At 46.4% G+C, this 71433-nt stretch overlaps 3 protein-coding genes across 6 annotated transcripts; 1 reads left to right on the top strand and 2 right to left on the bottom strand.

Annotated features, from left to right (window-relative positions):
- Positions 1 to 5076: 5076 nt before the first annotated feature.
- Positions 5077 to 6243, top strand: SSTR4 (somatostatin receptor 4). Its single transcript, XM_028123783.1, is given in 1 exon segment — positions 5077 to 6243. A coding segment is annotated over 1 exon segment (1167 nt).
- A 12432-nt stretch (positions 6244 to 18675) lies between these two features.
- Positions 18676 to 27255, bottom strand: THBD (thrombomodulin). The gene has a single exon (XM_028123732.2). The coding sequence runs from the start codon at positions 22522 to 22524 to the stop codon at positions 20521 to 20523; it is 2004 nt and encodes a 667-aa protein (XP_027979533.2). The 5' UTR covers positions 22525 to 27255; the 3' UTR covers positions 18676 to 20520.
- A 4262-nt stretch (positions 27256 to 31517) lies between these two features.
- On the bottom strand, positions 31518 to 61378 carry CD93 (CD93 molecule). Of its 4 annotated transcripts, XR_003612386.2 has the most exons (5): positions 59293 to 61378; positions 58859 to 59043; positions 41667 to 41794; positions 32952 to 33385; positions 31518 to 32760 (listed from the first exon to the last, which is right to left on the bottom strand). XR_003612386.2 is itself a non-coding variant. In XM_028123731.2 (2 exons), exons 1-2 carry the CDS (start codon positions 61227 to 61229, stop codon positions 59019 to 59021), a joined length of 1962 nt encoding a protein of 653 aa, XP_027979532.1. In that variant the 5' UTR covers positions 61230 to 61378; the 3' UTR covers positions 54539 to 59018. The 4 variants fall into 4 exon arrangements, 1 of the variants encoding a protein (XP_027979532.1); XR_003612387.2 differs by lacking the exon at positions 41667 to 41794 and having other exon boundaries at positions 31520 to 32760; XR_015768978.1 differs by lacking the exons at positions 32952 to 33385; positions 41667 to 41794 and having other exon boundaries at positions 31562 to 32760.
- Between the last annotated feature and the right edge of the window lie 10055 nt (positions 61379 to 71433).

Below are 71433 nucleotides of genomic sequence, written 5' to 3'. Positions count from 1 at the left end.
GCCCTTGTCGGTCCGGGCTAAGCATCGGCTTGGGTTTGCTCTCAGGTGGTTTTGTTCCCTGCAAGTTCTCGGTACAGCTTTGGAGGACCAGAGTGAAAATGGTGGCCTCCCAATCTCTGCCCGGAGGAGCCAAGAACTCAGGGCCCTGCTCCTCAGTGCGCCCCCAGAGAAAAGCAGTCACTCCCGTCTCCCTGGTCTCCGGCCACACTCCGTGCTCACCTGGCCTGTGACCGAGTGTTTCTATCTCTGGCACCCGACCCCATGTGTAGTCTCCAAACCCAGCAGATCCCTGCGGTGCTCTCCTGTGCCACTCCTTCCAGGGGAGGAAGAGGAGTCTCCCCAGCTCTACTGCTTGTTGGGTCCCTGCTGGAGGAGCAGTGGCCCAACTGTGTTGCCGATCACAGTTTATGGCAACCCCGAGCTGTGATCCTGCTCCTCAGCTCCGTCTCTGCAGCTGGCTTCCCTGCTCCGATACCTGGGAGCTCTGCCGCACTCAGGCACCCCCGGTCTTTCTGTGACCCCGAGGGTCCTGACACCACACTGTCCTGCGAGGGTTCCACCCCTCGCTTAGCCACTGGAGCCACGTCGCTCAGCGGAGCCAAGTTCCAATTTTGTGCTCCGCGGCTCTAGCACTTGCCAGAAGCAGCTGACAGAGGCCCCCTCCCCCGTCGTCTATCCTCCCGAATATCGCCTCGGATTCACTTCTCCGCACGTCCTACCTTCCAGAAAGTGGTCGCTTTTCTGTTCAGAGTGTTGTTACTATCCTTATCTTCGATCTCCTTTTGAATTTGTAGGTGTTCAGAATGGTTTGATCCCTATTCATCTGAATTCCTGAGACCACAGGAAACCCAGGTCTCCTACTCCTCTGCCATCTTGCTCCGCCGCCCCCCTGCACTGCTTATAACAAGGTGCAGGGGAGCAATTTGAGCCTGATGTCAGACTTTTGATCAACAGACTCAAAAACAGGCCCCCTATATATACATCCTACAACAAATGGACAGGGGAGCTGAAGGACAGCTTATAAATGGACCTTTTACCCCTCTCCCCCCACTTTTACTCAGCCTGAATGTTTCACTTTGTTTTCTCTCCCAGTGTAGATATGTGGCTGGTCCCCCTTCAGTGGCATATTTAGTGCCTTGGGAGAGTACAACCATGGGGCCCCAACGACCCCAGCCTCTTCCCACCTGGGGTCTAGCAGGTTGCCCCTCACCCTTCTTGAGCTCTCTGTTTCTCTGAGCAGAGGGGTCTCTGTTTGGTTTCCTGGATGTTTCTCTTGGCCTCTCCATTCAGCCACCCTGGAGGCACAGTGATTTCCACCCACTGTGGCCCCCAGGCTTCCTGCCTCTCATAATTCCATTTAAGTGGGTGTTGCATCAGTATGCTTTAGAATTATCTGGAGAGCCTTTAGAATATTCAGGAGTGATGCCTGCTCCTTCCAGCTCACTGAGTCTGACAGAGGGGGTCCTCTGCTTAATGTTAGCATGTTTGGGGCAAAACCACTGTGCCCAGGAGCTTTGAGCTGGCAAGCACCAGAGCCTTTGGATGGAGTATTAATAATAATAAACATATATAGTGCTTATCAGTGCCAGACCCTGTTGTAACTGCTTCACGTATGTCAACTTGTCCAATCTGCACAACAGCTCATCTGTGGTCGGACTAGGATTAAAGCCACTGTACGGGGGAGGAAGTGAAGGCCCAGAGAGGTTGAGTAACTTGGCCAACATCATGTATCTGGTAAGCAATGAGCTGGGATGCCAATCAGGCAGTCACATTATATTATGTTGCCTCCAAAAATGCCTGTTGTTCAAAACTTACCTCCTGCCCCCCACACTGTCAGCTCAAACAAAACTCCAAGTAACTTGGCCTCGTGACTTTTTTGACTTTGAGGAAGAACCTCCATATCAGACCTGAATTTCCCAACCTCCTGTTCTTCTAGTCCATGAGGTTTTATCATTGTGACGGTGCTGCGGTGAAGGCAGTGATTCTCGGTATCAACTTAACTTTGTTTTCATTGTTATAGCAATTTTTCAAAAGCTAAGATACTCTCACCAATCCCAACCCCGGCCAGGGGTTTGAGGCCTGATGTAACTTGAGGGCAGAGTAGGGAAATGGGATGGGCAGAAGAATGTCCATCTCAGGACAAGCTGAATGTGACCTAGGGACACGTGTCCCCCCGGGGCCATCTCAGGAGGGGGTTCAGCACTGTGCATGCTCATTCTCTAAAGAGTTCAGTTGTTTGAGTGGTCCACATCTCAAATGCTTCTCTGATCCCTCCCTAAATATACAAGTCTGGGGACAGTATTTTTAAAAATGGAATGATTTCCTGCTCTTGGCCTTGGACACAGATACATTTCAGTTTAATCTTCAACATCTGGCTTTGTCAGTGAAATGCATACCTCACCTTTATCACTGCAAAACCCTTTCTCAATGATGCTCTGGAGAGAGTTATGACAGCCCTTATAAGTTAGTCTGGTGCTTCACAAACTTTATTTTCTGCCACTTAATGTGGTAATTCAAAAATTAAAGTGGAGAGTTCTCCATAATTAAGGGATCCATGTCGTGGTTTGCCTGGAAGAGTCAGGGGTTATGCTGATGCTCAGCATAATTGCTAATAGAGCTTCTTTTCACACCCAAGAGAATCTGATTTGAGCATCACCCATCATCAAGATGTGAGTTAGAGCAGAATAAAGGTCAGGCTGTGTCAGCAAAGCTTGTTTTGTTTGGGTCATTTGCACAAAGTTGGGATAGAAGTAATGCTCTTCCCATGTGACTAAGGATTATTTTCAATACAGGTTAGATGTAAAAATACTGTTAATAGAAACTGATTCATCTGACAACAAAAACTATAATAATAATTCATGGGGAAGGGTATGGGGGACCTCCACCATGTCCTTCACCTTTTGCTCTCTGAAAGCAGCCAATCAGTGGACAGTGTGGAGCCAAGTGGGAGGAGGCAGACCTCCTCTTTTGTCTCATAACCCAGGGAGGGGTAGAAAAATAAATACCCTGGATAACCCATGCTCACTGAGCACTGACGATGGCCAGGTACTCCCCCAGTCACTGTAGGTATGCAATTGTGATGGCTCCTCACGGTGCCTTACCAAATAGTTACTACCATAATATTCACTTTCCAGATGTGGAGACTGAGGCATGAAGAGATAGAGGAATTTGCCCAAGGCTGCATATCTGGGAGGAGGAGAAGATGGATTTGAACCAGAGAGTCTAGTTTCAAGGCCTACCTGCCCTGTGGGTAACAGGAATGCACTGGAGTGCCCGCTCTGCTTCCCGCTGCACCAGTCCTGGCACAGACATGTAGCTCTTGCTTGTGCGGTTGCCAGTGCTCCAAAGGCTCCTTGTGTAGACCTCACAGACCTACACTCCCAGGCCATCCTGTGTCAGTGGTCAAGGAGCCATGCAGACCCCAACTCTGACCCAGACAGCTGACTTACACACATTCCCTGAATGACAAAGTCACCATCTCTCTCCCTGTAAGAGTCTCTCCCTTAGAGACAATGAGGAAAATGGGGAGCAGAGGAAAGGACAGACCAATTTAAGGAGTGTCCATGAAGAGGAGGAGGGCTACTAAGACAACTCTTTTATTATTTATTTTATTTTTATTTTTTCAAGACACATCTTTTAAAGGAACCATTTGGGTGGCAGGAACTGGGAACAGAGATTAAGCTCAGCCACTCTGTTGCTCGGGTGCTTATCACCTGTGCTCTGCCCCCTCCAAAAAAATCCTGGGTGAATAGCAGTCAGAAGCCTCCAGGCCCTCTGAAATGTCACCTCCAGCTGGCCTCAAGCAGCCTGCCACCTTCCCCTTGGCAGCAGCTCCAGCCACACAACATAGGCGCTGCGACCTCAGCCCCAGCGGCCTGCAGCCACTTCCAGATGCACCAAAGGCTGTTCAGGACCGTCCTGAAGGGAGTCTCAAGGGGGCCACTGCCCTGCAGAGCAGTTCCAAAGGGCCAGCATTACTATGCGGATAATCTTCCGAGGCAAATCCCCACTTCACTAATTCTGCTGTGCCCCGTGTGGACTAGTAGGAACAAACAGGGTTGTGGGGCTGCCTGCTGGGTCCTCACACCGGGACTGTCTAGCCCAGGATCATCTAATCCAGGGGTGTCAACTGGCACTTTTTGGAGTTTGGAGGGAGGAGGAAATCCAGTCTGGAACACCGACCTTTCCGGACCACCCTTCCCCGGGCACATTTCAGAGACCGCAGCGGAGACCCCTCCGAAGACAGCAGGCTCCGCGTAAGTTTCACGCCTCAGGTTCTGGAGCGAGCTGCCTGAGTCTGCAAGGCCCAGCGCAACGAGCACAGGACACAGAGGCTGGCCTTCTTCTGTGGCATCTCTGCCTCCGCGCGTGTGCACCTCAGTTCCTGGCGCCCACCCTACCCCCACCCCACTGAAATCTCGCTAAAAAGTCCCGGGATTTGTGGTTGCGGGGAGTGCGGGGGGAGGGGGGCGAAGGGGACCCTGTAGACCTGCAACTCACCGGGACGCCTATAGGAGGTTCAGGTTCCACCTCAATGACATGAGTTTTAAATATGGGACAGCCCCTGCAGGTCTTCAAGAAGATCACAGGGGCAGGGGGGACGGGGTGGAGTGGGGGTGAATGTCAAGCGTCCGGCAACTGGCTCCGCACTCCCCTGCCTCCCCGAGCGCCGCGTCATCCAAACGGAGGACTCCGGGACCCCCAGCCTCGCGGCTGGAGAGGACAGAACAGAGGAGTGGGCGGCAACCGGCCGGAGAAGAGGATCTGAGGTGAGGCGCAGCCGAGGCAGGAGGCCCGGTGGGGGGCCCAGGAGCACCTGGGGCGGGGCTGGACCCCGGGGCTGGGGGCCTGGACGGTAGCTTTGCGGGGGCCGCGGAGGTGGGCAAACGGGGAGGGGCACGCGGGCGCCTGGACTGTGGCGCGGAGGGCGCGCGGCGCGGGATTGGTGGGCGCTCCCCGCGGGGCCAGCGGCCCGCTCTTCAGGCGGATCAAGGAGAGGCGCGCGCGTCTGCGCGGGAGCCCCCGGCCGCGTTCTCTACGCCGCGCTCCCGCCGACCTGGGCGGGCACCCCTGGGCATGAGTGCTTCCCTGACGCTGTCCCCCGGGGGCGAGGAAGAGCTCCAGACGGCCTGATCCCCAGCGGTCAACGCCAGCTGAGCCCCGGCCGGGGAGGAGGAGGCGGCGGCGGGGAGTCGGGACGCGGGGGCAGCGGGCATGGGCGCCATCCAGTGCATCTACGCGCTGGTGTGCCTGGTGGGCCGGGTGGGCAACGCCCTGGTCATCTTCGTGATCCTCCGCTACGCCAAGATGAAGACGGCCACTAACATCTACCTGCTCAACCTGGCCATCACGGATGAGCTCTTCAGGCTGGGCGTGCCCTTCGTGGCCTCGTCGGCCGCCCTGCGCCACTGGCCCTTCGGGTCCGTGCTGTGCCGCGCGGTGCTCAGTGTGGACGGCCTCAACATGTTCACCAGCATCTTCTGTCTGACCGTGCTCAGCGTGGACCGCTACGTCGCGGTGGTGCACCCTCTGCGCACCGCCACCTACCGGAGGCCCAGCGTGGCCAAGCTGATCAACTTGGGCGTGTGGCTGGCGTCCTTGCTGGTCACCCTGCCCATTGCCATCTTCGCAGACACGAGGCCGGCTCGGGGCGGCCAGGCCGTGGCCTGCAACCTGCATTGGCCGCACCTGGCCTGGTCGGCGGTCTTTGTGGTCTATACTTTCCTGCTGGGCTTCCTGCTGCCCGCTCTGGCCATCGTCCTGTGCTACCTGCTTATCGTGGGCAAGATGCGGGCGGTGGCACTCCAGGTCGGCTGACAGCAGCGGAGGCGCTCGGAAAAGAAGATCACGTGGCTGGTGCTGATGGTGGTAGCTGCCTTTGTGCTCTGCTGGATGCCTTTCTACCTGGTGCAGCTGCTGAACCTGTTTGTGACCAGCCTTGATGCCACGATCAACCATGTGTCCCTCATCCTCAGCTACGCCAACAGCTGCGCCAACCCCATCCTCTATGGCTTCCTCTCCGACAACTTCCGCCGGTCCTTCCAGCGGGTTCTCTGCCTGCCGTGCTGCCTCCTGGATGCGCCTGGCGGTCCTGAGGAAGAGCCCCTGGACTATTATGCCACTGCCCTCAAGAGCAGAGGTGGGGCAGGATGGATATGCCCTCTGTTCCCCTGCCAGCAGGGGCCCTTGCAACCAGAACCCAGCCGCAAGCAGGTCCCCCTCATCAGGACCACCACCTTCTGAAGAGCCCTTTCACCTCCTCCCCAGCCTGGCCATGGCAAAGAAGTCTGTGCCACCCTTACCAGCCAGCAGACTGCCTGCCCCGATGCTCCCCTAAAAGCCACCGCCTGTTCCCACCGCAGTCACCTTTTTCCAGCAGTCTGTGTGCTAACCCCAAGAGCATCAAAGCTCCTTTGCTTTCTCCCAACCCCAGGACTCTGGGTTTCAGGAGGACGCCTTCATGGGGTTTGGACTCCTCTGAGCACTGGTCTATGATGTTAATCATCCCTGGACCTCTGACTGTTTTCGGAGGGGTGGGAGGCAGGGGCATGCCAGGGAGGAATGGCCATCTGCCTGTGACTTGTTACAGAACCTCTGCCCAGGAGAGGACTGTCCAGAGGGTGGAGGCAGCCAGTGCCCTTGCTCTCTGCCGACTCTTTGGCTGTGATGGGGACATCACATGTTCAATACGAGAAGGGAGGAAGGAAGATGCCTCCAAGCACACTCCCTTTGCTTCCGTTCCTGGGCTCTCCTCTAACTGAAATTTATGCATGACAGTCTGAGGCACCAGCTTTTTCACCCCCCAGGCCCAGTGCCTGCTTGCAGTCACAAGTGTCACTCCAGTTGTCTTGGGCTAGCAGCAGGCTTCCTGTGAGTAGAAAATGTTTGGAGAATTGTAATGTGGGATTTGTTATGAGGCACAAAACCAGGTCAGTAATAAAAAAAGCAGAAAGGATAAATCTCATCTAGCTCCTATGATGCGATTTTTTGCCTCGACTCTTTGGCATGGGAGCACAAGACCTCATTAAATCGGCAGTTTATATCACAGTGGTGAGTGGGAGGGGAGTCAGGGGGAGGGGAAAGGAGACCAGAGAACGCAGATGGAAATCAGCCCAGATTTTGGATAGAGGAGGCAGCTCGATCACCCACTATTAAAAAATAAAAAATCACAATTTAGTAAAACATCAGCCAGATGTAGATAACAAACATATGTAGGCTGAACACAGTAAATGACTCAACTTTTTGCCTGATGTTAACCCAAGGATAAATTAGCTTTTCCCAAAGGAAAAAGTCAGCTTACGAGGAGCTTTAATCCTGTTTTTTTATGAAGAAATGCTTGCAATGCTTATGTGGGGCTCTGGAGTGAAAACATGCTATTAAACATGCGTGAACAGCTATGTGGGGAGACTACACCTGGCTTAGCACAGCAGAAGGCCCTTCTGGGTTTGGCTGATCCCATCCAGATGGAGAGAGGAACAGGCGGGGAGGGTGAGGTGGACAACTGAAGAGAGAGCCCCTTTGCTCTTCCAGCGGGTTCTCAGCCCTCCAGAGCTCAAAGCTTCCTGGCAGGAGGGCTTCGAGAGAAAATACACTGGACTTGCCAGCCTAGCAGACCTCGCCTGACTTGAGCCTTTTCAGGCAGCCACCAGGTGTCCCAAGATGGGCACAGGGGGCTTCTAGGAGGCTAAAGAAGATTGAGGCAGGGCCAGGAGGGCAGGGTGAGGCCTAGGGGGACGCTCTGCTTCCACCATGGGCAGGGGCTCCTCTCTGAGATCAAGGAAGAAGCAGAACAAGGCTCTTCCCTGCAGTGTTAGGGCCAAGATCAGAGTTTTACTTGATATGAGCAGATGCTTGGTGTATGGGAAACAGGCAGGAAAGCTGACTTCTGGTCCAAGATATAACTATTGTATGATGCAGGCAAGCAGCTGAACCCCAGGGTCCTCAGAGTTCTGTTGATAAAATCAAGAGGTCTTCTAGTACCAGCACACTGTGACAGCTCTCTTCCATGTGGCTTTAGATTCCAGCTTCTTCCTTACTGAATGAAAACAAAAATAAAAACAAAAACAACCTTGCTTGAACTGTCTTTGGGCACATAACCATTGGATCCTTGCTCCTCTAGATGGCCAGCCAGCAGCATGATGTGTAGGCAATAATCAGTGTCGATCCAACTGTGTCTCAGAGGGCTGGATGGGCGAGGTAGAGATGTCGGTCTTTAGGCTCTGCGCATTGGGGTGGTCTACATCTGTCTGGCAGAGAAAATGTGTAGCCAATCTGTACTACATCCTGGAGACATGGCTGTGGGTTGGAAGCTCCAAACTAAGACACAGAACCCCTTGAACTCACAAACATGCATGCACACATGTGCACACACACACATGCACATAAACACATGCACACGGACCATCCCAAACCTATTGTACCCACTAGAGTTGCTTTGGGCATCTGGAGTAAGTCAGTGCTAGTGTCTGCTGGCTTCGTGTAACTGTAATTTCTTGGCAGTTTTTAAAACTGAAGTATTTCTTTGTTGCCCAGTGCTCGGCAATGTGCAGCAGGGTGCTCACTCGGTAAATGTGGTTGCCCTCCAGGCTGAGAGCAATGCCCTGAGGGGTTCGTGGCCCTGGCAACGATCTGAAATGGGCAGGGGCTGCTGGGCCTTTGCCTGCTCCCACCCCCACTTGTGTGGGGCTGGGGTCCTTCTCTTCAGTCTCCAACGGTGATTCACACTCAGCAAACTCTCTGCTGAGGAAGATGGGGCACTGCCCAGGAGTCTTGGCAACACTCCTGCTGGGCCGAGTATTTAAATGCAAAGTTTTAAACTAGTTGGTGATAGCTGAAGCAGAGGCAGCCTTAGGCGATAAAAGGAAAAGTCCCTGAGAGGCAGGGGCCCTCCAGCCACCGGACCAGGGAGCAGTGCTGTAATTTCTGGTAGCCTCAGTTTCTCACGTGAAATATGCACAAAAGCAGGGTGTGGGTTTGGAGTTCTTGTCAGCTGTAAACCGCCTTCTCAAAGGCACTGGAGAGGCACGCTAACTGAGGCAGTGGGAGGGTGAAAGACAACATTCTTCTATGCTGAGTACTCTCTCTATCCCTTGTTTAAAATGAGCGTTAACACGGCCCCTGACCTGGGAGTCATAAATCATGCCTGGAGGGGGCGGGGCTGACCAGTGTCTTCCTCTGCTGCAGATCCCTCTCGCTTCTGGGGGCGAGGGGCGGTTAACAACGGGGCACCGGCAGCAGCAAGCCCCTCAACAGCGCTGCTGGCCTTAGTTCGCATCAACACTGCGGCCTTTGTAACAGCTGGTTGCCTGACACCCTCCCAGTTCCTGAGCAGCAAGATTGCAGTGAAATGAAGTCGGGGATGGAGGCAGCCCGGGTCCTGAGAGCACTCACACATTTCACCTGCCTGGGCGGGTCGGCCAAGCAGCCACGCTTTGACCTGAGTCCTGCTCTGCCAACCCTATAACAGCTTTTGGCTTCAAAATGAATGAAAACATTTTTCATCTGGGTAGAAACAGCCTTTAGGCACCCCCTCAATCAGTGAACTTGCCTTGTCTTTTAAAGTTGTCTTTAACTTGCTGTTCAGTGACAAGCCAGGTGTTTATAATTTCTTGATGTTGGGAATGACAGGTGATCACTCATCGGAATTCTTGCCCTATCTGTCAGCACTATGTCACTGAGCAAAGATGCATATTATTTTCATTTTCAGCTTTAAATTCTTGGCTTCACTTTCATTAAAAAACATCATACGTAGCACTCCTGAGATGCCAAAGGCTGATATCAAAGGAGAAAATAACCCAAATGTTTGGCCATGCTACTCGGAAACCGGACATGGCAGCCTGAGCAGTAACTGGGCAAACCCCTGTAAATTTGGGTTTTGAAGTTTTTCTCGGGCAGGCTGTTGGTCATGAAACATCCCCGTCTCTCACCACCCCTTACCCTAAGTAGGTGACAGAAAAGCCTCAGATTCTTTAAGCACAAATGTCAGAATCCTAAGGCTCTGTCCTTGGTTGCACACCACCAGTCAGCACCACACCCCGAAGCTCTGCTCTGTGGAGGTACATACAGGTGGGGGTGCATGCACACAGCACAGTGAGTGCTGCTTCTGGCAGCTTCGAGGCATCGTGGGAGCCTCCACAGACAACACCCCTGTGTTCATGAAGCTCAGAGATTAGGTGGCAAAAGATGAGCATTAATCAGGGAACCACAGAAATGAGAGTACAATTTTAAGCTAAAGTTAGAACAACCCAGAAATGGATTCTGGTTTCTGAGATGATGTACTAAAAGAATCTGACATGGTCATTAGGGCAGGGTTCCCCAGGAAGGTTGCTGGAGATGCCCTCCTTTGAAGGATGAGTGAGAGTCAGCCAGGAGAAGAAGGGGGTAGGGTGGAAGATATAAAGGGCTCAAGGCAGAGAGGATACCATGTGCAAAGGGCCTGTGGTGGTAGGCACTACAGATGCCCAAGGGGACTGGAACAGAGGACAGATAATGCCCAGTCAGCAAGAGGCATTAGGAAACAGACCAGCAGTGCCTCATAAGTCCCCTTAAGGATTTGGGACCCTGCCATTGCACGGCAGTGACAAGCTCCAATGAGAGGGTCATTGTCTGCCTGGCAAAGAAACCCATCAAGGGCTCTTGAGTCCTTATAAAGCTGGGGCACTCGTGCCTCTATTTTGCACCAGGAGTTTGGCAGGAGGAACATGTTCTTTCCATTTCAACATTCATCAGCTTTTTTCAACAGGAAGACAAGAGTTCCCAATCATATGAATGGACTAGCTTAGTGTCTAACCAGGACGGGCACTTTTGAAAATGGGGGAGAACTTAAAAAAAAAAAAAAATCCAAGATTAACTGTGTCGCCTAGAATGGAAGTACTGAGTTGGTTAAAATAAAAATATGGCTTCCTATTATGGAAAGCCACCATGGGTACCCACTGATGCCACATGGGGGTGCAGCGCCTGGGTCTAGATGGGCTGCCCGAGGTCAGCGTTGGCACAGTGCAGATGTGTGGAGGCCTGGGTAGAACAGACTTGCGGACACACAGACCAGGGACAGAGCACCCATGTAACAGCCCGGTGTGACTGCAGGAAAGCTCCGTGGCCCTTGGAGAAAGGCCGGAACAAGACTACCTACACATGATTGTGCAGGGGACTGGCCCAGAGGAAGGCTCAGTATTCGGACAGTGACCAACTGGCAGAGAAGAAGACAACAAGGTCAGTACAGAGAATTGCCCTGTTTTTGTTGGTGTTGTTGTTGGTGGAGGGTTTTTCTTTCTTTCTTTTTTTTTTTAAATCAGGATTTCTTTCTTTTTTTTAAGATTTTATTTATTTATTTGACAGAGAGAGAGTGAGAGAGGGAACACAGGCAAGGGGAGTGGGAAAAGGGGAAGCGGGCTCCCCACCAAGCAGGAAGCCCGATGTGGGGCTCGATCCCAGGACCCTGGGACCATGACCTGAACCAAAGGCAGACACTTAACGAATGAGCCACCCAGGTGCCCCCCAAATCAGGATTTCTTTAGCCACTCTGAGGAGGCTGCGATTTCTTTTTAATCTATTTTTATTGAAGTATAATTTACATATGGCAAAATTCACTCCTTCTAGGTGCTCAGTACTATGAATTTCGACAATCATACAGTTAGACAGCCACAGTTGTTTAACTGCCACCCCAGTCAAGATGGGGAGGGTTTTGTCACCACGCACTTCCCTCGTGGTGACCGCGATCTGTGCCCTGAGGGGGAGGGCTGCCAATAGCATGAGAGGACACGAGGGGACCAGAATTGGGGACAGTGTGCTCCCTAAATTGAGGGAAGCCACCCACTCATACCGTTTCTAGAGCTCCTTTACCCAGACAGGGTTCCCTCAGCCCATTTACTAAGGAAATGCTGCCCTTTCTATGTCCTGGAACCGAAAAGAACCACCTTGGGCTCCAGAAATCTCTCACCCACAAAGCAGGGGCTTGAGTATGTCCCTGGGCAAGGTGCCAACTTATCAAGAACCTCATAGGCTTTTACTCTGAGCTCTGGAGAGAGAGCACAGCTTCCCCTCCAAGCCAGGGGTTCAGACTCCCTCCTAAGCTTTGCAGAGTGGATACACCTCAAGACCCGGCAGACACATGATTTCCATTTATCCCAGGCCTGCAGGCACCTTGCTGCTGGGTGGTCCTGTGTTCCCTATCCCGAGCTCTGGACTTTCAGACAAATGAAACAGAGAAGCCGGGACTTGCTCTGTGTCTTTCTCAGACTTTCCCTTCTCCTTGGGTTACTGTTGGATTTCCAAAGTCCCACCTTTGGAAGAAGGGCAAAAATGTTTGAAGTAAGACGGAAATCACATTCTGGCAAGGAATCACATTCTGGTGTGATTTGAAGCCACTGAAAGTGGCACTTTTGGTTTCAATCACCATTTCAAGACAAATTTAACAATGTGTGCCCCCAGGACAGGGGTGATGGTGTGCAAGGCTCAAGATCTCCAGAGTCTGTGGGAGACTTGAATTCTCAAGGAATTAAAAGGAGTTGAGGCAAGAGGCAGAAGGAAGAGGGGAGGATTCGGGATACTGTGGCAAAGCCCCTCTTCCTGGCTGGATGGCTGAAGGAAGGTCTGCTTGGGAGTCCAACAACCCATGAGTAAGCAGTTGGGGCCAGTTTCAGTGTGAAGCCAGAAGGAAGATTCCAGAAAGACAACAGAAAGAAGTTGCCACATGTTCAATATGTGGAAGAGAAGAAGGTTCATCTCAGGACAATATCAATCATGATATGTCCCATTAAAAAAAAAGATTTATTTCAGGCAGAAAACACCTGGCCTGTAGCCCTGGGGGGCATTATATCATCATGGACCCTAGTTTGGAATCTTGGTGTTTTTCCCTGGGTCCTGAAACCCTTCTGGACTTGCTCCCCTGTCTCCAGTGGGTGTGGCTTTGAACTAATGCATCCCCAGAGTTCTTTTGTCTTTTGTAATCACACTTTCAAAACAAGCTGAGAAGGATTTTGATTCTGTTAGAATCTGATGTTAAAAAAATATTTCATTTCTCTTGTGAGAGGAAATCAGTTGTTTGCCTACATCTGAACTTGCTGACCAAAAAAAAAAAAAAAAAAAAAGGGAGAAGGACTCTCTCAAAACAAAAAAGATAGTGCTGAACCCTGGACACATGTTCTGACAACTAAAGGAAGAGCCGGGCGTTGCCTATATTATTTTATGAAGAAAGGCCCGAAAAGGTCAGGGGATGTGTTTTCAGATGAAGTCAGGTACCCCCCACAGAGTCTTGACCATGATGAAAATGTGTTTTTATATGTTCTTTGTAACCTCGGTTTTCCCTAAAGACATGAAATAATAATTCACCCCCATTTAATATAAGACCAACAGAAGCCCCCTAGGTTACAACTTGGGAATCTTCTATCACCTCGGCCTGTCCACAACCAGAATGGCAGACTGAGGCGCCTCAGGAAGGAGTGTGGCAGAGCAGGGCTTTGGCCCAAGGAGTGTGAGTAGGCAGCACCATCATTCCTCTTCACACACACCTTCCTTACTTCCTTATTGCACACTCAAGTTCCACCCCCAAAATTGTAGCATGGGATTCGTCATCTTTCTTTTTTATTTCTTTGCACACTCCTGGTGGGCTGCCAGGAATTTTGGCAGTGAGTCCAGAACACGGGGCCAATGGGCAAGGTGCAGGGAGACACAGGAGCCAGGTTTCACTGAAACCTGTTTGCCAAAGGTTAAGAGAGTCAGGCAGTCTGGTCAAAGCTTAGAAAAGTTCATCTTTGTGATTCAAACATGAAAACATAAGCTCCTTGGCATGGGGAGACCCTGCAGGGGGTGGGGAAGGTTAGCAGGCCTCAGAGAAGAAAGAAGCTTCATCTGGTATGTGCTCACAATTCCAGTGGCAGTGAAGGGGAGTGGCCCTTTCCTCTATGTTAACAAGTCAGGAAATGACAGATGTTGGCAGGGATGCGGAGAAAGGGGAACCCTCCTACACTGTTGGTGGGAATGCAAGCTGGTGCAGTCACTCTGGAAAACAATATGGAGGTTCCTCAATAAGTTGAAAATATAGCTACCGTATGACCCAACAATTGCACTACTGGGTATTTACCACAAAGATACAAATGTAGGGTTCCAAAGGGGTATGTGCATCCCGATGTTTATAGAGCAAAATCCACGATAGCCAAACTATGGAAAGAGCCATTCATCAACAGATGAATGGATAAAGAAGATGTGGTGTGTATACACACACACACACACACACACACACACACACACACACACACACACACACACACACACAATGGAATATTATGCAGCCATCAAAAGGAATGAGATCTTGCCATTTGCAATGACGTGGATGGAACTGGAGGGTGTTAGGCTGAGCGAAATAAGTCAATCAGAGAAAGACATGTATCATATGACCTCACTGATATGAAGAATTCTTAATCTCAAGAAACAAACTGAGGGTTGCTGGAGTGGTGGGGGTTGGGAAGGATGGGGTGGCTGGGTGATAGACATTGGGGAGGGTATGTGCTATGGTGAGCGCTGTGAATTGTGTAAGACTGTTAAATCACAGATCTGTACCTCTGAAACAAATAATATATTATATGTTAAAAAATAAAAGAGAGAAGATAGCAGGAAGGGAAAAATGAAGGGTAGGAAGTTGGAAGGGGAGACGAAGGGGGATTATGGACTCTGAGAAACTAACTGAGGGTTCTAGAGGGGAGGGGGAATCTACCTTCTGGCTTCACACTGAGGCTGGCCCCAGATGCTTACGTTATGGGTTGTTGGACTCCCAAGCAGATCTTCCTTCAGTCACCCAGCCAAGAAGAGGGGCTTTGCCACAGTATCCTGAATCCTCCCCTCTTCCTTCTGCCTCTTGCCTCAACTTCTTTTAATTCCTTGAGAATTAAATCCTCTAGGAGGGTTAACCTGGTGATGGGTATTAAGGAAGGCACATTCTGCGTGGAGCACTGGGTGTTATGCACAATGAATCATGGAACACTACATCAAAAACTAATGATGTAATGCATGGTGATTAACATAACATAATAAAGTAAAATTAAGAAAATTTTCCTCTATGTTGATGATGGTGCTAGCTCCAGGAACGTGTGTATTCTTTAGGACTTCCAGATTTGGTCACCAAAAAGGGTGAATTTTAATGTATGTCAGTTATATTGTGATCTTTTTCTTAAAAAAAAAAAAAAAAGAGTTAAAGTAAAATGCACTACCCACTATCTGGGCTTAGCCTGCTCTTCCTGGCACTTGTGGTCCTAATGGCCAGAACATTCCAGGCTCACAGAGTTTAATTATTTTGGCCCCTAATCAGTGATCAGACACCACTTAGATCCTTAGGAGTTTAGGTTCTTCTTTCTCCCCACAGAGAAAGAGGAAGATGAGCAAACATGCATATATTTTTCTGATGAAGAGTTCCCCCAAGTCCCTGCACTTTAGGGGATGATGCCACCTTTCCTCAGACGCAGGGGGGCAGCTGACCCTGTTTCTGAGTGGGGGGGGATCTCCCATGTGTGGCAGGGCTAGGAAACTCAGTCACAGCCGAGTCTGTGACTCTCCTGGGGAGCATTTAGGTGTCCACCCCAACCAGCCCCCTCGCACTGCCCCAGTGAGGTAGATGGTTGACAAAGTTTAGAGATTTGCCCAGAGTCGCCCATCAAGAGTCTGGACAGCTGGGGCTGCTAATCATTTTCAACTGATGATTCCTTTCTCTTTTGCAGGTTCCTCTTTGGTGTTGCTACACTTGGGGGCCCCATGGGGCGGTTGAGGGTGAGGGTGCGGGTAGTGCCGCCTTTCTCACAGCCCCAGGGGCTGCCTGGGCTGGAGCCAATTTTCTCTTTCTCTTTTGGGCCCTGAGAAAGAAAGCAGGGCACTTTGGGGTATATTCTCTCCTTCTCTGTGGCCTCCCCGGGAGCACAATGCAGGAGATCTCTGCACTCCTATGCCTTAATGGGCTTTGTGAGCAGGGGAAAGAGAACTTGGAGGCAGGATTTTATGGCTCCTGAGGGACTGCTTCTCACCCTCGGCAAACATCTCTGTCCTTAAGGATCCCCCAGACCCCCCCAGAACACTCCCTCAAGGGTGGACAGCGTCTCTTCCAAATGACTGCACTTTGCCTGGAAAGAATAATTTCCACTTTCTGCACACCTCAGATTTGCTCTCAAGACAATTGAGATCTCAACATAGTCATTTGTTTTCATCCACTGATGCATCCACTTATTTATTGGCACAAGTGCTCTCATTTATTGGACACCTGATCTGTGCCCAAACCTGTGCTAACTCACCTCATCTAATGCTCATGGAAACCCTGTGGTGTCACACTTGCTAGCACCCCACTTTACAACCTTACAGGGGCTGCATGGTGCCCATGGTCATGTGACCACCCTGTGTCAGGCTGGGATTCAAATCCAGGTGTATGTGACACCCACACCCCTTGTTAGCCCTGCTGGATGCCCAGGTGTCTGCCCATGGGGACATGTGAATAAGCCTAGAAGTGGCTCTTATATTCCCAAACAATTTTAGTACAGAAACTGAATACCAGTGTGTCTTGTTAAAACTCTTTGAGTGGCACGCTTGCTTCTTGTATAGAATTCACTCTTGATAACCTGACCTGGAAACTCCTCTCCCTTCCACTCTTACCTCTCCATTCTATCTCTCCAGCTTCATCTTGGCCACCCTCCCTCTTGTTCACCATGCTTCATGCCCTCTGCCAAGACTCTTCCCTGCACAGGGCCTTTGCACGCACTGTTCCTGCACCCACACTGCTTTCTTCTCCACTCTGAATTTGACTAACCCCTGTTCCTCCTTCATGTCTAGTGTCGAGTCAGCTCATCAAAGACACCTTCTTTACTCCTGCAACCTAAATCTCACTGCCCTGTTGTGCTGAGCTTCTCCTCCCCAGCTCCTACTGTTGTTTCTAAGTTAAATACAGTTTGGGGGCAATTATTTGTTTCATATCTGTCTCTCCCACCAGAGTGTTAGCTTCTCAAGGTAGGGGGTTGTTACCATGCCTATCACCAAACCAGGAACAGAGTACAATCTCAATAAATACTTGCCAAACCAGTTCAACAAAAGGGGCTAGATGTGAGGAAGGGACAGATGCCATTTAACTCATAAAATCAAATTCTGGCTTATCCACAAGTATGACCTTGACCTTCTTCCCCAGGCTTTGCAAGCTGTGGGATGTCATCAGCAAACACGTACCACTTGCTGAGATTTGAAATTCTCCCTCAGACCTGGATATCCAATAATGTGAACAGAAAGCAAGACTGTACAAATTGATCCACAGCCCCTGTTTCATAAGGTTTACTCTGATTCTAAATGCTGGGCGATGATTCCTATGGCTGACTGATTTGTTTATGTGATTCTGACATCTTTCTCAGAGTGGGGCTGTGGTTTCCCCGTTGTTCAGAGAATCTCAAGTTCAGAGGAGGCCTATAAGCAGGGATGCTAATCTCCCACAGGACAAGGAATGAGGAGGATGGGGAGGGACTGGGCCCCCACCCCACCAGTGCCCTGGAGTCCAAGATGACCCAGTAAGGGTTTTTGACTCTGAGTCTTAAAAGTGTGTTTTGGTCTTCTTATATTCCTTAAGAAAATCCCCCTCCTTTGGATGGAGAAACCCTAAAGCAATGAGCCCTCCTTAGTCATTTTGCTAGCTACTTGGAAGCAGTCCCTTTTGAAAATGAAGTCCAGTAGTAAGGACAAATCTGTAAGGTACCGCCCTCTCCTCTAGACCCCCAGCACAATTCATGTGTACCTGCTTTACCTATGCACATCAAGTTTTTCTTCACATGTATCTACTACTGACTTTGGTTTTCTGCTAGTCTGCTAAACTCCTAAAGGCAACATAGCTCAACTTGTGATCCTGGGAGAACGCTATGCATAGTAGCCACCCCCAAACACACCCCAAAGCTGTCAGCTTCATTCAGGATGGATGTGGAAATCTCCAACTTCATCTTTGCAACAGTAACTATGCAGATTGAAGCTAAGAAATTCAGCATTATCCAGATGTATAAAAATGTTTGAATATTTGATCAAACTCAATTGTCTTCCAACTTCTGCTTTATGAAAAATTTCAGAGCACTGTATATAAAATTCAGGCAGTGCCACCCTCTGAGGAAAAGGGAACCAGGAAATATGTGTCTTACAAAGACAGTACTTCTAATCTCCAACAGAAATAAGAATGATTTAATACTGCATGAGACCTTGGTATGTGGAAATGATTGTTTGAATTTGAGCCACAGACTAAGACCCCTCGTGACTGTTGTGTTTGGATATCTCAGAGGGCAGATAATGCCAAACCATTCACAGGAAGGACACACAGCTGGGATTCTAGAAATGCCCCCAAGAAGAACTGTTTCTTTAACTCATCCCAACAAATAATCCTATAATGTCTTTCAAAACATATAGACACAAGTCCTATGTATGAAGTTGTTATGGTTACAGAAGGAAACATAAATATTTGTGCACACAGACATTACATGAAGTCCTTCTACAGTGAAGACAATTTCCTCTGGAAAGATCTTTGAAAGTCAGAGATGATGCCACGAGCAGATGGAGCTAGTGACGGGGCATGGAGCATCCTTTCAAGGTGTCTCCCCAAATTTCATTGTTTGTGAGCCCTGTTTAATGACATAAAATGAGGGGGCTGGGGGAGGGTAGGTGAACAGACACAAAACCCAAGAGCACTCTGTTATTTGTTTATTTTCTACATGTGATGTCATAAGCAAGAGTTTTGCCTGTGTTCTAGTTTATCTCCAATAAATAAATAACTATGTACAAATGTGCTGAGTTTACAAAATAGAGGAAAACATTTGTTTTACAAAAGATACTTTTGTATGATACATTTTCCCATACAGTGAAATACGATTCATTCCTAGCTTAGTTGAACCAACAACCCTGTGTAGCAATGTCTAAAGGTGTGTACCTAGTCTTTTCTATCAGAAAGCAAAGCTATAAATAGAAAATTCCTCAGTTTCTTGAGAATATAGGCCTGGACTTGGCCTGCTGCTTATAACTGATCCATATTTAATGTATTCCAGAAAGTTGGAAGCTGTTTGAAACAGTTCTTCTCAAGCTATACTGGGCAGACCCCTGCAGATCTTGTTAAAATATAGATTCTTGTGCAGCTGGAGTTTCTGCATTTCTAACTGGCTGCCAGGGGCAGCTCCCACTTCTTGTGCAGGGATCATGTTCTAAGTGGCCAGGGGTGGAGGGCCCCTCTGAAGTGGGAGAAATTCCCATTGGCCTAATCAAGGTGAGGCCCTAATTGGGCATCCTCCAGGCTTCATCCCCAAGTTCCCAAATCCCCCAAGACCCAGCAGAACTGGTTTTATTTTGGAGCACACATTACAAGAAGAGTAAGATTCAAAATGGTAACTGGCATGAATTGTGCAGCTCAGAACTTTCTTAAACTGTCCCCTGGGAGGAACTTCATTCCTGTCTCAATCTAGAGCAATCATGAGAACATTTTCAACATTATCAAAAATAACCAGTTATAACAACAACAATAATTATAATAATGGGAAAAAGAAACTGGCATAAGAAGCTTAACAACAATAAAGATCTTTCAGTTCAAACGAAAATGACAACAATAAAACCCAGGCTCATTGTTTAAAAAATAGAAATAAAAAAACTCCTTGGGTTGAATTTCTATGACAGTCCAGCAACATTAGTTCAATGAATGCCTCTCACATCTTAACTTTTGTTAAAATGCTATTACTCTGGAAGCTGAAATTTCAGGATAAATTAGCAAGCCTGGTTCAAGAGCAAATAAATTCCCAACCAACCTTGATTGTAGTGTTTTTGATTCTATTTCACATAGGAGCTTTGCCCAGGCAGACATGGAAGAACAGAAGGAGGGTGGCCAGGTAGGGACATTCCAGGTGGGTTGGCTGAGCTCTAAGGAGGGGAAAATTGGGAGGAACAACGAAGGTAACTGGGGCCTGGCTTCAGCAATGTGAGAGTGCTGGGAAAACCACCAAGATGGTTTAACTGCAACCTGAAGAGTAGAAATATATAAATATACAGATAGGGAAGGGGAGGGAGGGAGGGAGGGATACAAAGTACTGGAGATATACAGGTGGGGGGGAGAAGCAAAAGCAAAGAAAAAAAAGCCATCCTAAATACTTAAAAAATAAATATCTTGGTCATTATGCACACCTTGATTACACTCACTAGTCCACGGGATCAAAAGTCTGACCCAAAGGCTGCCAGCCAAGGAGGCCCACCCCTCTCATGCCCCTTGGTGAGGTCATGGGACACTCTGTAGTCTGTGTCTTCGCTATAAATTGCCATCTCTGCCTAGTTGTCCGATGATGTCATGGAAGTGGCTGGGGCGCATACTCCTTCCAACCCCCACTCCCCAGCCAAGTGTGGAATCAGCAAAAGAAGGGCGGCCTGATCTTCTCCAGTTCTGATGCCAGCTAAAGTGCTTTGGAATAGGTGGCCAGGGAGTAAGGTTGGGGGAGGGGGAGAGGCACAGGAGGGAGGGAAGGCCCAGCCAACAGCAGGGGCCAGGGAGGAGGCCTCTCAGAGTTTCTGAGGCATCTGCTCGGTTCGCACGTGCTGCAGCACCACCTCCTTGGCTGGGGCGCCACACTTGTACTCCAACTCCGCCCTGGTGGCGCCTTGCTTCTTGCGCAGATGACACAGGAGTGCCAAAAGCGCGACGACCAGAGACAGGCTGGCGATGGAGATGCCGATGAGCACTCCAGAATGCAAGGGCCCTACAGGTGGGGGGCCCGAGGTGGCCCCCGGAGTCGGGGTGACTGGGGGCTCCCCAGAGCCGCTGTCGCCGTCGCCGTCAATGATCAACTTGGGGTCACAGTCGGTGGCATCCTGGCCGGCGAAGGGCGAGTCAGGCCCGTAGATGCACTCGTAGGTGCCTGGGAGGTTGCGGCAGGCCTCGGGGCAGTCTCCATTTTCACACTCGTCGATGTCCGTGCATATGAAGCCGTCGTCCAGAATGTAGCCCTCGGGGCACTGGCAGGAAGTTGGGCTGTTGGGATCGCAGTCAGCTGGGCATGCAGTCTGGTTGCAGAACATCTGGCACCTGTGTGGGTCGTGAGGGCTGGGTGCGAAGCCCTCGGCGCAGATGCAGCGAAAGTCAGTTTGACCCACGGGCTGGCACTGGTACTCGCACTTACTCCCGAAGCACGGGTCCACTGACTCCACGCACTCGTTGTCTACCAGCTCGAAGCCAGAGTTGCAGAGGCATTCGAAGGCGCCCCGCGTATTAACACATCGCTGCGGGCACGGACTGGGCACTTGGATACAGTCGTCCACGTCCTCGCACCGGTGCTGGTCGGCAGCCAACCGGTAGCCCGTCTCGCACATGCACGAGTAGGAGCCGGGCACGTAGCTGTTGGGAATGCAAAAATGCTCGCAGAGTTTGTGGCACAAGTGATCCGCTAATGCGACGCAGAAGCGCCCGTCTTCCTGCAGGTAGGCGTCCGCGGGGCAGAGGCAGTGCGACGTCTCGGCGCTCGCGTTGCAAGTGTGCTGGCAGCCGCCGTTCTCCACGCTGCAGTCCCAGGCGCCAGGCTCATCCCGGTCCCAGCGCCCCTCGGCCTCTCCTGGCAGCTCCGCGCACACCAGCTCCACTCCCAAGGGCGCTACAGCGGCGGAGCTACCCACCGGCAGCGCCTGGAAGTCCGCGCCGCGGGCCCCGAACGGGGTGCTATAGGTGATGGTTACACCGGCGGCCGCCACGGCGCCAGACTCCACCAGCAGGGGTCTGCAGGAGGCTGCGAAGTGGAACTCGCAGAGGAAACCATCGGCCTCTGCAGTGCACTGCTGCTCCTCCCAGGCCGGCTCGCCGGGTGCTAGGGCCCCGGCTTCCGAGACTGCGACGCACAGGGGACCGCAGAGAGGCGCCGGGTCGACGTGGAGCCGCGCCCACCTGCTGTAGCTGGTGCGGTCGTCGCCGGTAACCCACTGGAAGCCGCGCAAGGGCCCGAGTTGCCCCTGGTCGCTGCAGCCGGCCTGGAGCTGCAGGCCGATCCAGAGGCGCGGGCTGTCGCCGCTGTCGCCGCTCAGGAGCAGGGAGATGACATCAGCCGCCACTGAGGAGCGCACGGTCATCAGGTGGCCCCCCAACCCCTCGCAGGCCTGGCTGGCGGCGAGGAAGGTCGCGGGGCCCCGGAAGAGCTCGAAGCAGTCGTGCTCGACGCACTGGCTGCCGCGTGGCTGAGGCTCTGGGGGCGCAGGGAGCCCCAGACCCGCGGGGGCCAGCACGCCGAGGAGCAGGACCCGGAGCATGCTGTCCCGGCACGCCGCGTGCAGGCGCGGGGAAGAGCGCAAGCGCCGCGACGGGGCCCAAGCCCGGCGGGGGCTGAGAGGCGCAGGGCGCCGCTGGCGACAGCCGTTTGCGTTGGTCCCAGCCCAGACGTGTCCAGCCGCGGCGCGCAGCCCTGGCGAAGCAGCATCTGACATGCCGGCGGGCCCGGGCCCTGGTTTATAAGTGCGCGGCCCTCCCTCCTGGACGTTCGGGAAAAGGAAGGAAGTGCCTGGTGGGAAGGGCTGATGCTGCATTCTCGGATTACTGGGTTCTCCGGACGCCTTGTGCCCGCCCTCGCGCCTGGGATCACCTCGCCGGGATGAGTAAACCCAGCCGGGGCGCTGGGAGGTCCCCGGGCGGGACCGCCAAGCGCAGGCGCCGCGGGAGGACAGCACCTCTATCAGCAAGACACAGTGTCCGCCCCCGCCACTAGGGCCCTCAGGCTCGCAGTCGTAAAAGGGGCTTAATCCGCAGCCCCTCCTAATCTTTCGGCCCTCTTTCTTTTTCTTATAAATGTATTGTTACCACCGATTTCAAGGGAAGTCTTGATTGCAGAACTCTGGGAAGTAGAGACGAGAGAGGAGGGCTTTAAATGGGGGGTGGGGAGGTGGTGCCCAAGACCTGCCGGGCTCTAGGGGAGGCCCCGCCAAGAAGAGGATTTGGGGAGGGGCTGCCAAGGGCGTGGACTTCCCCAAAGAAGCAGTAGCGAGTAGAGAACTGGACCCCGCCCTGGGCCCCGGCGCCTAGAGCGGGAGACCTGGGTGCGCTCGGCCCCAGAGGACAGAGGGTGTGGCTGGCGCGAGGATGGGGGGAGGGGGAAGAACTGGCCTAATACTGGCGCCCTCCGCGCACAAGCAAGGACCCACGGGTCCCTGAGCAGGAGCTGTCTGGCCAGACGTCATCTCGTCGCGTGGGAAAGTCTCGAGGACACTGTCAGGGCTCCAAGGTCTTGTCACCCTTCAGAAGCAGCGGCAGGCGAATTCCTGCCGAGCCCTGTTGGGGCGGGCGTGGTGGGGAGCGCCCTAGCCTGTTTGGTCTGTTTTTGTCCAGCTTCACAGAGGGACAGTCCATCTCACACCCCAAAAGGGGAGCACGGGAGCCCTCGCGGGCTCCAAGCGAATCTGGCTCGGGACAGTTAAGGATTTTTGAATTTGGCTGAGAGATCAGAGTGATAGAAAGGTGCACATAAATGCCACTCGCGTTGCAGAAGGGCGGTCCTGCGGATGGACGGGGTGGGGAGGAGGAGGGAATCTGTCACTTTCCCGACCTTTTCCGCTTATTCACTTACCAAGAATGTTGGGGGGGGGGTCCAAAACATAAGGGAGAGACAAACTTTTTTTTTTTTTTTAAACCTTGCGCCACCTCTCAGCTACGGTCACTCACAACCAAACACCAGAGGGCGGCGCTGTTGAACTCTAAACAAAACCCCAAAAGCTGGAGATCTCTAAATTTGGGCTGAAAAGTGTAATGGGTGTGAGGAATGCTGTGGCCTCGCCCTGGGGCAAGAAACTTCGTTCCAGGGAAGCCCTACGCGGATTCCACCGCTTAGCTGGGTGTCTTGCCTCTTTGGTTCAGGAGAGTCCAGACCTTGTAAGAGAGCAGGGCAGTGTGACTTCTTCACAAGCGAAAGACAAGCACCTGCCCACCCACCTCTCCCCCGGATTGTACTGACCGATAGTGACCTAGTGACCGAAGGGGTGGGGTGTGGGCACTCCGAGAGTGAAAGGGAGGAGGCACAGAGGTCCTTTCCTGCACTCCGCCTCGTCCCATCCCATGGTGGAGCGTGAGAGCTCAGACAAGCAGTGACTCCTGAAAGCTAGGTGGGGGAGGGCAGCGTGGAGACTGAGGTTTGAAGCACCCTGGAATGGGTGCCTCTGCACCTCTCGGAAGAGGAAGCACCTGGAAAGACCAGCAGATTTGGAGGCGGGTTGTCCGCTGGTGGAAGCAGGCAGATGCTGGTCTGACGTCCCACCAGCTGCCTGCGCTGAGCCCAGGTCTTGACTCACATGCACAGCGGGCCCAAGGAGGCTGGAGCTGGAGCAGTGCGCCCTCAGGTGCAGCCGGCCCTGGGGTTGGGGCCTTCACATCTGGGCGGATCCCTTTGGCCTTTCCCAGGCCATAGATTGCCCCTGAAAGATCTCAGAAAGTGAGAGCAATTGCCTGTATGCATGAGGCAAGAAAGGGGACAGGACCTGTTACGCACTTTGCTTAAACTTTACCAAAATTTTCAAGCCTGCCAGCCCTCAAAGGAGTTGAGGGATATTCAAGAATCAAGTCTTGCTGCACACCAGGCTGGTTCACTTCTTTTGTGGGTTCTAGATGATTCACCATGGCAGGGTGTCCTATTTGGGTCTCCTTGAGCCATTGCTTTGAGGCTTTTTTGCATGTTTTAAACTACCTCCCTTCCTCTCTGGACCTCCTGTTTAGGGGGATTGACCCCTGTCTCTGTCTCCATGGGGATGGCACTAGCAGCTCCCTCGCCATGGCTGGCCCCTGGCCTTGCCACCCTCACTGAGGGCTCACCAGCTCAGGCCCATTTTGCTGTTTCATTGGAACAGTTCCCTTGAAGAATGCCCATCATGTCCTAAATAATGAAGCCAAAAACTTATTTTCGGTCTTTATTTTTCTTGACGTTTCTATGTTGTTTGCATTCTTGATCTCTGACTATTTCAAGTCTCTTCCTCCCATAACTTCTGAGACACCTGCCCTCCTGCTCCTCCTCTCCTCTACCTGCCAGCAGGTAGCCCCTCTGCCCTTCTTGCCCCATGAGGGTGGCCAGGCCTCACAGTCTGCCCATGGCCTTCCCTTCTTTATTACAGCCCACCCTTTGTCAAATTCACTTGTTCCTACAGATGCTGAAGGTCCCAGCAAGAGGAGCCCCTGCTGACTGTCAGAGAAATGCCTCATTGTGTTTCACCTCCATCCCAAGGCTCCTGTCTTTTTGTCTACAAGGGAAGTTCTCTCTTTGCCTCTTCTCCATCTACCGAAGTCTGACCCTTCCTTTAAGGTGCATGTGACACACTGCCCCCTCACAAGTGTTTCTGAGTAACCAAACCAGAACAGATCTCTCTGTGAAGTTCTAGGACTTTCTATCAGCAGTTTAGCATTTACCACACCTCCTTTGATTTACAAGTCATCGTGTACTTTTCAATCATGCTCTTTCCTAGACTTACAATCTAGTTTCCTGGGGTTGGAGCATAATCCTTAGACATCCTTGTATCCCCATCCAGCCTACAGCATGTTTTGTTTGCAGGCAGTGCTAAGGAGTTTGAACACCTCTTGGAGGTGTTCCTTCATGCCATGGTTCCGGAATGACTTTCTCATGGTAATGTGCAAACAAAAGGATGGGGGACCTCAGAGCCTTGGGGTTAGGAGATGGGGCTTTGCAGCCAGCTTGGCTGGATTTGAGCCCCCAGCTCCATCGTTTATAAGTCATGTCACATTTGGCAAGTAATTCAGCCTCTCTGTGCCTCAGTCTCCTCAACTGTGTAATAAGGAACCCTAATAGTCACTGCTACAAAGTGTTACTATGAGGACTGTGTGAGGTATGCATGTAAAGCATTTAGAATGGCTGAGCCATGGTAAACTTTCAACAGATTTTAGCTAGAAAAAGATATACTCGTGTTTTTAGAATTTTAATTCAGCCACTGATTGTGTTCAACACCAAGCATGGTTCCTGACCATAGGAGAGACTCACTAAATGTCTGTTGGGTAAAATTCAGTTCAGCTGAGCATTTTTACCAATAATAACAATAAGCAATCATGTAAAAAAAAATCAAGGACAAAAATAAGTTCATGGGCTAGGAGGAATAGGGAAGGAATTGAAGATAACCCAGGAAGCAAGCCCTGGCCCTCTGTACACCTGGAGGGCTCTCATAAAGCCTCAGGTTAACTCCCTGTCTGCTCTGGAGGCATCCATTGTTAATTCCTCTTTTTCCAGATGTGGAAACTGAAGTTCAGGGAAAGTAAGTGACTTCCCAAGGACACACAGCTAGTCAGTGGTGAAACTAAGATTCTCCAGCTCACTTTAGGATGAGAGAATTAGAATGTGCAATACACCAGAGCCCTGATTTCGCCATTTACCTGTTGCTAGATTTTAGCTAAGTTACTTAAATCTCTGGTTTTCTTCTCCAAAATTGGAGATATGATATCTAATTTATAAGGTTGTTGTGGAAATTAGAAAATTTACACACAGGGACTGTTAACCTTTCTTGTAACACAGCAGCTACTCAACAAATACAGTGTTACTATTGGTGAATGTTGTGAAGACAGAAATGAAGAGGAGTCCAGATGCAGAAGGAGGCTCTAGGGAAATGTGCTGCCCCAGACATACCTTCTTAAAGACCTTTTTCAAGTGTGGGAGGCAGCTTTCTTTTTAAAAGACTTAAAAAGAACTTTCTAGTTCCAACATGAACACTTGCTGAAAAACCATCTATCAGAATGCACAATTCCAGGTGCTAAGGACATGGAGAATGTGGCAAAAAATGAGTGACTACTAATTTTTGCTGGCGAAGAAAGTTCCAGGCCCCTTGGATGGAAACTGCTTTTGGAAGCACATGGGAATGAGGGGGATGAAAGCTGCATACACTGTCCAATATGATAGGGACTAATCTCCTGTATTTATTTAAACTTAAACTCATTAAAATTAAAGTTAAAAATTCATTTCCTCAGTCTCATTAGTCACGTGTCAAGTGCACAGTAGTGAATGTCTACCAGATTGGACAGTATGAAGAGAGAACATTTGATCATTAGCAAAATTTCTATTAGATGGTGCTGGTCTACACAGATAGTCGGACAATGTCACCTCAAGGAAGCCATTGGTGGGGGCACATGAGTGTCCCCTTCTTAAATTCAAAGGATATTGTTTCACAACAATTATTTTCAAGGTAATGGTTATCAAAACCGCAGTCAGAATCTATAAGGGAAACACTAAAAGGAGTGTTAAAATTATATGGCCATTATTAGTACTTGACTAATAAATACATCAATATTATTTTAACCTTGATTTTCATTATAATCATTTAGGTATTAGGAAGAAAGAAATTATAAAGTTAAAAACATTATAAGCCATAACAATACTAAAATGCTGACATAAAAATTTAGTGTCTGTGGCTATGCAGCAATATATGAATCTAAGCATGGAAAATAAATGCCTGATAAGCAAATGTTACTCAACCAACAGCAGTATGTCAGTGTGGCAGAGCAAATATCTAAATTTTGGCTCTCACCCAGGCTTTCTTACAGAAGCAAGGTAAAATTCAACCCTCTTTTATTGGCTCATTGTTTTGTAAAAGAAACTATTTTGCATCTACAAAAAACCCATAGCTGATATCATACTTACTGGTGAAAGACTGAAAACCTTCCCCCTAAGATCAGAAGTAAGACAAAGATATCTCCTCTTGCCACTGCTATTCAGGTGTTCTGGAGATTCTCTGCCAGAACAGTTTAATTATGGAAATAAAATGAAAGGCATCCAGATTAGAAAAAAAAGGAATAAAATCATCTCTGTTCATTAATGACATTATCATGTCTATAAGGACTAATAAATGAGTTTAGCAGTTGCAGGATATAACAACAATATACAAAAATCAATTGCATTCCCAAATAGTAACAATGCACAAACCGAAAATGAAGTCAAGAAAACAATTCTATTTACAATAGTATCAAAAAGAATAAAATATTTAGGAGTAAATTTAACAAAAGAAGTGCTAAATGTATACAGTTGACCCTTGGACAATGAAAGGGTTAGGGTGCTACCCCCTGAACCAGGCAATCAAAAATCTGCATAAAAACATTAACCGCTAATAGTTTATGTCAACTATAGCCTTACCAATAACATAAATAGTCATTAACACATATTTTGTATGTTACTTGTATTATATACCATATTATTACAATAAAGTAAGCTAGAGAAAAAAGTTATTAAGAAAATCATAAGGAAGATACATTTACAGTCCTGTACAGTATTTATACACACACACACACACACACCACAATCGTCATATAGGTAGACCTGTGTAGTTCAAACCTGTGTTGTTTCAAGGGTCAGTTGTACTCTGGAAACTACAAGGCAATGTTGAAAAAAAATGTTGAGACCTAAATAAATGAAAAACCATCCTATATTTATGGACTGGAAGACTTAACATGTTAAGACAGACATCAATGCTCCCAAAATTGATCACAATTCAGTGCAATCCCTATCAAAACCTCTGCAAATTTCTTTGCAGAGATTTCCCTGCTGATCTTAAAATTCACATGGAAATTCAAGGGATTCTGAATAACTAAAACAATCTTGGAGAAGAGAAACAAAACAGGAGGACTCATATTTCTTGATTTCGAAATTTACTACAAAGCTACAGTCATCAGAAGAGTATGGTACTGGCAGATGGACGGACATAGAATGGAGAGTCCAGAAAGAACCCTCACATTTATGGTCAGTTAATTTCCGCAGGGTGCCAATGCAATTAAATGGGGGAAAGAATATTCTCTTCAACAAATGGTGATGGGATAACTGGATATCCACATGAGATAGGGTCAGACTCCTACTTCACCTCTTACCAAAAATTAACTCAAAATCGATAAAAGATCTAAATGTAAGAGTTAAAACTAGAAAAGTCTTAGTAGAAAACATAGGTGTAAATCTTCATGGCCTTAGATTAGTCAATGATTTCTCAGTTATGATGCCAAAGACACAAGCAACAAAAGAAAACAGATAAATTGCATATTATCAACATTAAAAATGTTTGTACTTCAAAGTGAGAAGACACACACAGAATGGAAGAATGGGAAAAAATATTTGCAAATTATTTATATGATAAAGGACTCATCTCTAGAATATATAAAGAACTACTACAAGTCAATAATTTTAAAAAACTAACCAATTAAAATACAGGCAAAGGATCTGAATAAATGTTAATGGCCAATAAGCACATGAAAACATGCTCAAAGCCATTGGGCATCAGGGAAATGCAAATCAGAACCACAGTGGGATGCTATTTCACTGGCACTAGAGCAGCTAGAATCAAAAAGACAGGATATAATGAGTGTTGACAAGGATGTAGAACAATTGGAACTCTCATACACTGCTGGTGGAGATACATGGTGGTGCAGCCTCTTTGGAAAGCAGCTTGGTAGTTCCACAAAATGTTAAACATACAGTTACCATATGATCCAGTAATTTCCTAGGTATATACCCAGGAAAAATTTGAACACGTCCACACAAAAACCTGTACACAAATGTTCATAAGAGCATTATTCATAATAGCTAAATAGTAGAAAGAACCCAGATGTCCATCAGCTGGTGAATGGATAAATAAAACGTGGTATATCCATACCATGGAATGTTATTTAAATGTTATTCAGCAACAAAAAGACATGATGTATTGATTTGTGCCACCACATGGGTGAATCTTAAAAACATTATGCTAAATGAAAGGAGCAAGTCACAAAAGGCCACATATTATGTGATTCCATTTCCAGGAAATGTGCAGAACAGACAAATCTAAAGAGACCAAAAGTAGATTACTAGTTGCCTAGAGATTGGGAGTGGGTCGCTGGGTAGCGAATTGGGGTATGCTAATTGGTATGGGTTTCTTTTGGGGTGATTAAAGTGTTCTAAAATTGATTTGGTGATGGTTGCACAACTCTGTAAATATACTAAAAACCTTTGTTCACTTTAAGTAAGTGAATTGTGTGTCATGTGGATTATACCCTCAATCAAGTTACTAAGAAAATGAGAAATTATGTCCCCCAATTCATTAAGCATGGGAGTCGCCAAATACACCTCTGAGCCTTTTCCCACCACCAAAGGTTTTATACCTTTGTACCAATAACTCCCTCGACTTTTAAACAGAGCTGTGCATCTGTCATCTTGACGCATCTTCCCGTAAGCCAAAGGCAGCTCGCGGACGACTAGTGACCTGCTTCGGGGTGGTTGTCCAGTGTGGCCCACATTGGAACTAGAGAGGATTCTGTGCCTTGTGGATCCATAGGTCATCACATAGTTCTTCTCACTCAAGTGTCCTGATGTGCCCCTCTTCCCAAGAAGTATTTTCTGAGAGGAGAGGAACACAAGGAAAATAGCAAGACACACCAGAGGCCCAGCCTGCTGGACAGTATCCCCTTCAGCAACATTGGTCAGGCAGGCTGTGGAGATCTCTGCTTGGGCCATGGACGGTGAGTAAGAGATGAGTGCGCATTTGTACCATGGACTGTCCTGCAGTTGAGCAGAGAAGCCTGTGGACCCCTTCTCAGGATAACGTTTTGAGTAAACACATGTGATAAAATACACAGAATTACAAGGGGCACCAATCATATTGAAATACAGTTATAAGAATATCAAAAAGAAACAAATATGTGATATCAAATATAAAAGCCTCTTTATGGGTATTTAAAATCACAACACCTGGTGGTGCATCACTTAAATACCAGAATCCCAAAGAGGTGATCGATGCAAACAAGCTGTTGAGAGATCTGTAATATCTACAGTGTGGTGTGAACTATCTGTGATTTCAGTGCTGATATTTCTTTTCCAATAATGCTAGGATATGCTAAGTTCCAGGTAGAGATTAGTGAAAATAAGGATGTATTTTTTTGCCATTAAGTTCATGGAACCCCTGAATTACAAACTACTGACTTAAAAGAATACAGAACTACCTAGGTTAGTCAGATAGAAGCCTCTGGAACTATGTTTTGTCAAGGTGTATTTATGCTATTTTAGACTCTCCCTTTATTTTTTTATGTAATATTTATTCATAGCATATTTTGTTTTTATTGAAAACACAATACATATTTGAAAGGAATGCTCTGTCCTTGAAGACACTCCTCACGAGAGAGCCAAGAAATCCAAAAATGTTATTTGAAAAACGTCAAATATGCTTTGACGTCTGGCAAACATTTCCTGTGGGATAAGTTCTTGGCTCAACTGCATGCAGGATGAGAGGCTTAAAAGTGAAGCATGTGTAGAGAACATACCTTACTTAGCTAGGAAAATCAGAAAAGAGGACATATTTTTGCTAATGCTATGTAACAAAATTGTATTTTAATATATACTTTAAATGTATCAGATGTAAGAAATCCAGCAACAAAAACATTCTGTCATAAAACTAACTGCACACAATCTTTTTTGGGAATTAGATACCTGAATATTTCATTAGCATAAGTAGGATAGTTAACGAATTATAACTGATACATCCATTGGATGGAAAGCTGCGGAAATAGATGATCTATCTGATCTAGAAAAAAACCCTACATATCATATAACGTATAGCTTATATATGTATATATTAATAAAATTATCTGTGTTGAAGCATAGCAAATGATTTTCAATTTCCTCCATATTTTTGACAACCAACATGTATTTCATAACTGTTTCCAATTCTTTATAAAGAAGGTAAAATTCTTTTTTGACAATTGAAAGCTTTGAAAGTAATTTGGTTAATAATATGCCACCTATTTTTTTGAAGTTTCATGCAAAATAGAATGTATTTAGAGTCACTCTTAGCTCACTGCTTTTGAAGCATTTAATGTGGGTGTCTTCATCAGCATCACGGGAGAGCCGCCCTTGTGGACTAAGGAAGAACTTGGGTTTCTGCACCCCAGAGCTCGGTGCACACGTTTCCCCAAACACACATTTCACAAGTGAACAGATTTTTCTTTTAAAGATCCTATTCATTTGACAGAGAGAGGCAGCGAGAGAGGGAACACAAACAGGGGGAGTGGGAGAGGGAGAAGCAGGCCTCCCGCCGAGCAGGGAGCCCGATGCGGGGCTTGATTCCGGGACCCTGGGATCATGTCCCGAGCCAAAGGCAGACGCCTAACGACTGAGCCACCCAGGCGCCCCAACAAGTGAACAGATTTTTATCACAGTGATTCAATCAGACCATGTAGTAAAGCCCTGTTCCAACTCAACGGCAATATAATTACCAATTTACTATTTAGATGTTACCTCTTGTGGCTTCTTGGTTTGCATTGTGGAAGGGGAGACAATCAGAGCACCAGTTAGGACCTAGGTATGGGAGGAATTCTGTGGATGCAGGAGGAGGGCAAACTTTCTCTGTAAAAGGCCAGGTAGTAAATGCTTCAGGCTTTGCTGGCCCTTTGGTCTCTGTTGTAACTGTTCAAAACTTGTTGTAGCATGAGTGAGCATGGGGGTGTCCAACACAATAGGCTATCTACCTGCTAGGTAACAAATCTTCCCCAAATTTAGTGATGTGAACAATCGATATTTGAACCACCCCTCCCCCATTGTCTAGTCAGGTTGTTATTGAATAATATAGACCTGAGTTCTTTCAGTAACTCACAGATGCTGGTGCAGGTAGATGGCTTGCTTCCATCAACATCTGGTCAATCAGGGTTGCAGACTACCTGCTGCAGATCTTTGGTGGCTGCCGTCCTGCAGGATGGTTTGACAACCTCGGGTGATTTGACTGGGAACATCTTGAGTTTGAGAAGCCAGGCCCTCTGGGGAGTGAAGGACTCACAGAGAACAGCTGTAAGGAGGGAGGTTTACTCTGGGGTCAGGGTTGTCAACATTTGAGACTGTCACTCAGAAATTCCACTTCTACCCACAGGCCTCGGGATGCTTGAGGTTTCATCAAGCTTTTAGGAGAGAGGAAGGGGAGTGGCTTCCCACTGAGGGACCTTCAGATCCTGCTCAACCCCATGCTCAGATCCCACTCACCTGCATCAAGAACCAGCCCACCCATGGAGAGACAGGGAAGCATTCAGTCCACACCCAAATCATTGGGAATACTTTCCAGACTGAGCATCATTCTGAAGCCAGATTCCAGAGAAGCACTGTCAGATTCCTCTTTGGGGTCTCTTTTCCTTTGGAAGGAACTTTTGGGACATTTAGCAAGATCCAGCTTTCCAGAGTCCCTTAAAGTGTTCTCCAGAAAGGGGAATCATGGGATGCCTACTTGTCTCACTCCACAGTCAATAGAGAAAAATGCTTTTCCTTGGAACTAGTTGTACTTTTATGATTACTTCTTGTGACCGGCTGGCCACTGAAGAACCTCGGAGCCAACAGATGCAAGGTAGAATTCTGGCAGCATTATTCATGGTGCAATTTTAAAACTCCTGCTGGTTCTATGGAAAGCAGATAAATGCACACAGCTGAAAAATAGAGTAAATCCAGAACTTGAAATATGCCACAGAGACACTCTGTAACTATTTTCTCACAGCATGTACACTTTCTGCTTTTTTCCTGTGGCCTTGAGCTTGGCCAACATTTTCATATGTTATCTTGAAATCTAAAAGTTGTTATTTTGTTGAGAATTAAGCAATCTCTGAATCTGGGGAAAATAACGATTAAAAAAAAGTATTTGGCTTCCTAATTCTCAAGAAAGGGTTTGCTGCCATTCCCATTTCTGGCCCAGTAGCTTTCCAAGCATTTGAAAATTTCACTCAAATAAGTTAGTCCCCCAGGCTCAGTAGAATTGACAAAGATATGGACAGCCTACCCCAGAATATTTGGGCATTGTTGCCTCTAGCAGAGTGGGGGGCAGCTAGGGCTGGAAACAGGGTGGCCCTGCTGTGGTGCAGGCTGAGGAAGAGGAGGGAATCTGCCAACCAAGGTGACTGCAGCCTTGTCCCTCAACATGTGATCCCCAGACCAGCATTCTCACCTACAAGCTTGTTAGAATCCAGCATCTCTGACTCCATCCCATGCCTTCTGAATCAGAATCTGCCTTTGACAAGATCCTCGGGTTTTGGTGCACACAAAGTCCCCTAGCATGGTTGTGCCCCAGGAGGACCCGGCAGGGCAACTGAATGGTCTCATTGAGATGAGAGGCTCCTTCCCTCACCCTCCATTAGAGTTTCAGTGATCCTCCCTAGATGTGTGGAAAGGCACTCCCAAGACCATCAGCATCAGTTATATCTTCTCTCTGTAAACACCATTCATCACCTTGTGACTTGTCAGAAAAGCAGATTCTGGTGGCTAAAATTAACAAGTCAGGAGATGACAGTTGTTGGCAAGGATATGGAGAAAGGGGAACCCTCCTACACTGTTGGTGGGAATGCAAGCTGGTGCAACCACTCTGGAAAACAGTATGGAGGTTCCTCCAAAAGTTGAAAATAGATCTACTATATGATCCAGCCATTGCACTACTGGGTATTTACCACAAAGATACAAATGTGGGGATCCGAAGGGGTACGTGCACCTCAATATTTATAGCAGCAATGTCCACAATAGCCAAACTGTAGAAGGAGCCAAGATGTCCATCGACAGATGAATGGATAAAGATGTGGTATATTTATACAAGGGAATATTATGCAGCCATCAAAAGGAATGAGATCTTGCCATTTGCAGTGACGTGGATGGAACTGGAGGGTGTTATGCTGAGTGAAATAAGTCAATCAGAGAAAGACATGTATCATATGACCTCACTGATATGAGGAATTCTTAATCTCAGGAAACAAACGGAGGGTTGCTGGAGTGATGGGGGGTGGGAGGGATGGGGTGGCTGGGTGATAGACATTGGGGAGGGTATGTGCTATGGTGAGCGCAGTGAATTGTGCAAGACTGTTGAATCACAGATCTGTACCTCTGAAACAAATAATGCAATATATGTTAAGAAAAAAAAAGAAGAAGATAGCAGGAGGGGAAGAATGAAGGGGGGGAAATCAGAGGGGGAGACGAACCATGAGAGATGATGGACTCTGAAAAACAAACTGAGGTTTCTAGAGGGGAGGGGGTTGGGGGGATGGGTTAGCCTGGTGATGGGTATTAAAGAGGGCACGTTCTGCATGGAGCACTGGGTGTTATGCACAAACAATGAATCATGGAACACTACATCCAAAACTAATGATGTAATATACGGTGATTAACATAACAATAAAAATTTAAAGGAAAAAAACTATAAAAAAAAAAAAGAAAAGCAGATTCTGGGTGCAGCCCAGGCCTTCTGAAAGAGAAACTCCAGGAGTTAAGCCATCTGTGTTTGAGCATGGATTCCTGGGGATTGTGATACACACACATGAGAACCACTGGCTCGTGGCATGTGAGACATGAATGAAGTGGCCTCCAAGGCTTTGATCATACCCTCACTATCCCCATCTCCTTTCCTGGGCTTTCCACTCTGGGTCCTGGCTCTGCCAATACATCCATGGAAACTTCAAACACAGTTCTTGGCTCCAGGGGCACCTTTATCCCAAGTCTTATTCTAATGAGGTAGTAGGGATATACTTTTAAGCCATGCAAGTTGGAATTTAAAATTTTCCCAGAGAGACAGAAGGTACAGCAGGTATCATGGTTATGAGGCAGACAGTCATATACTGGGATAAAAGCAGAAAGATTGAAAGAATCCAAGATGCTAAAAACATTAAGAATCCGTAGCCTCATCCATGGACTATCAACCTGGACTTGGGGCGATAAATGAGTCTTCTTCCGGTTCCACCACTATAATTGGATTTCTGTTACATGCAGCCAGTCATAGGCCTAGCTGGTACAAATTAATAAATTCAAGTATAGTTTCCTGGATTGTCATTTTTCTGATCTCATTTCTATAAACTTAACAGTCTGACCCCTATTTTTAGTCAAATATCATCATTTAATAGTATCTTCTATATGTTCATTAGATCATATCCCTTAAGCCAGGGGTCAACAAAAGGGACTGATAATCAATATTTTAGGTTTTGCAGGCCATTTGGTCTCTGCCACTGTAGGGTGAATAAAAGTGCTGTGCCCCAATAAAACTTTATTTGTGAACTTTGAATTTTTTTACAATGTTCTCATGTCATGAAATATTTTTCTTCTTTTGATTTTTTCCTAACTGCAAAAACATGTAAAAACTATTTTTAGCTCATGGGCCTTACAAAAACAGGCAGCAGACCAGATTGGGTCTGCAGGTCATAGTTTGCTGACCTCTGCCTTAATCATATTAAAAAGAAAAATCCCAGATGATGCAGACCTTGCTCATAGGAGTTTTCCCTAATTCAAAGAAGATATGCAGACAAAAAGGTAAAAAGCCAACAACTAAAGGAGCACTTTAGTAAGGGGCAATGGTGGGGATTGGGCCCCAGCACTAATTTTTACCCCATTATAGATGTATTTATCACTGTTGCACAACTCTGGTGGGTGAAAGAGAGGCTGCTGAGTACTAGGGAAGAGGGAGAAAGAAGAAGCAGGAGTGTGTAACAAGTTGGAGAAGAGAAGGACGAATTAAAATGACCAGAGGCTTTGAACTGCAAAGAGAGAGAAATACTGTTCCATTCTTCAAGTTCAAGGCCACAAAGCTTCCCCACAGCTCCCAGATAGAACCATAAATATTGAGTTGACCTTGCTGAGGCTGATCTCCTTGGAATCCTCCATCATGTAGTTTGGAGGATGCTTTACATCCCTCCATATTCTGAACCCCCCACATCCAAGACAGAAACAAGTCCTTTTCACCTTTGGTTACTTAACTAGCTCAGTGTGGTCTGCTGCACAGGAGCTTCCGTACCATGAATTAGTTCATACAAGGTTAGCAAATGGGAACCAAGGTCACTGTCCTGCAGACATGTACTAGTTCAGACACTAATTTTCATGCACTATTATTAATCACTCTTCAGTGAACACTCTGTCACTACTACATTCTAGAACAAAGCTACATTAAAAAAAACCTTGGAAATATTTATAATTTGTAATGAGTAGCTTAGTATGTGAGAGAGTATGTTAGTTTCTTATTCCTGTTGTAGCCAACTACCACAGATTAGTGGTTTAAAACAAGACACATTTATTATGTTAATGGTTCTGGAGGTGAGAAGTTCAAAATCAAGGTGTTAGTAGGGCTGTATTCCTTCTGGAGAATCTAGGGGAGAACATTCCAGGTTTTGGAAGTTGCCTACATTTCCTGACCCACAGTCCACTCCATCTTCAAAGTCAACAGAATAGCACCTGCCAATCTCTCTCACTCTCTGACCTCTGCTTTGGTGGTCATATCTCTTTCTCTGACTCTTCTGTCTTCCTCTTCCATTTTTTAAGGAACTTGTGATTGTACTGGGCCCCCCAGACTGAGGCTGTAGATCCAAAGATAATAAAGGGTTGATAATAAAATGAAGGCAAAAAATCATTTTGCCCAAATGACACAATTGCCCTAACATTTCTGATCTAGGACATGGGTCAAATATGGCAAATACAGTATTTGGATTGTGTTTTATGAAACCTTCAGGGGCTTATAAATGACATATTTAAAAACACCGTCCCTTTCCTACCTAACCCGTTTCTTCTTAAAAATACCATTTCAAAAAGAAATTCCATTTCTGAATTTCATTCAGTTTCTTAAATTTCACACTTAAAACTACAAGACAGTCTGCTGATTCCTGGGGCGGATGAATGACATGGACGATGTCATAAACCCTCAAAGAGGATTTCTTGGCCAGCTGTAATTGTGGCACCTCACTCACCAGAGCCGACCATAGGAAATCCACATCCACGCATCTTTTCTCTGTCATCTGAATCAGACTTGCCTGGATTTAGCAGCAAAAACGGTAAGAACTCCAACCCTGTGTCAGTGTTGAGACTTTGTCAGGGCCGCCAAACCGGAGTTTAAAAGGTTCAGTTTACTTATAATGCCACATATTCCTCTTTCTCTTAATTTAATGAGGAGCCAGAGAATTTAAAGTAGGAGAAGAAAGACAAATGGAAATTAAAAGGTTGTGCGTGTTGTTTCTTTCCCAGATTTGGTTTGTCCTGTGCCTCCTTCAAAAGCCAGAGCTAGTTCAAGAACTAAAGCTTAGATGGCTACTCTCTCAAACACATCAACATGGGTGGTCTGACCCCACCCGGTTATCTGTGGCCCCCACACTGACCAGGACATTCTTCATTGTTCACTTTCAATTCCCCTTACCTAGCAATTAATTTAACTTGTAAGACAGTCACCTTCCCTAGCCAAACGGTTGAAAGATGGAAGCATCATCTTCCAAGAAGGCACGCATCTTAGACCCCATTAAACCTGAAACAGAAAATGTAAGAGGCTATGCCAGTTTCTCCTCCACTTTCAGAGTGGGCCCAGAACAGTGCTGTTGAACTTGAGCAATGTTTATGGCAAAAAGAAGTGATCAGAAGTAGGAAAGCACTGTAAAGAATAACAGTCCTTCATTTATGTAGTGATTTTATTTGCTTTAGGAATCTAGTGAACGGAAAGAAAATTTCTGTTAACAGGAATGTCACCAGCAGGGTGCATGGTAATAAAAATGTCACCATCAACTATGTTATTATAAGAAAATATGTTTTCTATATTTTGCCACTTGCATTTTATATCCCTTTAAAAGGAAGTGCAGAATAGCCTTATACAGAGGGTGGGTTTGCCTCTGAGACGTGCCAAGGCTCTGTTGAGACAGTCTTGTGAAACGCAGCTTCAAACTAGAAACAGCTCAGGTGTTCATCAGTTAAACGGATACATGAATTGTGGTGTGCCCATTCAACGGAATTCTATTCAGCAATTAGGAGGAGTAAACACACAATAGCAGGGATGAGTTTCAGAAGAATTGCACCGAATGAAAACAGATTTACACAAAAGAGTAGGTTCTGATTCCATTTTCATGAAGCTTTTTAAAACTAATCCATAGTGGGGGAAAAAATCAGAGTAGCAGTTATCTCTAATGAGAGCCTGGGGTTGGGGGAGTGGTCATAACTGACTGAGAAGGGGGGTGAGGAAACTTTCTGGGGTGATGGTCATGTTCCTTACTTTGATAAGGGTGTGAGTTGCAAAGGTGTCTGGATCTGTCAAAACTCGTGGAACAGTACCCCTAAAATTTATCCATTTAATTATATGTTAATTTTACTTCAAAAGAAAAACACAACCATAAACAATTACTGGACTCCAGTTAATGGCATGTGATGACGTATTTAGGAGGAAGTATACTGATGTCTGCAACTTACTTTGAAATGCACCCAAAATGAGATGTATTGATGGGTGGCTAGATGGGTAAGCGTGTGATAAAACAATTAGAGTGCAATATTAGTGGTGGAATCTGGGTGGGTGAACATTTTGCCCTGACTTGAGGGAAACTCACTTGCTCCTTTAAAGATGGATGCCGATCTTGATTTGCAATCAGCATCTGCTTTAGGCACTACTGTGGGGATGTGCATTCACATGACACTTGCAATAGCAACCACAGGGGGTTTTCTGTGACTGCATCTTTGTTAAAGTCAGGGAATAGTTAAAGGACAGCCAAGGGAAGAGCTTTGTGAGGGCCAAGGTCCACCGCCCAGTGGCTGACACCCAACACCATTATGTCTGAGAGGTTGCACCAGCTCTGAGGTTCCTTCTAATCTGCTCCCGTGTGCTCTTCCAAGGCTATTTCTCTCTTCTTCTTCGTGAGCCCTCCTTCCAGCTAAACTGTGTGCTCCCTTTCTTTAGAATTCCTGAGTGCTGCCCAGAAACTTTCCCCTTCCACCTTCTGCTTCTACATCCCAGCCCTTCCCGCCCTGGGCGGCTGTGCCAGGTGCTCCTCATTGCAACTCTCCTCCATCTCGCAATTTGCATGTCTGTATCTTTCCCACCCTTCTCAGCACCGTGCCCACACCACCCACCACTTCCCCTCTTCATTTCTCCCACCCCATCCCTTCCCTTCATCTCATCCATCACATGTACTTATTTTATTCCTCACTGAATGTATGTAAACATACTAATATGCATATATGCATATACATGTATACACATAGGTGGTGATCACATATTTATTTTGTTTACTTCTCTTCCCTCTATCTGCTCCATAGAGTGGACAACATGTCCATGTTTTTTACTTATGCTTAGATGTAGGGCACAATGACCAGTGCATTTTTAGGCTCAGGATAAACAGCACTTGTCTGAATGAATAATGACTTCTCTTCTTCTCAGCCTGTTTTGGCTCTTACCTATTCAAATAGTTGAGCTTAAAAGCCTAGCTCAAGTTCCAACTTTAAAAAAAATAATAATAATTCTATTATTTTTGTTTTTCTTCTAGGCACATCTGTTTCTCAAAGGATTTGTAAGCTCTCTGAAGGCTACAACCAAGTTTTATATCCCTATTACAATATTTTATGCACAGGAGGAAATCATAAACATCTATGGAGTGATTATTTTCTGTCAAGGAGAAGATTCGTTTTCGTTTTTCTTTTTCTTTTGTTATTGAAGTGTAGCTAACACACAAGATTACATTAGTTTTAGGTGTATAGAATAATGATTTGACAATTCTATATGTTATGCTATGTTTACCACCAGTGTAGCTATCATCTGTCACCATACCTTATTACAATACCATTGACTATGTTCCCTATGCTGTACCTTTCATCCCCAATGGCTTATTCAATCCATTCGTTCAAGCCTGTACTTCCCTCTCCCCTTCCCCCATTTTGCCCATCCCCCCAAGTCCCTCCCCTCCAGCAGCCATCATATAGCTCTCTGTATTTATGAGTCTGTTTCTGCTTTTTTTTGTTTACTTCTTTGTTTTGTTTTTTTAGATTTCCCATATAAGTGAAATCATATGGTATTTGTCTTTCTATGTCTGACTTATTTCATTTAGCAAAGTAGCCTCTAGGTCTATCCATGATTTTGGGAAAGACAAGATCTTATTGTTTTTTATGGCTGAATGAAATTCCATTGTATGTATATATATCATCTTCTTTATCTATTCATCCATCAGTGGACACTTGAGTTGCTTCCCTATCTTGACTATTATAAATGATGCTGCAATAAACAGAAGGGTACATATATCTTTTTGAATTAGTGTTTTCATTCTCTTTGGGTAAATACCAAGTAGTGGAATTACTGGATCATATGGTAATTCTATTCTTAATTTTTAGAAGAATCTCCATACTGTTTCCCACTGTGTTTGCACCAGTTTGCATTCCCACCAACAGTGCATGAGGGTTTAGCTTGGGACTGTTTTTAATAGTAAATGCTTCATACCACTGCAAACTCTTCTCTAATTTTTTCAGAAATTAAATACGCGATGGTCTTAGTAGACTTCAGAATATAGTGCCTTCAGGAGCCACAAACATACAGGAAGGATTTTAAAAGGTACTGAATCTAGACCTCTGAGGACTTCTGCTTTATTGAATTCTTAGAATATTCCTGGGTCCTTGGCCTGCCCTCCCCCAGCAGTCCTTCATTTCACTGCAGACAGATGAGCACATGGAACAAGCAAACTCTAGAGGTAAGCTGCCTGGTGTCTTCATTGTGGACAGGTGCAGGCATAGAGCCAGGCCTGGGCCCCAGCAAGGGACCCTCCTCAGCCCCGTCTTAGCGCTGACTCTTGGCCCTCGCTGTGCCCTCTCTGGGCCACAGGTTCCTCCTCTCTGCCCTTGAGGATGAAAACCACCTCCAGTGAGGTGTCTCAGAACCTAAGAGAAGATGTTTAATGGTTTTCTCAACTACATTGTATAGGATTTATAAATTGCTTACACTTCCATCCTTTGGTATCCACTTACCAATTGTCCAAGTCCTAGGACCCTCCCAGTGATGAGAAGGGTTGCTGAGGCCTTGGATGCTAACAGATCCTGGGAGACTCTCGTGGGGATCCAGGTGGCAGAGAAAGATGGTGCTGGCAATGCCCAAACTGAGGAATGGGATGTGAAGGAAGAGGCAGTATAAGAAGTCCCATTCAATCAGAGACAGATGGTCACATTGGCAGAGGAGGACCAGTTAGCTTACTGAGCTCTCAACAGCCGCCTTTCCATTTCATTTAGCAACTGGCATGTATTTAAAGATCCACTGATTGGTATGTACCAGTCTGTAAGACTTGTTTTGCAGCCAATGTCCTGAGATGCACATGAGTGTACACACACACACACACACCATGCACCAACCCACCCTTACCTCCCCCTCTTTCCACACAGCCTTGCATCTACTCTTCTGTCCTAAACTAGCTCTTAATAGATTTTACTCATAGTAAAATAAAACTTTTAAAAGGTCAAACTTTCTTTGCTTTCCTTTTTTTTTTTTTTGATCTGGAGTGAAAAAATATCATCTCTTTGAATGATACAATGTACGCTCTACCTAGTAAAATAAACAGAACCAGAAACATTTCTCCTTGTGCTATTCTTTCATCAACATTTAGGGACTGACACTGACATGGTTTTAATAAGAGCAAGGTTCTGAGGAGTCAGACAGGCTTCAGTTTAAATCTTCTGATGCTCATGACTTTGGACAAATTGCTTAAATGTCATTAAGCTTTAATTTCTCCACCTGTAAATCGAGCATAATTCATAGTGCCTAGTGCATAATGAAATAAGGCATTTAGCACAAAGCTAGGCACATAGGATGAACCCAAGCAATCATTACTACTCCCTGTTTTCATGATCACTATGACCTCTCAGTTTCCCTTCCCTCTCAAAGTGGGGATAAAAACCACATCCTAGAGTTAGATGACACAATCTGGATGACGCAGTCAGGGTCACTTTGAATCCCTGGATCTGGCCCATGGACGCCCAGGATGGACAGTGGAACCAGGAAGATGGGTGGGAAGTGTCAAGAACTTGTTACAGAGAAAATGGATGTTGCCGTTTATGCTATTGTCAGCAATTATACTGCTATTAACATTGCTGCCCAGACCTTGTTGGCCAGGGAATTATTATGAAGATCTATAGCCCGAAAAACTTAAAGCTTATGGGGACAAAGAATCATCTTCAAGAATCTATACATCAAGGTCATACAAAATGTGTGGGCTAATCTTCAGTTTTAATTTAAAATTACTGTGTCAAACTTCATTTATTTAGATGAGCTATAGGAACATGTGTTTGTCTTGTTGGGAGAGAAAAGAAGGTGAGTCTGAAGATAACCAACTACAGAATGTTTTAAATGGTAATGTTGCAGACACTCTGTGACCACTCCCCCTTCCCAATCCATAAGCCCTACTTTCTAATCCTCCTTCCAGTGCTTAGGCTAGAGATGGTCATGTTGTCCAATTCTAGCCAACTGAGTATAAAAACAGTGCACGGTGAGCGACCTGGATGGTCCCTTCAAAAATGACAAGCTTAGGATATGGTTCTGGTAAAAACAAATAAATAAATAGTAGTAGTAATTTTGAACAAAATATGAAAAACAGCTATTTGAAGGCACTGGGGAGTGACTGAAATCAGGCAGAAACTGCAGGGACTTAACCCTTTAAAGGAAGAAATTATTTGGATGAGATTTATGTTTATTCATATTTTCCCTGAACACACACCCAATTCACAGAGTGTGGGGTAACTAAAACACTGGCAGACAGTCCTTGTATTACTGACTAGAAGTGTCAAAGGATGGAGTTCAGGGTTTGCACAGCTGGAAATTAAGAGGGTAATCTTAGAAAACAGGAAGCCCCAGGGAAGAGCCCCCAAGTCATCTAAATGTAAGCAACACTTAAAGCTTTGACTAACCCCCTGAAATACGTGCATGAGGGAGAATCCAAGAAACCTGGGGGAAATTAATAGATGATGAACCAGAGGGCTGAGCATGCATGTCTGCCATTGACCACCACAGGGGAGACAGAGTTTAAAGTTTAAGTACCATCAAGTTAGGAAGGCTTGGTAAATACATGGGCTTTTCACTGAAATCCCCCCAAAAGCCACACCTTATGTGGCTTTTATGTCCCAGAAAAAAAGGAATTTACTCTACAATTAAGGAGGAAAACAATAAAAGATACATGCCTTAATAAAGCATAAGACCAAGTCTTCATGAATTCTATATAATCAACTAGGAATTTAACAGCCTGGTAGAACAAAAGTCAAACTCACAAAACAGAGGAAGATTATACAAACTAGAGCCTCCAAGGTGTGTCAAAGTCCACCATACAATTTAAAATACTAGACATTGAAAGAAATAGGAAAAAAAATGACCCATAATTAAAAAAATTAAAAACAGGTGTTGAAAGGAATCAAGTAGTGTAATTAACAGATAAAGATTTAAAGAAACTATTATAAGCACATTCAAAGAGCTAATGAAAAAGATAGTCTTATTGAATAAACAATCTCAGCAAAGAAATGGAAGCTGTAAAAAAAAATGGAAATTCTAATACCGAAAAGTACAATATCTGAAATGAAAACTTTACATTATGAACTTGAAAGCATATGGGAAATGGTAGGGAAATAGGTCAGTGAACTTATGAACTTGAAAAAACTCAGTAGAAATTAATCAGTCTGAAAAACAGAAAGATACATAGTTTCAGAATGAATAAACAAAGCTTCAGTATATATATATAATTGGATATATATAAAATATATAATTGGAGTCTTAGATGCAGAGAAGAAAGAGAATGTAACAATGAAGTATTTGATGAGATATTTCACAAATTTCCAAAATTTTGTTAAGATTTTTCAGGTCCAAGAATTTTAGTGAGCCCCCAGCACATAAGTAGGGCAAAACCATAACTACGTTTCTTATAGTCAAACTGATGAAAAGCAACAAAAAGGAGAATATCTTAAAAGTACTAGAGAAAAAACAAACTGATCTCTTATCAGAAATAATGCAAACCAGAAGACAATGGGACGATATTTTTAAAGTACTAAAACGAACAAACAAAAAAGCCACTGTCAACACAAAATATTATGTCTGGATAAAATATTCTTCCAGGATGAAGAAGAAATAAACACATTTTCAGATAAAAGAAAACTAAGATAATTCAGTGCCCGCTGCTGTGCGCTGCACTGGTGCTAAAAGAAGCTCTCAGGTGATGGGAAATGACACCAGATGGAAATCTGGACCTCCAAAAAGAAACCAAAAACACCTAAAATGGTAAATATGTGAATAAGTATAAAAGATGACATTTACTCAGTTCCCTCAAAAACAACTGGCTCTTTCAAGCAAAGACTATGACATCGTATTATAGGACTCACAAATTCTGTAAATATAAAATATGTGACAAAAATAATACAAAAGAGGTTTAATGGAATTATACTGTTTCAAGTTCTTTGTTATTTTATACAAAGTGGTCCAGTATTAAGCCTAAACAAGCTCATTAGATATAATTTCTAAAGCAACAACTAAATAATACAAAGGGATTATCAGTAAACACCCAATGAGAAGTCTGGCTCCAGGCCAAAACGTGTGTGACTTTCAGGTTTGACCACAGGTAATTGCAAAGACTTAGCTAACAGGCGTCATGGGGGAAGCTGTCCCCCCCACAGTGGACTTGGGGCATGGCCAGTGCACAGCAGTCTCCGGAGGGAGGTACAGTCAGGACTCAGGGTCCCCTGGCTGGACGTGCTCCTTGCATATTTGCACTCCTAGCCCTGGGTGTCTTCATTCCCAGGTCTCTTTACCTGTGGCCCAGGACAGAGATGTTTCCAGGCACCTCTGCTGAGGTCTCCTTACCGGTGGGGCTGGGGGCCAAGGGGAGCCTTGAAGACTTTTCCTCACTCTGACTCCATCCACTCCTAGCTTTCTACCTCTCCACATCTCCACCTCTCCACCTCTCCACCTCTCCCCACCTCAGAACTCATAAAATTGCTGGAGCCTTTTGTTCAGGGCTTCATCCATAGTGAGACCTCTTCCATGCCTGTGCTGATCTAGCTGACCCTCTAGCAGTACACCTTCCATGGGAAAAAAAAATGAAAATGGGGTTCAGCACTTTCTCTAGTTTTAGACTCTGGCTTACAGAGACTGTCTCATGAAGTGATTAAAGGTTTCATTGTTTCTTTCATTTTGGCTTATTGTTGCTTCAATCAGCTACTCCAACATCTGACAGTTTCTCTCTCTCTCTCTCTCTGTGTCTCTCTGCCTGGTTATCTCTCTCTCTTTCCAGCTCAACTGAGCTCCTGACACTCAAGAGAAAAATAAAAATGCAATAGTAAAATATACTTAAAAACTTCTGTTAAGAGATTGGAAAGACAAGCCACATCCTGGGAGAAGATATTTGCAAAACAAATATCTGATAGAGGAATGCTATCCAAAATATACAGAGAACTTTTAAAACTCAACACTAAGACTACAAGCAACATTTTAAAAAATGGGCAAAAGACCTGAACACGCACGTCATCAGAGAAGATATACAGATAGCAAATAAGCAAATGAAAAGATGTTCCACATCATGTCATCAAGGAAATGTAAATTAAAATAACAATGAGACACCACCACATAGCTATTAGAATGGCCAAAATCCAGAGCACTGACGACAGCAAGTGCAGGAGACAACATGGAGCAACAAGCGCTCTTAGTCATTGCTGTTGGGAATGCAAAATGACACAGTCACTTTGGAATCCAGTTTGGCAGTTTTTAACAAAGCATATTCTTATCGTATGGCCCAGTAAGCACACTCCTAGGTATTTACCCAAATGAGTTGAAAACTTATGTCCACACAAACACCTGCATGCAAAAGTTTGTATTTTATTGACAATTGCCAAAACTTGGAAACAACCAAGATGTCCTAAGATAGGTGAATATGTAAACAAAATGGTGGTACATCTGGACAATGGAATAGGATTCAGTGTTAAAAAGAAATGAGCTATGAAGCCATGAAAAGACATAGAGGAACTTTAAATGCATATTGCTAAGTCGGTCTTGAAAATCTACATACTGTGTGATTTCATCTATAGGACATTTGAGAAAAAACAAAACTACGGAGACAGTGAAAGTTCAGTGGTTGTCAGGGGTTCAGGGCAGCGGGGAGGGAGAGGGGACAGGCGGAGCACAGGGAATTTTAGGGCAGTGAAACTACCCTGTAAGATACTGTATTGATGGATACATGTCGTTACACATTTTTCAAAGCCCATAGAATCCACAACGAAAAGAGTGAACTTTAATGTAAACTATGGACTTTGGTTAACAATCACGTATCAGTATTGGCTTATCAGGTGTACAAAGGTACCACACCAATGCAAAATGTTGATAACAGGGAAATTGTGGGGTTAAGTATTGAGAGATTATATGGGAACTCTTTGTACTTTCAGCTCAATTCTTCCATAACTCTAAAACTGCTCAGAAAAAAGTCTAATAATTAAAAAAAAGAATACTTGATCAACCCAAAATGAAACAAGAAAAGAGAAGAAGAAAGACAAACACACAGATAAGAGAGGCAGAAAATGAATAAAACGACAGGCCTCCACCCGATGGATTTGTACCCCGTCAACGTGGGTTTCCAGCCCCGGATGGACTTGTACTCCATCAACATGGGTTTCTAGAACGGACAACCCAACCCATTGTGGTAGAAGCAGAAGGGTGCTTATCTCTGGGGTAAGAATAGAGTGGAAGGGAGCTCAGGAAACGTGCCAGGTGGTGGCACGTTCTGTGTCTTGATTGGAGAGGTGGTTATGCGGTGTATATGCTTTTCATGGTTCATCAGATTGTATCATTGGGATTCGTACCTTTCTCTGCACATAAATCCTTACTTCAGTGTTTTAAAAAATAAAATAAAAAAGGACTTCCCCGGTGGGCCATGCCATATGCATGAGGATGAAAGCCACAGGCTGGTGATGAAGGACCAGAAAGATAGAAGGAGCCTGAGAGCAAAGCCAGAGCCCCTACCTCTGAACTCTGGCAACAGACAGAAATAAGCATTATGTTAACCAGGCTTTATTACATGCAGGCAAATCCACGGCTAAATATTACAAGTTCACCCCACATACAAGTAAAACCAGAACCAAATGCCCAGACCAGATATTGATTCATTTGCATTCATGTAAGAATTATTTATGATTCATATCTATTTTCCACAAATACATGTAAGCATTAAGATAAGTCCCCCAGGAGATGAATTTTTAGCATGCTACAGCTGAACAGCTCTCATGAACCTCATTTCCCCAGTAAACCTTTATTTATTTATTTATTTTCAGTTTGTTTCCTTGTTTGTTCAGCTAACCCATGAGTTGATTCCAGACCTTGTGACTTCAAATTTCGAAATAACAAGGCCCAAATGAATCATCTTTTCCTATGCTCTGAAAGGATAAATGCCTCATGTTGAAGACCTTCAACATGCAGCTGAAGTAAACAAATAACATTTAATTTCAGCCACAAACCATTAAACATCAAATCCAGTCTCTGCAAGCATTGAAGAAGCCATTCTGGTCATCTGGTCTCCTCTGTGCAAAGGAAAAAAGCCTTTTAATGAAAGGCCATGACTTTACTGCCAACACTGGTTTCACTTCCAACTTGGCATCTGCAGTAACCGAGAGCTTTTCTAAGGTTGTTTTTATTTATGAATTTTAATAACATGAAAGGTTGTTTCCAGAGTGAAAAGCTGCTTCCCTAAAAGTGCATGGTTTAAAACCAAAGGGTAGGGTTTGACTTGACAATCTTGAAGAAGGAAAAGTAGTTAGATGATTTGCAGGAGGGCAGAGAGTGGTAAAAGAGATAACCCAATAATGTGAATTTTAAGAGTCCAAACTGTGTGGGGGAGAGGCAGGGAACAGACAGGGAGCCCCTTTCTTCATGGTGTTATTGGATATTTTGATGGAGGTCAGCAAAATGAAGGGGATTAGTAATTCCTGTGCTGCCCTGGAGGGAGGTAGAGAGAGGAGTGGTTGCCCAAGGGGAACCTCCCCAAGCTGAGCAAGAAGATATAGACAATGGAGAAAATTTGTACACTACCAGGCTAACTTCAGGGTCATTCACTTTTTATTACCTCTGAAATAATGAAGTCCAACTCAGTCATGGTTCCCTGTTCCATAAAAAATACTGATCACAACGTGTAAACCTTTATTTCATCTATAACATCACTAAGCAGGAGTTTAAAATCAACTTAATGGTGGTTTCCAGAGGGGAGGGGGGGGGAATGGGGGAAATAGGTGAAGGGGATTAAGAGTACACTTAGCATGATGAGCACTGAGTAATGTCTAGAATTGGTGAATCACTCTATTGTACACCTGAAATGAATATAACACTGTGTGTTAAATATAGTGGAATTAAAATAAAAAATAAATATAAGATACAAAATGCAATCAATTTAATGAGGTATCATTTACATACAATAAAATGTACCCATTTTACATGTATGGTTTGATGAGTTTTGACAAATACCAACACTCATGTAACCATCACCCAGTCAAAATAGAGTGTTTTTCTCCATGAGGGTCCCTCAAGGTCTTTTGTGGTCAATCCTCACCCCCACTTTCATATAACCACTGATCTACTTTCTCAGACAATAGAACAGTGTTACCCAGTCTAGAATTTCACAGGCATGGAATCATGTAAGGTGTGTACTCTTATGTGTCTGGTTTACTTTGCAAAACATAATACTTTTGAAATTCACCCATGTCATTGTGTATATCAAAAGACATCTTCTTCTTTTCTTGATGAGGAATATCCCACTGTAAGGGTAAACCTCAATCTTTACCCATTCACCTGCTGAAGAATATCTGGATGGTTTTCAGGCCGACACACAAACATGCCAGCTTGTTCAAAACAGAATAAGGATGACCACTCTGGGGATCAATGAGGACGTGATTGTGGGATATGCAGGTGGGGAGCACATGCCACAGTCTCTCTGGGGATGGCAGGCAGCTTTTGAGCAGCTCCAGACCCAGGACGTGTGTGTGTGTGTGTGTGTGTGTGTGTGTGTGTTGGGGGTGTACATAAGCTTTAGTATGTTCATTTGGACATAAGATATTATTAAAACTACCCACCATTGCTTAACGCTCCACCTTTCCTATCTTGAACAAGTTGAGAGGACAACCAGTCTAACTTGTTGCTGGTTGGCACTCTTTGAATTGTACCTCCCCTTCACTTTAATAGGAGTCAGGGAAACCCATGATTAAGACTGACACTGCAGTGTCAGGGGTGCAGGATTCCACCCCTACTTCATTAGCTGGCAGCTGTGTGACCATGGGCAAGTTTGTCAACTTCCTTATCTATTAAGTGGGAATAGTAATAGTGCCTGTTTCTCAATAAATACTACTTCCATATCTGGTAAGTAGTAAAAGTTAAATGATTAGTTTCCCATACATAACTTTTACAACATGCCATATGAAATAGCATATTCAGTTGGTCTTTAATTTAAAAAATATTTGCAACCTGGGGCACTTGGGTGGCTTAGTCGGTTAAGCATCTGACTTTTGATTTCAGCTCAGGTCATGATCTCAGGGTTGCGGGATTGAGCCCCTTGTCAGGCTCCTTGCTCAGTGGGGAATCTGCTCGAGATTCTCTTTCTCTCCCTCTGCCCGTCCTCCCACATGCTCTCTCTCTATCTCTAAAAATAAATAAAATCTTTAAAAAAGATATTGAATATTTGCTATTCAACTATGTGTAAAGCACTGTGTGAAGCATGATACAGATGCAGTCCCTGCCCTCTAGCACCTTATCATCTCTTAGGAATACATACGCATGTAGCCTCTGAGCCAGCACTCGAGAAACTAAGTGATGAGGATTATAGCAAACCAGAAAGAGAATTCCTTCCTCGGGGCCCAGCTTCCTCCTGAGAAAATCGGGCCATGAGCTGTGGAGGAAGGAAGGGGTGCCTCAACTGGGTGTAAGGACAGATGAGGATGCTGTCTGTGCTCAACCCATAGCCCTTAGGCTTTTCACCATGAGTGGGGTCAAATCCTATCTGCCTGTGTCTGTATCCCTGTACCTGATGGCTTCCCCAGCCCTTCTGCCCACATGTTGGGTTGTCTGGAAGTGCCAGGAATTACTCATCACCAACCTTGGGAGCAGCCCTTTATCTGTTATGGATGGGATTTGTATAAATATCCTGGTTCCCTTGTTCCACAGGTGGAATGATCGGCTGTGCTTTGCAACATTTCCTAGAGTTTCCATTGGTTACAAGACTCTATAACTATTTCTCGTACTTCCCAATAAAGTACTTGCTTTGGAATCCTTGTCTCTAGCTCTGCCTCTGGGATCTAGAGTGGAAGGAGCTTGGAGGCCAGGCAGACATCATGTCTGCTGGTATTACCTGGTAATATAACAGGCTTACCTTGCCTGTTATATTACTCCAATCCCTCTCATCAGTCAGATTAGGTGTATTAAATGCATTTTTAACTTACAGTATTTTCAACTTACAATGGCTCTAGTGGGACACAATCCCACTATAAGTCAAGGAAGATCTGTATATTACAAAAATCATTATCCAGGTAAATCATTCAATAGGGAAAAGAAGTATTTCCAGTCATGCAAGGATGCAGCAAAAATCTACTCTTCGATGACGCCCTCAGAAAAAGACGAAAACCAAACAACAAAACACTTGGTATTTAGCTCCACTCTCATGAAATCCAGGAGCACTGGGAATTAGGGGAAGGGGAATGGAGAAGAGGATCATGTAAAATTCATAGTATCTAAGTAGGCATTGATTAAAAAAATGTGTAGAAATCGAACACTAAAATTCAGATGCAATCAAGGTGAGTGATGGTGTTGGGGGTTGGTGTTGTTTGAGAAGAAGAGAGAAGAAATCACAGATTGCCACAGTTCTTGTCATTTTTTTTCAGGGAGAAGGACATAGTTATGAATTAACATTAAATATTGTTGGGGAAGTACAGGTTTAAGTATGTGAGGCAAAAATTAAGATGAAGTGTTTGAAGAATACAAGCAGTTCTTACAGAGTTCCATACTATTAAGGGGGAAAGTAGACAAAAAAATGTCAAGCAAGCCTATAATTGATAAAGAGGGAGAAAGAGAGAGAGAGAGACCGAGAAAGAATAGAAGCACCAAGAAAACATGATAAATAGAATATACAAAATAAGCCACTGAAAATTTACTAGTAATCTCAGTAACTGTGAATAGGTTAGATCTCCCATTAAAAGACAGTCTTTTGATTGATTAAAAGGGGGGGAAGATAGTGAAATCCAGCTTTGTTTTTTGCAAGAGAAAAACAAGGAGACAGGAAGCTGAAAATATTTTAAATATTTAAAAATGAAAAAGTATTCATCAAATGCAACCGTTTAATCAGATATATCAGTTGCAATAGTTTGACAAAATATGATATGAACATGTTCAGAAAGTTCTATTTCATGTTGGTAAAGGATCTGCCAAATACACATCAATCCCTTAACCATACAGTTTTAAGTAGAAAGCAAAAGCGATAGAAATACGAGGGGGTCAGCAAAGCCACATCACCGTGAGAGACAACGACTTGGACAAGGTCCATGGATGAGCCAGAGCCTGCATGCAACGCACTCGCCGTGACCAGAGAAGGAGGGCTCAGATACCCAGGGGCCAGCTACTTGGGGGTGCAGATGATTGTTTTAACAAGGAAGTGAAACACTTGATTTGTGATATAAACTTTTGGGGAAAGGAAGACCCAGAGGAAAGGAGGTAAAAGGCACTATTATTTGCTTCTACCTCACACATTTCATTATTTTCGTGTGATGTTTGAAAGTAGAAGGATCTCTACAGCACAGAAGGCACTGACCCAGTTTAGGACATTATCCTATGAATTATGTGGACAGGCATAAAACATGAAGTGGAGGAGATAAGCAGTGCTTTGCAGGAAGAGGTGGCAAGAGCATGATACAGAGGGTGTTGGTCCTCAGCCAAGCTCCACAGAAATAGAGCTCTGTCTTCTGCAAGCGCGGTCCAGGAAGTTACAGATGGCAGTGAGGACAAATGGCCCCTGAGCATCTCAAACTAAAGCTGAGATGCGTGAATGGCGACCCAATGACCTTGGCCACATCCGAGCCATCCTCCACCCCCCTCTTCTCTCTCTCTCTCTCTCTCTCTCTCTCCCTTCTTCTATCCCCTTCCCCTCCTTTTTCTCTCTGTTTCTTCCATTTCTTCTTTCCTTTCTTCCATTCTTTCCTCTCTCTCTCTGCCCTCTTCCCATCCTGCTTTCCTTCCCTGCGTCTTCCTTCCTTCCTTCCTTCCTTCCTTCCTTCCTTCCTTCCTTCCTTCCTTCCTTCCTTCCTTCCTTCCTTCTTCCTTCCTACTGTACAGTTGAATTCTATGGACCAGTTTTCAACCACAGGAGAAGATCAACATCCAAGTCAATGATGACAGACTTCACATAAAAATCCAGCAAAAAGATTTCGGGGGCAGGGCAGGGAAGTGCTCGTGGTGCCGAGGTTTGGGTGCCAGGAGGCTCAGGTGAGGACCTGCGTGTGTGGCCCCGTGAAGAGCATCCTGTCAAGTCAGGCTCCCTGGGGGTGGTTGCCAGCCTCAGGGGTTATCCTGCTCTTTCATTTCTTCGCTGCACTTTGCTCACCTTTTCACCACTTACCTGTCCATCATTTCCTCCGCAAAGGATGACCTGGGGGGCCTAGGGAAGCTGTGAAGGGCTAATTGAGGCTTTGAGTTTGCAGGTTTATTATCTGTGCCCTGTCTCCACTTACTGAATATATTTAGAAGTCAGCTGAGAACTTGATATGTTTGTTTGATTCGTGTTAAACTCCATGGCATGTGAGTCTTGTATTTTAATCTACATGTTGTCTGTTACAAATGGACTTTTTATTGAGCAGTAAATATAACTCTTTATGAATTGAATTTCTTTGTAAATGATTCATATTTGAAAGGTGTATCTAATATTTGTTATTTTAGTTAGCAGATAGCAAAAGTCACCAAGAGGTGTTTAAATTTGGCCATTTTGTTCATGGGCTTTTCCTAAATTAGGAAACACTGGCCTCAGGTTTTTCAATATGAAAGAGAAGCCTGTTAAAATTGTGGTGTGTGTGTGTGTGTGTGTGTGTGTGTTGGGAGGCAGCCATGGCTGTTCATATTAAGATAGAATTTCCAAATGTATTTCATTAGTGACTGGACTGCTAAAAGGATCAGCTTTATTTAACTGTAAGCAATGAATGGTTATAGCAAGTGTCTTGTCCCTTAACATGACAGCAGGGCACTTTCTCCTCCCCAGGCCCTGTTCTCACCAGGCACGCAGTCTGAGAGGCAGGCCAACTCAAATCAGACCACCTGCTGCCCTGGCCTCCAGGCACAGTGAGATTCGTGCAACCAAGCAGTGAGGGATCTGGTCTGCCTGTGCAATTAGCTAAACAAACGGAAAAGGCTTTGCTGACAAAGTGGCGACAAGTGGTCCTATGATAATTACAGAATGGTGTTTCCACATCACACCAATTGGACATGTTTAATCACACACCAGGTGTCCCCCATGCAATTAAAACGATGCAGGGAATTAAACGGGCAGAGAGGCATGGGGGAGTAGACTCAGACCAGAAAACAAATCTGGAAGCATCAAGTCCAGCCTGGCTGGGTTCAGCAGCTGGGACACAGGACACAGTGCAGCCCAGTTCCTCAGAATGTCCTTGTCCCGGTGGACAGGGCCTCGTCCCAACCTAGGTGTCCTAGACTTAGTGTCATGACCAGTAGGTAAAGATGTAGAAATGGGGCAGGAAAGGTACTTTTTTAAGCTATTTGAGGGGAGAAAGGGATATGTTTAATGACCATGAATTCAAGGTCTGCCATGTATTTAGAGTTGTTATGAAATGTATTAAAACAAGTTGACAACAAATGCATTCCAGAGTTTATTAGGTTAGGCATGTGACATAAAACACAAAGGACAACAAGCAGGCTACTCGTTGAGGCGGACCTGAGATGCCCCTTGGTTTCTCAGAGTCATAAGGCCGACGCAGCGGCCAAGCCTGTCCTCCCCGCCCTGGGAAACAGTCGTGCCCAGGACAGAAAGAAGCCCTACAGAGAAATCCCACAATGGCAGAATTAGTGGACCACATTTCAAATCCACAGATTTAAAAATACTTACATTCTCATCTAGCACGCATGCAGTGATGATTGACATTTATAGTCGCATCAAGTATCACAAAACAAGGCCTTGTGAATGACCTAATTCAAGCTTCAGCCAAATATGCATAAAGAACCCAGCCTGGAAGAACGGTGGGCAAAATCTACAGAAAGGAAACCCTTGCAGATAAGAGGAACAGTGTAAGACAGAATTTCCAGAGTTTCTTCCTAAAATAGATGGGCATGATCTCCAAAAACAGGTCAAAACACAAATCATTTTTTTTTACAGCATTTCGGTGAGTATTAGTTTTGGGAATCTGGAATGGAATATGGTATTTGATTATAGAATACATGGAGAATTTTGATTATCAGCTTCTTTTTTTTTTTTTTTTTGGTTGACAAACACCACAAACCACACAGACATAGCAGGAGGTTTTGCAACCAGATAGGGACAGATGTTTTCAGGGATCATATCTCAGATTCCCATGCTAAATCTATTGTTTAAGGTGTTGGAAATATGGAGGGGACATTACACCATTTTGCAGCTGCTAGAAAGCCATGCTTTCCTGTTTTCCTGATTCAGACAATGGAGAAGTTAAGGAGAAAAATAATAGGAAAAGGCTGTCCTATATTTGCTTTTAAAAACTGCATTATTTTGAATGTAGTACATTTTTTGGGTCAAATCTTGCCTCTGTTCTCTTAGTTTTCACAGGAATATTTGTGGGAAAGAGGGCTGGAATAAAATTAGCTAATGATCACGTCCATATTCTCCAAAGGTCATTCGGTGATAAAACTCCAGGTCCTATCAGGATGTGTTCAAACAGGGGCTCCTGAATGGAATGTAAGAATAGCAACATGCACATGTGTTTCAGGGAGAGAGATTCATTTCCAACTTCGTTCTTCCTATACCATGTACATAAACACGTTCGCATATGTGTTTAACTTTTTATTCCACCTTTTTACCTAATCACAGGGAGGATGTTAGCCTGCATCCCTCCTATCCTTAAGAAGAAACCCACTTGAGTCACTCACTTTTATGCTGCCCAGAAAACACCATTTGGCTGTGTAGCGTCAGATATCATGGTTATGATAATCAGGCATGTGGATGAACCAAAGGGACACCAGCCTCAAGGTCACAATGTTGAGTAGCAGTGCATGCACCCTACAAAAAGCCCCACCAGGTCCACCACTCCCAAGGCATTTTCAGATAATTGCCCCACTTTTGCTTTATACACTCCTCAGATTCTGGGGTGGGGCTTGTTCTTCATCATGTGTGCAAATGAATAAGAGCAAAGAGCAGGGAGCATCCCGGAAATTCAGGAAGGAGTATAGTGGGCTGCATCCTCTCCTTAAATGATCTGCCTTAGAGAGAGGGGATGGGACGGGGTGGGTTTGTTCTGAATACAGTTTTTTCAAGTGCATCCTGGAATTATTGAAGTATGGGAAATTCTATTTGGACAAAAGTCTCCATTGTCTTAGAGCTAATTCAAGCTAATTCGAGACAGCCAAGTGAAGCTGTCTCCCTTTCTCCATCGCCCTGGCCATTCTGCTGCTCGGCAGCTCAGGGACAGAACAGTGCCTGGTCTGTTGGACACAGCTGGAGGAGTCTGTACATGGCAGAGCCTACCTCTCCCATGCTCCATCCCTTCCATTTCTCAGGCTGTGTCATGGCCCAGGCACTTGGGGAGCTTCTGGATAAAAGGACTATTGGCCAATGGCCAAGCAGCCAGTGGGCATTTGTGTGTCCACTGCTGTGGGCCCCCATCTCCCCAAACAAGGATTCACATCCCTCAGACAAAATGACAGAGGTATGAAATAGGAGAACAGCATTTGTTGGAAGCAGCAGTGTTCATCAGATTCACTGCCTAAGGGCATCCAGTTCTGGGATCTTGGCCGCTGGTTCGAGTGGCCGGGAGACAAGGTAGGGCTCATCTACCCAGGCAGGGGCAGATTCTGCTGGAGGGGATATTGAGAAAATATTTATCAGCCCATTTCTCCTCTTGCATGTTTCACAGTGGGGATCTGCGGTCTTCACGCTGTCGGGATAGGGTGTTTTACCCACAGAGGGATTCAAACATAGAGGTCAAAATCGGGGCTGCACCGCAGAAGAAATCCGACTCTAAAAATGAGCGGGCACACTTGGGGACCTCAGCCAGTACAAGTCCCACAGTTCCTCACAGGGCCTTAGGGGAAGCCTAGAACAGGAATGTCTCCTTCCTTCTAGTGACAAGGTAGCATCGGAAAAGCCTGGAGCTAAAACTGTTGAATTTGCATTTATTTCAAGTAAGTGCCAATATTGTCAGCAACGCATCCGGCCAACTCTTTGAAATCATCTGAATAGTGGCATGGTTGGTTCCCACACAACAGACAGCCAAGGGTCCTATGGCTGGTGGATACAACATTTGCCTCCTTGGGTGTTAAGCACCAGTATTTCAACTGAAATCTATATAATATTAGATGTCTTTAAAAAGCAAAAGTTCCAAATACCATGCTAAGTCCTCCAAAACCTTCATCTTTCCTTATACCCACTCCTTCAGTTACCCATTTCCTTAAAAAAAAAAAAACCCTGAAATATAGCAACTACATTTCAAAAATATCTAAAGTATATTTATTTAACTCTGAGGGCCGTGCACCTGGCAGCTCCTCGTGCCCCAGGTGTCCGCCTCTGGGACAGATGTGTTTCTAAGGCAAAACCAAGTAGGGCACCCTGGTTCTGAGAGGCAGATTTTGGAATCCCTAGAAGGAAATACACTCCCGTTCTGTTCTACAAGGTGACAGCAACAAGCCTGCAGATGACCTGCGGTCTCCTGGTGCTAGCTCTGACCATTGGTGAATCCCTGAGCTGTTTTCCAGTGACCCAGGCAGAACTGCATGGGGAGAGAGTACTCTCCACCACTACATAGGGAAGGGAAACCCTTGCAAGCGAGCATTTAAAAATAAATTAAAACTGCCTTGAGTGGTTTTTGTGGTTGCGAAAGATTTTAGCTATTCTCTTTTTCCTTCTCCATCCCATCTCCCCCACTTTTTTTAAGAAATAGAAAAAAATGTGACAAACTTCTTCAAGCAGAAGGGGGACAGCGTCCTGCCTGCCCAGTCCCTTTCTTGCAAGCTACAGCCACAAGTCAGGATCATGTTCTCAAGAAGCAATACCAGCTGTGAGCTATGTTAAAATGCCTTATGATGCCGGCTTTCAAAACTCAGCGTCTCATCCCCCTCACACAGCCTTAATAATCAGAATGAGAGACTTCTCAGGGCTTCATCCGTCTAAGATCAGAGCATTTAAATCCAGAACAGCACGCAGAGAAGGCAGGTGGCATGGGAGGTGTCTCGGGGCTGCACTCACCCAGAGACGAGACATCTCCAGCTTTTATCCTTGTGCGCATTCACCTCATCAATAGTAAGTGTGTGTTAATGCAAGTGCATTTAGAAGGATTGATTCAAGTATTTGTGGAACAAACCCCAGGCTTCTCTCTCAAGCTCTTTGGAGTATGTGCTTTCAAAAACACTTTCAACTCACTTCATACTTCTCCCACACTTTCCAGACTTCACTTGCAAATAAACCCAAGACTATTAGAGACACTAAGAACTAGGAAATGCAATTTCTAAACTTCCAGCATCCTTGCTACCTAAGCAGATCAGTGTACTCTGGTCATTCTGCAGGACTCCAACCATAAAGCTCAGCAGGGCTTGTGATGGGAAAATGCATGAACACAAATGTAAAGAAATGTTTCCAGTCCTGAATATGTTCCTTTTGACCAAAAAAAAAGAAAAAAAAAAAAGCTTCTTACGTAATTAAACAATTGATTTAGTCTCTGTTCTACCAAGAGGAACGAATCATTCCAATCCTAATAGCATTAACAGACCATCTTTTCTTCTTAGATGATTCCAGCGAGCAGAGAAGCAGTTCAAAAGGAGCCCCATTAGCACCTGACTTGTAAGCCCTTGATCCAGAATCAGTGGCAGACATGAAATCAGTCACATTTGAATTTGACAAGATAAGTGAGTGAGAATTGTTAATATTCACAAAATTCCCGAAATGACATCCCAACACATTGCTTCCACTTCAAGAATACCACACACACATAGAAAATACCTGTATTTTCCAAGTGGCCAGCTTTTAAGAATGTTTACAACTGTTTGCTAAGATTCCAGTCCAGTCTTTTGGAAGGATGTGCCCCCCCCTTCTGACGGGGTGCGTAAAACTCTGAGGATGGTGGTGGCCGATTGTCAGTGTCTCTGGGGCCATCTCACCTTCAGCAGTCCGTCCCCGGCGTCGGACTACGGAAAACAACCAGGACAGCATTGGAAGCCGCTGTGACCCGCCAAGCACATCTAGACCCCGGGAGAGGCCCACGTGCTCCATGCCCCAGGGAGGGCGATAGCCCTTAGTGAGCGCCCCTGGGCTGACAGCCTGGACAACGCCTGCCCCTTGTACTCCGCCTGCTTTGTGTGCCGGTCCTTGCCCTCCCGTCTCCCCGCACCTGCCCACCCTCCCACCCCCTCTGGGTGACCTGAGGCCTCCTTTACCTGTACTGATTCTCCAAAGCCCTGCTCTCAGCTCGCTCTGGAGCCCAGGAGTAGCTGTCAGCTGCGTTCTGGGGCTTTTTCTCCTTCTCCTCCTCTCTCTTTGCTCTCCGCTTGCGATAGACCAGTAGCCCTAGAGCCAGAGCCAGTAAGAGTAAGATGGCCACCACGGTGCCCAGGATGTAGAACAACAGCAGCTTTTGTCCGTCGGTGCCCTCATCGCTTTGTTTGGCTGTGAAATCCTCATCTGTACTCTCCGCACGGCCAGGGGTGGCCAGAGGGTGATGGGTGCTGGGCTCCATCCAGACACCAGGGGGCCCACTGGGAGCCGGCACGTGGGGTGTGGCCAGCGTAACGGGGGAATTGCGTGGGAGGGAGGTTCCTTTTGCGGTGGGTGTCTCCTTGGAGGTACCCTCAGGGTCCCTGGTGGGCCTGGACATTGTGGCAGAATGCACGAGTTTCCCCTCTCTAACTCCCGCATCCTCCCCCAGGGAAGGCCCAGACGGCGGTGCCAGGGACGTGGGGCCCAGGGTGCACGAGACCCCGTCCGGGCCCAGCTCCCAGCCCGGCAGGCAGCCGCAGCGGAAGGACCCCTGCGTGTTGAGGCACAAGCTGTCACAAAGGCCATTGTCCGTGTCCGCACACTCGTCCACGTCCTGGCACTCGGTGCCTTCTGCCCCGGCCAGAACATAGCCCTTCTCGCAGGAGCAGTAGAAGGAGCCGTCAGTGTTGGTGCACTCCTGGGTGCAGGGCGAGCGGCCGGGGGCACACTCGTCCACATCCCGACAGGGCTCCTCCCCGGGGCCGCCGGGCTCGTAGCCCACCCAGCACTCACAGCGGAAGCCCCCAGGGGCGTTGACACAGGCCTGCGGGCAGGGGGAGTCCTGGCACTCGTCCATGTCCACACAGTCCTGCTGACTAGAGTCCAGCTGGTAGCCCTGGGGGCAGCGGCACGTGTAGTTCTTCCCGTGGGGTGCCGGGACACAGGTGGCTGTCCCCTGGCACGGGCTGGAGCTGCAAGGGTCCCGGGAGGCACAGGTCACCAGGTCGTCGAGCAGCCGGAAGCCCGGCCGGCAGCCGCAGCGGAAGGAGCCGTCGCCCCCCTCGAAGCAGTCCTGCTGGCAGCCCCCGTTGTTGAAGCTGCACCCATATTGGGGGCTGACGCAGAGGGGGCCTGAGCTGCCCCAGTCAAACACATCAGGGGCCTTCTCCCTGCACATGAAGTAATCCTCCTGACCGCCTTCCCCGGCCCCACAGACCACGGTAGCTGCGGAGCCAAAGGGCACGGCCTCCAGGGAAGAGCTGGTGGCATTGAACGGGGTCGTGTAGTTCACCCGGCCTGGGCCCCCCAGAGCCAGAGGCTGGCACATGCCTTTGAAACTGAACTTGCACACGAAGCCTTCGATGTTGCTTCCTGGAGAGCCCGGGCTCCCGCAGGGGCCCTCGGACCACTTGGGGAGATGGCTGGCATGGGAAGGCTGGGACAGATAGAGCAGCAGGGACACACAGCGCCTGGAGATGCAAGAGCTCCTCACCTCCTTATTCCAGTTGGTGTAAAGCGTGTCCTCCCCGCCGCCCACCCAGCTGAAGCCTTTCAGCGGCAGGCTGGGGTCCAAGCACTTGGCCTTCTCGCGCTGGAGCCCGATCCAGAACTTTCCCATCCGAGCTGCCAGGGGCGCCTCCGACTCCAGGAGCTGGGTGAGGGCTCGCTGGGTGTGCCAGGCCTCCTCCTCACTCCTCACCGTGGCCAGGTTGCCGCCGTTCCTGCTGCAGTGAAGCTGGGCCTCGGCCGCACTCAGCTTGCCCCAGTGCGCCGTGTAGCAGGCCCTGCCCGCGCACACCGCAGCCACCCTGTGAGCGCCGGCCCCCGCCCGGGGCTGGCCCAGAAGCAGCCTCAGCAGCAGCAGCAGCAGCGGCAGCCCAGCGCAGGTGGCCATCATGGCCCCGTGTCCCTCCCGGCGGGGGGCTGATGGCCCTGCGGTGACAGCCACAGGCACAGCTGAACTCCGAGAACAACCAAGGGCTCAGACGCAGACGCTCTGGCCCAGGGAGGAGCACAAAGACTGAGGGCTTTCACATCCCCCTGACCCAAGGCGCATCCTGTACTGTTGTACTTCTTACTTCTTACCGGATACTGGGGCTTCCTGCAATGAATAGTGTTCTGACTCCTGTCGCCTTCATCACGGTTTTGTTGTTCATAGAAGAGGTCAGACGGCTGCGTTGGGTCTCTGGCTAATTGCTGGGGAAATGCAGCAGCGTGGGGGGGCAGGCGGTTCCAGCTCAGGGACGCCCGCCGCTTTATTTGGGCTCCCTTGTCTTTCCCATCTGCAGGACGAACTTAAATGGCATGCTACAGAGTGAGTGGAGACTTTGGGGGACTAGGAACTTGAAAAAGCTCACTTAGTAACCCATAATAAAATTCCACTTTGGTTTGCAAACAACCAGAAGAGGGAAAAAAAAAAATTTCTCAGACTTGAGACATGAGGCCACGGATGGTTATAATTTTCAGCCTTTTTTAGAAGCAAACTGGATTTTTCTTCTGCCTATCTCATGTTCCCTTTGGCTTTGGAAGTCTTTTTTCTTTTATCCCCTCATCATGAACTTTAAATAGATGGGCAGTTTTTAAATAGGAACTGGGCCGTGGGAATGATGGATTGTCTTAACACAATGCCAAGCTCCTAAAGAGCATTAAACCAAATGGGATGAAATTTGGCAGTTTTCAGGGTTTCACAGTGCAAATACTGTGTTGTGAGGTGGCAGTGTCACAAAAAGCATCAGAAAGAAAAGAGGAAAATGTTTCTGGCCTCATGGCCCTGGACTTGCATTCCTGACTCCCCCGGCTCAGTGTTAGCAGGAAGGGCCGGAGTTCTGAGAATCCCGGCCACAGCAGGCCCCTTCCTCCCAGCAGCTCATCAAAGGCCCTTGAAGCAAAGGGTGCTTTTCCTGAAGTCGCAGATGTGTTACTCATTGGAGCTGTCTTCCCCCAGAAGTAGACCCTGAGACACAAATTTGGGACAAGCCATTTATTCGAGAGGAGAAGTCAGACAGGAATGGGGGAAACCAACAGAGGGTACCTGAGCACGCAGGTGACACTGAGTCTCCTGGAACATGGTCCCCAGAGAACACTCTCCGTTTTCTGAGCCAAGGAGACAGGGCTGTGGCAGCTTTCTTCCAGCTACCCTCCTCATTGGAAGCAGCAAATTCTTGGCACTCTGGGCTGACAGTGAGAACCTAGTTCACCAGAAGGAACACTCAGGAGGAGAATGGCCAGGGGCTACCAAGGGGCTACAGGCATGGCACCCATGTCTGCTACATCTACCCTCCACAGAGATTTGAGTTAGGGTGTCATGGGGGTTATTAACTCACTGGCTTTCAGCCTCCCCAAGGCATAAGGTGCCCATCTCAGACTCTAGTTAGAGACCCTTCAGAGGTGTCCTTTATGTTCTTCTTATTTTAATAAGATATTTGAGAAAGTCCAGGAATCCTCTCTCAGAACCCCTAGGATACCCTGTGCTCTTTGGTGTCATCTATCCACCCACTCACCTATCCATCCATCCATCCATCCATCTATTCATCCATCCACTCATCCATCCATCCATCCATCCACCCATCCACCCATCCATCCAACAACCCATCCATCTATCCACCCACTCACCTATTTATCCATGCATTTATCCATCCATCCATTCATCCAGCCAGTTAATCCTGCCAGCGAGCCAGCCGGTCAATGTTATTTAAGTCTCTACCATGCACTGGGCTAGGCACTGGGATTAAAGGAGGGAACTCCTGCCTTCATGACCCTTGAAGTCTGTTAGAGTGGACAGATTTGAACATGTTGGACAGTTGTAGCTATGACAGATCCCACAGGGAGAAGTTGAAGGTGTCAGCAGATGTACTGCCCTGGTTGGGACATGGGCAGTAGGACTGGCTCCTCTGATGGAGAATGCCAACAAAGCTGGAATCTAAAGGAGGAATAGTTAAGAGGAGGAATGATTTCCATATGGGGGAACAGCATAGACAGAGGCCCTGTGGTGTGAAGATTGTGACCTTTATAAGCGTGTGAAGGACAGGCCATGAGACTGGAGCCTGAAAAATGGGAGGGAAGATCCAGGGAAAGAGGAGCTCTGTGAGCCCAAACAATAAAGATTTGGGGTTTTGTTCTGGAATCCATGGGGAAATACCCAGGGGCCAACTTGCTAAGACTGCATGTAGAGGATTGGAGAGTAGGCTAAAGGGCCCCAGTAGTATGGGGGAGCCACTCAGCAGGCAACTGCGGGTTTGCAGGCAGAGATGACAGTGACTTGAGCTGGGCTGGTCCCCTGGATTAGGGACAGCAGATTCAGGAAATGATATGGGTCTAGAACAGGCTGTTCTTGGCATTGGTGGAGTAGGAGTGGAGGACATGGGAGGTATGCAGAAGGACTGCATTGCTCTCTGCTTATACCAGCAAGGGTTGGGGATCCTGGAAGGCTGTGTCCACTGGAGGTGGAGAAATGGGGCCTGGACCAGAGAAAGATTGGAGGGAGCCTGCCTCTTGCATTCTGGGAGGAGGATCTCCCTCCTTCCTTAGGACTCTGAATTCACCCCCTTGGAAAACTGGGGAAGTAGCCAGGTTCAAGGGATCCTGGGAAGGCTGGGGTCCCTGGCTACAGGCCACTGTAGCTAGGTGAATATGTAGTCTTGGTGAGAGGGTCAGTGTTGACTTCTTCCTGGGAGAAGAAGCTGCATTTCTAAAGCTTCATTTACAGGCCGGCAACTTCTTAACATTTTATAAACTCAATCTGATGATGTTGTTGGCCGGGGTTTGCTGTACAACCTGGCATACACTCATAGCAGAGAATCTTCCTCCTGATTTAGCCTCCTGTCTGTGTAGCCCAGAGCTAGATTCCTCAATTAACTGGTGTGATCATGCAGGATTCACCCAGCATCCTGCTTGGTTGATGCTTAAGGACGTGGGTTGAATGAGTGACTTACAGTTTATGAACCAGTCTGACCCCCAGATCTTTGTCAGGGTATTCTTTTGCTGGCAGCTCTTCATCTTTCATGTGGGAACTTCCAAATCAACTCCTCTTCACTTAGCCAAGTGTTGACATCATAAAGAAGAAAATGAAGCAAGGACATGTGCTGAGTTTATTCATTCATTAACCCAGGGAATATTGTAAAGCACCGATGGCAAAAAGACCATGTACAGTGCAAGAAGCTCCCAGCTCTTAAATTTGTGGATACTACTTCATTATCTCCAGTAACCTGGTTATCTCAGCCTTGCTCTTCCTCCCCCTCATCTGTAAATAAGGACATGGGAACCAGGGCCTCTGGATGCCTTTCTTAATCTAGTGTCAACAACAGTGAACTCATGTAATTATATATCTTTCTTCTGGAACTGGGGAGAAAGCAGACCAGTGAGAGAGCAGGGCCAGAGACCACTGCTGCCCTCACTATGCAGCAGAAGGAACCAAACCAGCTGTCTAAACCACATGGGTGCAGTTGGCCTCATACTGACCCAGTGACTGTTAAATACAGTGCAATTTCTCTATTGATTATCTCCCCTCCCCTTGTGCCTCCCAATTTCTGACTTCCACTCTGATCCTTGATCCTTCAGTCACCGCTGGCTGAGCTTGGCTGAGTTAACTCTCCCAGGACCTGATGGCCTGAGGTTTCTAGCTCCAGGGGTCCTGCTGTCCTCTTCCACCCATAAGGAGGTGGCACAAGCATTTGGGGGATGGGGTTGGGGGCACGATGCTTTGTGAGCTCAGCAGAAGAAGGAGAGCTTACTTTTACCAGGTGGGATTTAGCTGAGTTCAAAAAGTATTGGAAATTGTTTGGATGCTGACTTGGAGGAGACTCTGAACCTCATGTACTGAATTCCTCCATGGATGACAAGTTATCACCTTTTACTTAGAATGTAGCTTTTATCAAACCTCTCTGAAGATTGATAGTTAAAAAACAGGAATCAGCAGCGGGGAGACCAGAGAGCTTTCCTTGGCAAATTTTTTAATGCAAGCCACGTTAAATATTCTAGAACAATCATAATCCTATTAGCATGGTGTAAGCCCGGAGCCATGACCCCAAACTGTCTACTTTTATTCTGTACTCATTTATCAATGAGTACTGAGCTTTCTTTTTAAATTGTCTAAAATTTACTTCATATAAAAGAACAAATATTGTTAAAATATCTATACTACACAAAGCAATCTACACATTCAGTGCAATTCCTATCAAAATAACACCAGCATTTTTCACAGAGCTAGAACAAACAATTCTAAAATTTGTATGGATTCAGAAAAGACTCCGAATAGGCAAAGTAATGTTGAAAAAGAAAAGCAAAGTGGGAAGCATCACAATTTTGGACTTTAAGTTATATTACAAAGCTGTAATTATCAAGACAGTATGGTACTGGCACAAAAACAGACACATAGATCAATGGAACAGAATAGAAAACCTAGAAATGGACCCTCGACTCTATGGTCAATTAATCATCCACAAAGCAGGAGAGAATATCTAGTGGAAAAAAGACAATCTCTTCAATGAATGGTGCTGGGAAAACTGGACAGCCACATGCAGAAGAATGAAACTGGACCACTTTCTTACACTATACACAAAAATAAATTCAAAATGGATGAAAGACCTAAATGTAAGACAGGAATCTATCAAAATCCTAGAGGAGAACACAGGCAACAATCTCTTGACCTCGGCCCTAGCAATTTCTTACTAGACATATCACCACAGGCAAAGGAAACAAAAGCAAAAACAAACTATTGGGACTTCATCAAGATAAAAACCATCAGCATAGCAAAGGAAACAATCAACAAAACTAAAAAGCCGCCTACAGAATGGGAAAAGATATTTGTAAATGACATATCAGATAAAGGGTTAGTATCCAGAATCTATAAAGAACTTACCAAACCTAACACCACAAAACCAAAAAATCCAGTCAAGAAATGGGCAGAAGACATGAATAGTCACTTCTCCAAAGAAGATATCCAAATGGCCAACAGACACATGAAAAGATGCTCAACATCACTCAGCATCAGGAAAATACAAGTCAAAACCACAGTGAGATGCCACCTCATACCTGTCAGAATGGCTAAAATTAACAACTCAGGAATCAACAGATGTCGGAGAGGATGCGGAGAAAGGGGAACCCTCCTACACTGTTGGTGGGAATGCAAACTGGTATAGCCACTCTCGAAAACAGTATGGAGGTTCCCAAGAAGTTAAAAATAGAGCTACCCTACAATTCAGCAATTGCACGACTAGGTATTAATCCAAAGGGTACAAAAATGCTGATTCCAAGGGGCACATGCACCCCAATATTTATAGCAGCACTATCAACAATAACCACATTATGGAAAGAGCCCAAATGTCCATTGACTGGATGAATGGATGAAGAAGATGTCATATATATATATACATATATATACACACACACACACACACACACACACAATGGGATATTCCTCAATGATCAAAAAGAATGAAATCTTGCCATTTGCAACAATGTGGGTGGAGCTAGAGTGTATTATGCTAAGCAAAATAAGTCAGTCAAAGAAAGACAAATACCGTATGATTTCACTCATACGTGGAATTTAAGAAACAAAACAGAAGAACATAGAGGAAGGGAAGGAAAAATAAGATAAAAACAGAGGGGGAGACAAACCATGAGAGACTCTTAACTGTAGGAAACAAACTAAGGGTTGCTGGAGGGGAGGTGGGTGGGAGGATGGGGTAACTGGGTGATGGGCATTAAGAAGGGCACTCGTTATGATGAGCCAGGGGGTGGCTTATAGATCATCCAACTTTTTTTGCTTTCAAGAGATCAAACACATCCACCCTCCGTGCAAATCCCACTCTGTCACTTAGCAGCTGTGTGACCTAGTCAAGCTGCTCAATCACTCTGTTCCTCATTGTGTAGCTCAACAATCTGTGACTGTTTCCTCAACTGCAGTGGGAGACAATGCAACTGCAGGTCTCCAGGGACTTTGTGGAGACTAAATGAGTTCATAACTCCAGCACTCAGAACAGCGCCTGGCAGGAGGTGAGCTACCATCACACCGGGAGGCTGAGGAACTGAGATAACCCAGACTCTCCCTCTACAACTGAAGTTAGAGCCTCGGTTCAGGCATTTGCTGGCTTTGGGATTGGACCCATCTAAGCTCCGGAGATGTTGGTTTCCTCGTCTGTGAAACGGGGAAAATAAGAGTTACGATGCCATCATGTTATGAGCATTAAATTTAAGGAGACAACAGCTGTACACACTTCATTTGGGGGCTGAGGCAGAAGCAGACCCTCAGGAAGCAAGAGTCCCTGTTACTGGAATTGGAAGGAAACAGAGAAAAGTCAGGCACCACACCTCCACACGCATCCCCACTGAAGAAAAGCTGAAAAGGACAAAAACACCCAATTGCATTTGGCGGAGACTCGGAGGTTTTCTTTTTCAAAGACTCCCCTGCCTTCAAGTCTTGTTTGGCTCCTTGGCTGATTACGCATTCTTCTTTAGAGCATTATTGATTTTTCCACATTTGTAAACAGTCTCGTAACGTAATTTATCATGCACAATATTTATAGAAAACTTGACTGGGCTGCATGTTGTTTTTAAGGTTAACTGGTATTTACCTCCTGGCAACTGGCTTTGAGAAGCAAAGGCTGCTTGTCAGCATTTGGAAAGAGATAAATCACAAAGATGGAATAGTGCTTTTTGGCAGGGTCTTTTTACACTTTTCATCTCCAGCAACAGCTCTGGGCATGAAATAGAAGGTTGCAAATCATGCTTCCGTGGCTGAGCTGGGCGATTTGCAGGGTCCGTTTGGCATTTACAGCATTTCTCGGTGGTTCCAATAAGCTGTCATAACAATTTGGCCCTATTTAGACAATATAATTTTATAGAAATACAAATGATCTATTTGGCCTGACTTGCCAAGTTTTGATTCTCCATGAAATGAGAACAGTAACACAATGGTTGTTTGAAAGGAGGTCATGTAGGTTGAATAGATAGAATTTTACTGCCTTCAGGAGGCTGAGTGGGGAATCTTGGGGCTTTCCTAGAAGGATAGACTAGATCTAGAGACACAGGAGACTCAAGCATCCATTGAGAACCTGCAGGTACCGGGGAGGTCCAGGCCCGTGCCCAGGACCCGGCAGGCAGGTGCTAAACCGCCCTCTGCAGCAGGGAGACTGGGCTGCAGGGGAGCCTTGGGTCCTGCTCCAGGAACACACAGAAAAGTCAGGCCCCATCTTCCTAGGTCAGAGCTATTGCCTGGTTGCAGTTGGCATCCTCAAACTCAAGCGATTTAGTACAAATGGGAATAATAATCCCCACCTCCTATAGCTGTGATTGCTAGCAAATGTGACACTTCCTAGCCATGGGACTTTGCAAGCATCTGTCCTCCCTGGGCCTCAGTGTCTTAATGTAGAAGCATGTGGATTAAATGAGATGACTTAGTAAAGCTTTTGGCAGTCAGTGCTTTACCAACAGTTGCCATCATCAGCCACGTGGATAGAGTCTCACATTCCCCACATGACAGTTTTAGGATTATTTCTGCTCTAGTTCGTTCTGGAAGCAGCCTCCACACACAGGCCAATGGTAGCGCCATGCTCCATAGCACTGCACCTGACCCAGGGAAGCCCGACAGCCTGCTGCAGGGGCCTGGGGGGAGGGAAAGCAGGGCAAACAGCATGGGGTAGGGACACAGCTGTGCCACAGCCCAGGTGGCCGGGGGTGCCTCCAGGTAACACAGGCAGGTGCTGGCCGCTGTGGTCGGTGACATGGTGAGGCTGTGGGTGCAAGTGAGCACCCAGGGCACGATGACAGAGAAAAATCCTTATTAATCAGGCATTCCATCCACGACTGCATTGTCCTGGACAAGAAGACCTGGTTGATACCCCAATACCAGCACCAAATCCTGTTAACACTTACAAGAGTCCAAGCAGAGATGGACCACGGTGTGCAGAGAATTCCACCATCGTGGCTGCCCACGTGGCTGCCCATAACATAGTTAGCTGCCCATGCTTGCACTCATTTGCCTAATTATATTTCACCGGTGGCGAAGTTTCATCACCCTGCTGCTTTTCTCATAAACGTTCTGGATTGTGTCTAACAGTGCTGTAATATTTGGTGTCTCTCAAGCCGGAAGTGCCATTCCCGGTTGGTGACAATCAGTCATGGCAAAACCTCATAACAGCTTCTAGACGTGAGGCTCTTTACCAGAATGAGAACTGTCAGTCCTGGGCTAGGTCCAGCTCCTGGACATTTTTTATTAGAGTCACACAGTGTTAAAATTTTGAATTAATTCTCAATATCTAAAGAGTGTAAGATTTTGCATAAAGATGTGGATTTCTGGCTGCTTCTGACAAATCAGGGTGTGTAGCAAAGCTGGCCTCCTGCCGACATGGCAACCAGTGGCCACACCAGGCTCACAGGGGTTGCTGTGCTGGTCCCACGAAGTAGCATCCCGGTAGCCCACCCATCTTCCGCCTAAAACCAGGATCAGTCCTCAGCTGAAAGTTACCTGGGCTCTATCCAGAATTCTGTGTGTCCTTCTCTCTCTCTGCAGTAGGGTGTGGGAAGTCCTTCTACTCACAGCATCTTCTGACTCCTTGATGCCTCTCCAACGGATGCTCTCTCTTACCATTCCAGAGAGAAGACTCAGTTGTGTATCTCTTGGCAATAAGCTTTAGGAGGTGCTGGGAGATTCCTCTATCTAGTGGGTAAACCTGGACAGGTCCGAGCTGACGATGACGTGCGCATCGCCCTGGCCAACACCGGAACCTGGGCAGACACAGGTTGTCCATGCGGTGCGAGGGAGAGTGCTAGGCGCTGGCCCTCAAACAGAGACATGAAAAGGGTCGTCCTATCCTCTTGAATGACTTTCTGAATGCTGCTTTACAAAGCTGCTGGGGTCAGGACAAGCTGGCATGGCTGGGAAAGTGGAAACCAAGAGACAACGAGGAAACTGGGACCTCAAAGGCATCACTGAATTGCTGCGTTAGCCAACCCTGAAATCACCCCACCTGAGCCTTTTTGAATGGAATGATAAGCATTTTTGATTGTTTGAACGACTTATACTTTGGCTATCACTTGCAGCCAAAAGCATTCATTCTAGATTTTTGAGTCCTAAAGATTTTAGCCTGTGGGACAAAAGCTGACCCAGAAGTCTTTCAAGCTCTTCCCGGGTCTGTTTGCCAAAGCACATTGCCATACAACAGTTCTAGGGGTCAAACTCTTTCCCCCACCCATACTGGAAGAGAAAAAAGTCTTCTCGTTGGGTTATTTCTCATGGAAAATAGGTGGGGGGTGGGAGGGATGGGGTGGCTGGGTGATAGACATTGGGGAGGGTATGTGCTATGGTGAGCACTGTGAATTGTGTAATACTGTTGAATCACAGACCTGTACCTCTGAAACAAATAATACATTATATGTTAAAAAAAAAAAAAGAACAAGATAGCAGGAAGGGAAGAGTAAAGGGGGGGAGATCAGAGAGGGAGACGAACCATGAGAGACTATGGACTCTGAGAAACAAACTGAGGGCTCTAGAGGAGAGGGGGTGGGGGGATGGGTTAGCCTGGTGATGGGTATTAAAGAGAGCACGGACTACATGGAGCACCCGGTGTTATACGCAAACAATGAATCATGGAACACTACATCAAAAACTAATGATGTAATGTATGGTGATTAGCATAACATAATAAAATAAAATTAAAAAAATACAAATAAAAATAAATAAAAAAGAAAAAAAAGAAAATAGCCCCTGCGAGGGGCTGACAGTGAGGGAGGTGGCTGCTTATACCTGCCGATAATCTGGATGGTGGCATGGAACAGCCGCAAAGACATGTTTGGAAAGACCAGCTGTGGTCTGGTTGTCCGTGCTCCAACAGGCTGCATGCGCCTTGGGGTCCAGCAACAGCAGGGAGCAGTGGATGGCACAGAGGGGACCACGTCACACATGCCTGAGCTGGCCAGAGACCTGGGCCTGCACCTGCCATCACCTTCCAGTTTCACAGGGGAATGAAGTGGGTGGCCGAGAGAAAGGTGACACGCCAGACTGCTGCAGGTTCCAACATGCAGAAGCCACCTCAGATCTACACTGGAAGCAGGATTGGAGCCTGTTTGGGATGAAACACGATGATGTCACATCACACAAAGCAGGG

Source organism: Eumetopias jubatus, unplaced genomic scaffold (genome assembly GCF_037043125.1).
Source record: "Eumetopias jubatus isolate StellerSeaLion01/CBP00866 unplaced genomic scaffold, mEumJub1_p1.0 scaffold_9, whole genome shotgun sequence".
NCBI classification, from domain to species: domain Eukaryota; kingdom Metazoa; phylum Chordata; class Mammalia; order Carnivora; family Otariidae; genus Eumetopias; species Eumetopias jubatus.
Note: the sequence above shows the minus strand (reverse complement) of the source record. Positions and strands in the feature narration are given on the sequence as shown.

What these genes read in the sequence shown, in the direction of transcription:
- CD93 (XM_028123731.2), bottom strand. Translation starts at nt 61,229, where the DNA reads ATGATGGCCACCTGCGCTGGGCTGCCGCTGCTGCTGCTGCTGCTGAGG. An exon ending in GCTTTGGAGAATCAGTACAG is followed by an intron (nt 59,044 to 59,292) that starts GTAAAGGAGGCC and finishes TGTTTTCCGTAG; the next exon opens with TCCGACGCCGGGGACGGACT.
- THBD (XM_028123732.2), bottom strand. Translation starts at nt 22,524, where the DNA reads ATGCAGCATCAGCCCTTCCCACCAGGCACTTCCTTCCTTTTCCCGAAC.